Source organism: Polyodon spathula, chromosome 8, assembly GCF_017654505.1.
Source record: "Polyodon spathula isolate WHYD16114869_AA chromosome 8, ASM1765450v1, whole genome shotgun sequence".
Taxonomy (NCBI): Eukaryota; Metazoa; Chordata; class Actinopteri; order Acipenseriformes; family Polyodontidae; genus Polyodon; species Polyodon spathula.
The window spans coordinates 8,301,784-8,372,735 of NC_054541.1; the positions used below are offsets into that span (position 1 = coordinate 8,301,784).

The window sequence follows — 70,952 nt, forward strand, 5'->3', positions numbered from 1 at the left end:
AAAAAAAAACTATTTAAATAAGATATCAACCACAATGAATTATTTTATATATTTTATTATTTATTTTAAAGAATGGGATTTTTTAACTTCTTTTTTTAAGTGCAGATATTTTATAGCTGACAAGTTTTGATAATTTTCTAAGGCTTTCCTTTTGTTAATATTATTTTTTTCTTTTTTTTTCCGAAAAAGTATTTTTCAGACACCCATGACCACTAAATTGAAATGATGTATTTATTATTTATTTATTTAATATTTAAGAAAAATGGACAGTGATATTGTTGTATATTTATTTTGTAATGTCTGTGTGTTATTGTGATGGCTGAGTAAGCATAGTCTTTAAACCTCTGTTGATATTTAAATAAAAAAAAAAATAATCATAATAAGCGATAATGTACAAGAAAGTGTGTGATTACAGTATTTTAATAATACATACCAACAGCTCTTTCAAGATGTAAGTTATTACATCCCAGAGCTGTAGTATGCAAGTATTTCCATGAACAAAAAAAGCATATTCCTGTTCTCGGTCCCATACCCCTGACCCTTACCTGAAACGATATAGGGGTCTGCAGTATTCCCAATGTTACTTTTCTGATTTCAGGAGATATGTGAGTAAATGGGTTTCTATTTAAAGTGTATTCCAGTTTAAATAACAGGACTGCATATATATATATATATATATATATATATATATATACATAAGATATAAACCTGAACTTTATGAACAAAAGAAAAACCTGTTCCTTTAGGGACGGCTGACTCCTAAGAATTCTTTCAAAGCGCACATCCTTCTAGCCTTATTCTTTTGTGTTTGATTTTCAATGCACAAAGTGCCACTGCTGTCCATTTGCTTTAACAGCTCTCATTCAGCTTTGATATACTGTCCTTCCACCGGTGTGTGGAGAATTGATTACTGATTGTTACGAATGCCTTTTTTTCTTGCCTAGGTGGCCATAAATACAATATTGTGTACAAAATATATACATATATATATATATATATTTTTTTTTTTTCCCAGTGTTATTGTACCATCAAGTATTATTTTTTAGTAGCTCAGCAAAAGGAATTAAGCTGTTCAAATAGGAGTTGTATTCCTTAAGTGGCGAACCTTTCTCCTTATTGTTTCAATAATAGTAAGGCCTTGTGGACTGTGACCTTAGCAATTCTGGTAGCACATCGAGAATAAAACATATGTGTTCTGGTGTCAGTCCATGTAATTAGGCAACAGCGTTTTGCCCTCTTCTGTGTTGTTATATTGGAAACTGTGCGCGGTATCACATAGTTCTAATTTAGTTTAGTGGACGCTTTTCATTGCCAAGTCAGTGAGCTTTAGCTTACGATAAAACTGAGATCACACTCCTGCATATAAGTAAAAAATAAATAAAGAAAGAAATAGGGCTGTTTATTGGTATTTAAATGTGCTTTAAAGTTGTTTAATTTATACAACTTTGTATTGCTGTTTCTGCAAGACCTAGAGTTGGTATGAAGACTTGAAAAAGACCTTGTTTTAATATGTGAAAAATGCTTTGGGGCCAAGTGGTTATGTACAGTGCTGCTGACAGTGTTGAACATGTGGCTGAAACAGCAGCTACATGTGCTTTAGCCAGTTAAATAAAGAATAATATCATTTGAAGATGCTACGATTGAGCTGGAGAGACTGAACGTTGCTGTTTGTTGTTTCATTATTAAACTTAGAGCAATACTGTAGTTTTAGAAAAGGGCAATGGATGAAGGGAAACAGCATGGGCTAGTTTGCAGAATCAAAACAGAACGAGTTGCAGTGTGTGAACTCTGCTTGTGAAAGCTGACATCTTTTCTGAAAACCCTTTTAGTTAGAATGCCCTCAATAGGGTGTTGATGTGCTTGGAAATGTAATTAGAGTTTCGAAATACGCTTCCTTATCAACAGAAATAAAGAGAAAAGAAGCAGTCAAATTGCTATTCAGTTATTCAGCATTTTCAAGAAATGATAAGAGATCAATTAAGTATCCCTGCAACATTCATTGAGCAGGGCTGATTCAGAGATCAGTTCAGGCAAGGGTATCACTGTCCCAAACGAAGGGCCTGATTTTAAGGGTCCTTATGAATCTAGCCCTGAGTGTATAAATGCCTCTAACACTGACTGAACTGTATTGATATTTTTAACTGCTTTTAACTTGTAAATTGCTCTATAGCAAAATGTTGAATTTACAGATTTCTCCATAGAAGATACAATTTTGATACCCATAGTAATTAATAGTTTATTGTGTGTGTGTGTGTGTGTGTGTGTGTGTGTGTGTGTGTGTGTATATATATATATATATATATATTATATATATATATATATATATATATATATATATATATATATATTAGCTTTTAGTTTGTTTTCCCAACTTTTGTCAGACTATGAATATTTTAAAATTTATGAAAGTATGAAATGAACCAAGAGCCAATGATTTACTCTTGAAAACAATATGAAAAGTAAAAAACAAACTACCACTTCAGATCCTACCATAAAATAATGCTGCTCACTTGCCCTTCTTTGAAAAAATGCATTAGTCCAGGGGCAGGTAAATCCAAGTCTTAGTAAAGGCAGGGGTTTGATTTAACCCAGTCCTTAACATTCATTTGAAATCTGCGCTGCTTTCAATTGCACTGTGCATGAAAGGCAGTACCTAAAGCTACTGCAAAGGCGTGGGCCAATTACCACATGCATGTCAGGCTGCAGTTATATATTTCCAAGTTAATAACTTGTTTAGAAGCTGGTTGGAGAACATTTCTAGTGCTGTAATTTTCCCATGAAACTGACAAACCTCTCCCTGGTCATGTTTCCATTTAACCAATCAAATGTGTGCTTTACTGGGATCATCCCTTAACCTGGTTGTGTTTCTGTGCTGTGAACGGCTATAGGCTTTCACCGTGATGTCACACAACCAATCACCTGTTTCCATGCAATTCTGCGTGAATGGAAACAGAGGCACGCTTCAACATGGGAACCTTTCAGTGTGATTTGTCAGATGGAAACAACGCCTTACTCTTTGTGGCTCTATAGGACTTGAGATGCTTATCCCTGCCTTACTTCCTCTCAAAACTACAGTATCAAACCATTGAAAAAAAATAGATCGAAAGAAAACAGAGAAAGGCATGTGTGGTAGAATGGTACTTTCTATTAAGCTAATATAACCAAAATTTGATAGTAGGTAGATACTATAGCTTAAAACTGTAATTGTATCGCTTGTGCCTTTCTCACACCAACATCTGTAGGCATGAAGGATCCCATATGAGCTGTTTACACTTGGGAACTGGGTTCAAATCTAGCTCAGGATGAAGTGAGTGAAAGCCAGACCCTCCTCGGGGTACACAATGAAAAGTGTTGCTGCTAGGAATGCAAAGAGTCCAGAACTGTTTCATGTTGAATGCTTAGTTTGCTTTGGTAACACTTTCATTTAATTGCTGAAAAATGAAACTGTGATTTGATACTATGATTCAGGTACCAAACTGCATTTACAGTTAATGTTTTAGACAAATAAAGTAAGTAAATAAATAAAGGATAATGCCCAGTTCCAGGGCATTATGATCACACGAGTAATATACTCTGTAAAAATTGTATTAAAGAACGTTGTTATTGTAATTGTAAAAGCGATCTTTGCTACACACAGTAGTAGAGGAGATTTGTGTGCATTGATGTATACCGTCCGGGCTTGTTCTGCCACTCATCACATTTCTACCAACAGGAAATATTTTATATTGGTGATAATGACCTTTGAAGCTAATAATATACTTCCACAAATATTGGTACTTCCGCAAAGAAAACATTTTTTTATTTAGCAGTGGTGTTTCTTTCTAATCATTTTCTAAAGCAGGTCAAGCCCTGGCTGTACGGTTGCGGTCTCTGTTTTTGAAGTGACCACTATAGATCCACACTGTTTGTGAAGTAATGTCTGTGAATCGGTGTATCTCTATCAGTGTTATAAAGATGGGCGCTCATGTTGGAAGCTTGTTGGAGTATGATCCATTTTAATGTCGGCAACAATTAAATAAAAAATGAGTTGGTTTCATTTATACTCAATTGTATTGTTTTTCATACAGGTATATCTCTTCCCTTTTTTGCTAGTATACGTTTGATTATGCTTTACAAAGTACATCTGGTACCTCAGAGAGTAACCATTAATCTGCCCCCCTCCCCCCCCCCAGTCACCAGGATTTGATGACTGAAATAGAAAATGAACCTAAACAAGTAAAAAGTAGTTCTTAAATGTTCTCCTAGACTGTTGTTAGCATTCAGAGATTATCGAAAGTGTAAATTTCTATTTTATTAGTCCTCCAATATTGCAATATTACTATTTGCATAGACTTTCACCTTTTTGAAATACAAAAGATAAAAAGAAAATTACAAAATTAAAAAAGTTTGTTTTAAATACCAACAAAGAAACAACTGGATCTATATTTCTGTAGAAGTTGGATAATGATATACCTCGTTCTAGCAGACTCCCCACATATATAAACATGAAAGACTGAGGATGCTTCTGCAGTCTAGCACGTAAGCTTTTCATTTTAAAGGTCATATTATAATTCAGTCATTACAATGATAACAGTTCAAACATTTCAAAGGGGACTTAGGTGCACACGCAAATAGTTAAAGATTCCTGTAATTAATCGCAGCCTAGATTTGCATTTAAAAGTTACCAAAAACAACAAAGAAAACAACACAAATGAAAATAAAGAAAATGAGAATGACAAAGCAAGGGTGACGATATTAAAAACTGATATGCTTCGCCGAGGATTCTGACCTCAGGGGTTTTTCAAAATTATAATCCATGCGAATACTAAACAATATTCAAACGTTGCCCTTTTGATTAAATACAAGTTGGTTAAAACGTCAATGTATTCATCAGCTGGGGCTGACAGATGGGAGCTGAGCTGAGGCTTTCATGAAAAAAGCTTCTCCCAGCAGGACCCCTGGCTTCCAGACTCATCACTAATCTCCTAATGTACACATCTGTTTACGAACAGTAAGTAAGTGAAAAGCCACTGGAGCCCAACTTTTAAATGCACTCGAGCTGTGAACACACACAGAGGTAGTAACTTCAAAGAAATCATATTCTTTTCTTGTTCCTTTTTTGCATGTATTATTATTATTATTATTATTATTATTATTATTATTATTATTATTATTATTATTGTCGTTTTTATTATTTTCATAATAATAAAAACCTGAACTGTACTAAATGGAAAAATAAATACCCTTAACATGGGGGAGCTGTCAGATTCCATTCCACATTGTGCAGTGCAATTCTAAAGCTGAATTATTACTGTATAAGAACAGTCAGAGATACTGTAGACTATTTTGTTGTTGTTGAGGATTTTGCATTTGTAAGAGGTGCAGAATTTAAAAGCTTGCAAAGATCAAAGCCCCTCCTGTCCACAGGGCATAAGCACTACAGAGTGACACAAGACCAGACTCAACCTTTTTTAACATCACAATGTCTGAACGATCAGCTCTAGGAAGAGACCTTTGCTACCAGCTCAACTGTGCACAGCTACATGACAGTAACTAAAGGATCCAGTTTTGGTTTACCTATAAAAAAAAAAAAAAGGATTGTTCTCCTTCAATATTGTTCTATTAAAATACTACATATAAATCCTGCTTTTAAGAAGTAAAATTCTAGAAGGCAAAGGATAATCAACCCATACGTCTGGCTAACATTATTCCACATGAACTTTAGTTTTAGCTAATTAACAACTAAAATATAATGAGGAGTGTTCTTTTAAACCTTCTGGGGTATGGAAATGAGAACCAGCAGGGGTGTGAAGCTTTAATCGCTGCCTCTCAGCATCAGTGAGTAAGTAAATGGAATTATCTTTACAAAACAGAAGTCTTTTTGATGGGAAAAAGGACAATAGTTAAACAATGAGCCGAGCAGGAATTACATTATAAATCATACAAATCGCACACAGGATATAAAACATGTAAGAGAGATTATTTTACAATGTACTGTATAAAGTTTTCCTTTTCAGAAAGCTGGAATTACACAAGGTGCAGTCTTGAGAAAGCAGAAGTAGTTATAACCATGTTTGCAATATTTTGCAACCAATATTCATTATGTCTGTTAAAGAGGTTTCTTGTTTTAATTAGCTTGTTAAGAGTCATACAGTGCATTACTTTACTACAAAACATGTTAGGTCCAATTCAAATACCTTCCTTTGTTACGCAATACATCACATGGTCCATTTTGTCTTCACTGTTAAACTGACATCACAGGACTGTCCCAGCTTGGCACCTACACTGCAAAATAGTGCATGAGTTTCGTCACCGCAGCTGCTGAAAACAGATCCTGTAAAAGGGTGCTGACACCTGCTGGATTGATAGGGCAAGTGTCTTAAATAAACCCAAACAATAATCCTTTATCCTTTGTCAGGGTTTTAGATTCTTACCTGTAAAATAACCATCAACCTGCAAAGACCACCTACCTTTCACACCGGCTGTATTATTAATGACGGTATACATTAGTTGCAGGAATGCTAACTGATTACTTAACCGAACTTGCCTTATTCGCTTTATTAACATTATTACTTACTCCTCTTTTGTTGTTCTGATGATTTTGTTTATCAAGTGTGTTTTTTACCCTAAATCAGCATATGCAAATATTTAAATGCAGCATTATAAATAAACCACTGCATCCATTGGTATCTTTTTGGAAGGTTAGATGATTACAACTGGCTCATTGGAGTGAGTTTGGACTACAACACATGAAGCGATTAGTTACCAGGAAGCAGCTTCTCATCTATGGCATTGTGTTTCAAATATCTGCATATCCAAAATGTAGGTTAAAAAAAAAAATGTAAGCAAACAATGAAAAATCTAATTTCAATCTGAGAAAAATTAGATGATCAAGAACAAAATGGTTATTTTGGTTATGTTTTGGGGAGGGGAAATGCCTGGGTTGTAAGTGTTAACGCACCATGTGGGGTGTAAGTTACACAATTCCTTTTTATAATGCACCAACCCTGGACATCTTTCCCCTGTCACACGCTGAGTTTGAATCACCAGCCACCAACGCAGGAAACACTTGAGCAAGGTTCATAAGCAAAGTTACTGATAGGTTAAGAGGAACAGCCTGTGGTAATTATTTCAAACATATGAAGCTCACTTCACCATTACATTTCTGTTTTGCCTTAATCAGAGACAGTCCATGGTCTTGACTGGAACCCGTGTGTTTTTGTGGTTTTTGTTGGCTGTCACTGCTGTTATGTTGTTTTCCAGTGGAGACAATAGTACAGTGTTTTCTTAATTTCCCCTTCTATATCCTGAACAATTACTAGGAGGCTGTTGCAAAGAAATATTTCATCTAGTTTGCAATCCATGTGCAGTATAAGATAATCAATATTTAGGCAGACTAAATCTCCAACAGCAGAACCTCACCTCACAGCAGAACATTTTATCCCGCAGGCAGTGTTAGCTCTCTTGACGATGGTACAAGAAAATCACTGTTTGGCTTTTATTTTACAATGCTACTTGACTTGTATTTAAAAAACAGGTCATGTTAACTGGAGATTGCATTAATTTATCTTAAGAAGTTGCTACTTCACAGCTGTGAAAAAGTGGATCTGTTGAGATGCATATCATACTGTGTAATGAGGTTTGTATTGTTCAGGCTTTTCAAATTGTTAATATGCCTTGCACATTGTAAAATGAATACTGGACCATGGTTAAGGTGTACATCATCATAAGCCATTTTTATCTGTATATAGAATCAGTGATGTGACATATGATGTTACTGTAATACGTTGTTGTTTATACAGTATTTTAGCTTATATATCTATATATAACAGTATTTAATTGTGTTATTTTGATTTTTATTTTAATGTATTTTAATGTTTATTGTAGTTTATCTACCAATTAGTGTTTGGGATTTTAAATAACAATTATAATTAACACACACACACACTATAAATAATACACGCAGTTCATTTAGCTATTCTGCATGGCTGTTTGCATTTCCATATTGCTGTAGGTCACACTTCAGTGACAAGTCAATATTTCTCTGTGTAGTTCAATAATAGTAATAATAACACATAAAAATACATTACTGTACGTGGTGCATGTCGATATTATATAATGTTTTAATACAGTCTAACAAAAATGCAATAGTCAATGTTTGGAGGCCTAGAGAGACACTCAACTGTTAAACTTGCGTTTAAACTAAACCTCTCGTCATCTGTTCGTGTTTTACCCTTTCAAAATGTGTCAGTCCCTAATTGTGAGAGGGTGATGTTTGATCCTTCACCCAGTAGATTATTTCGGTATTTTTATCTGAATCCGGAAACGCTATCTTGCCTTTGATTCCCAACAGTTAGAGTCGATAAACTTGCATGCGTGACGTAGGTAGTCAGCTGGTCAATGTTTACATCCAGTGCTGCACTGGCTCCGATTTGCACGAAAGCTTGGAGAAAACGAGCCGAGGAAATTATTAAACAAAGAAATAATCTTCTAAAGCGACTAATCTTCGGTAAAAACAAAAACCGCATTTAACTTCTAGGTGTGTGATGCAGACTTTATTGCATGTTATTATCTTTCTGTGGAAATGTTTTCATGGCGCTTCTTTTCCGTGTTGTTTATTTCAGATTGCCAGGCTTCTGTCGTGCACACTGCAAAGACAAAGCAGGTGAGACACCAACCAGACTTTCTTTTTTTTTTTTTTTTTTTTTGCGCAACTAAATTCAAAATGCATCCCCTTCTGCCATTTCAGAATGTTGTTGGTGTTATTAAATAACACTGCTTTTTAAATTCGTAACTAGATGAAGGTGTTTAGAACCAAACCACTTCACACGGCCATCGAGGGGTAATACAGCTAAGCTTGTCGTTATTATTGCATACCGCAGTCGAGGATCCGTATTTGGGGTGGGGGATCATTTTGATGTATCTTGTTTTTTCAAGAATTTAGTTTTAAACTAGCCGTGTGGGGAAAGTGTTACAGCGCCAGTAGGTTTTTACCAGTTTTAAATAGCCATCGGGAAAGTAATGTCTTACTGTTAGCCAACAGAACGATTATATATATATATATATATATATATATATATATATATATATATATATATATATATATATATACACACACACACACACACACACAGTGGCTTGCGAAAGTATTGACCCCCCCCCCCCCCTTGCATTTTTCCTATTTTGTTGCCTTACAACCTGGAATTAAAATGGATTTTTTGGGGGTTTGTATCATTTGATTTACACAACATGCCTACCACTTTGAAGATGCAAAATATTTTTTATTGTGAAACAAACAAGAAATAAGACAAAAAAACAGAAAACTTGAGCGTGCATAAGTATTCACCCCCCCAAAGTCAATACTTTGTAGAGCCACCTTCTGCAGCAATTACAGCTGCAAGTCTCTTGGGGTATGTATCTATAAGCTTAGCACATCTAGCCACTGAGATTTTTGCCCATTCTTCAAGGCAAAACTGCTCCAGCTCCTTCAAGTTGGATGGGTTCCGCTGGTGTACAGCAATCTTTAAGTCATACCACAGATTCTCAATTGGATTGAGGTCTGGGCTTTGACTAGGCCATTCCAAGACATTTAAATGTTTCCCCTTAAACCACTCGAGTGTTGCTTTAGCAGTATGCTTAGGGTCATTGTCCTGCTGGAAGGTGAATCTCCGTCCCAGTCTCAAATCTCTGGAAGACTGAAACAGGTTTCCCTCAAGAATTTCCCTATATTTAGCTCCATCCATCATTCCTTCAAATTCTGACCAGTTTCCCAGTCCCTGCCGATAAACATCCCCACAGCATGATGCTGCTACCACCATGCTTCACTGTGGGGATGGTGTTCTCGGGGTGATGAGAGGTGTTGGGTTTGCGCCAGACATAACGTTTTCCTTGATGGCCAAAAAGCTCAATTTTAGTCTCATCTGATCTTAGTAGCTTCTTCCGTATGTTTGGGGCATCTCCCACATGCCTTTTGGCGAACACCAAACGTGTTTGCTTATTTTTTTCTTTAAGCAATGGCTTTTTTCTGGCCACTCTTCCGTAAAGCCCAGCTCTGTGGAGTGTATGGCGTAAAGTGGTCCTATGGACAGATACTCCAATCTCCGCTGTGGAACTTTGTAGCTCCTTCAGGGTTATCTTTGGTCTCTTTGTTGCCTCTCTGATTAATGCCCTCCTTGCCTGGTCCGTGAGTTTTGGTGGGCGGCCCTCTCTTGCCAGGTTTGTTGTGGTGCCATATTCTTTCCATTTTTTAATAATGGCTTTAACGGTGCTCCGTGGGATGTTCAAAGTTTCGGATATTTTTTTATAACCCAACCCTGAGCTGTACTTCTCCACAACTTTGTCCCTGACCTGTTTGGAGAGCCCCTTGCTTAGTGGTGTTGCAGACGCTGGCGCCTTTCAGAACAGGTGTATATATACTGAGATCATGTGACACTTAGATTGCACACAGGTGGACTTTATTTAACTAATTATGTGACTTCTGAAGGTAATTGGTTGCACCAGATCTTATTTAGAGGCTTAATAGCAAAGGGGGTGAATACATATGCACGCACCACTTTTCCGTTATTTATTTTTTAGAATTTTTTTAAACAAGTTATTTTTTTCATTTCACTTCACCAATTTGGACTATTTTGTGAATGTCCATTACATGAAATCCAAATAAAAATCCATTTTAATTCCATGTTGTAAGGCAACAAAATAGGAAAAATGCCAAGGGGGGGTCAATACTTTCGCAAGCCACTGTATATTTTCCAGTAACTCTGAATGTTTTTTCTTCTTTTATTGTTGTAGTTCGTCTGTTTGTTTGACATTTGCTTTGTTCTTTTTATGTCTATATTTTATGCCTATTCTATTCTATTGTATGAATTCTTTAGAGAGATTGTTGAATCGAGTCCACCCAATAGCTTCAGACCATTTAGTTATTAATTTATGTATTTATTTTTGCACTATATAGTCTCAATCAGTACAAATTACCTAATCTTTCGGGGTATCTCTGTGTCTGTTGTGATATATTTTTAGAGCCATGGTACCTTGTTTCAATTGAGGGGAAAAAAACTTGAACCTGAATATACATGGACTTCAGTGACTGTCGTTGTTATTCATTTACTTTCCACTACTGATTAAATAGTAATGCTATTAAAAACAACACAACATGGCATATAGATGAATGCCTTGCGTATATGTTTGTCTGTTTGTATTTCCCAAACAGTTCTTTTCTATGAGTGTTGTGGATTAGACAGGATATATAAAGTTCTACAATGATCTTGGTTAGTAAAACCTGGGAGCCTTGAAGGTATAACTTATTAGGCTTTGTTGTGACCCTGTTCACACTTGCGATTTAAGAAATTAGCTTACTGGCTCAATTGAAATTAATGGAAATTAGCCTACTGGCTCAATTGAAAATGCAATGCATCTTTTGACATGTAGTGACAATTATATTATAATTAATAAATACAATAAACAAACAAACAAACTACAGTATTTGTATACAAATACAAATAAAAATAAAAAAAATCTCCCTCAGACTGGTCTTCACAAAACATGATTTTATGACACTTCAGGTTTTATTTTTCAGACCAAGGCAAAATGTTTCGTTTTTCATTGCAGATTAATAGAAATGCTTACAACTGCAAAAGAAGTGGAACAAACTTCTGCTGAAGCTGGTGATCCTTCTAAACATGGTCTTTTTTTTAATCTTTCAAAGCTTGTATCCAGCAGTTTCATGGTTTTGTTGTAATCGCTTCAAAACAATCCAAATAATAATTTTAGTGTTATTTATGTAAAAAATAAATGCACTCTAGTTCATTTTGCAAAATTCTGTATACAGTTTGTGAATTTAGAAATAGAAAGTACCGGTAATAACTCAAATTTACAAATCTACTATGTATCCTCCCAGGTGATATATGTACGTTTTCAATTTTCACACATTCAAATGGTTCAGGGTTTTGTAGATATGCTATACAAAATATAGCAAAACAGTGAATACTCTTCATTTCATAATAAACATTTTAAAATGCCTTTTGAAGAAATGCATTAAATAGTTCAAGGATGTGTGATCAGCCTTGGAAACATTGTGAACCAATGCCTATTACAAGCCTTTTTGTAACTTTCATATCTGGTATTGATTTTTTTATATCTATGCCTTTATACGTTTTGTAGACTAAGAGAATAGGCAGAAAGAATGGTCAGCTCAATTGAATGTCCGCAAGCTGTATTTTTTTGCAAGGATATTCTCTGCAGCTGTGTGCTTTGCAGTGGTTGTGTTTTCCATTCATTTCGCTAATAGAATACTGCCTTTTATTCATGTAAAAGGTTATGTTAGTCCTGCGTCTGTTAATTTCCTTTACTGTTATCCTGGTCTGTTAGTGAGAAAGCCAACTGAATAGCATGTGTATGCTGTAGAAAACAGTCAATAGCAATGAGTTATTCAAATTCTGTAGGTGTATGCTTGCAAAGGCTCTGCAGATTTTTAATTGTAGAATCATACATTTCCAGAATGACTTTGGTGTACAAGTGCCCACTGCATAAGGCAGAATTGCTTTATACAATTGACTTAACTGGTTAAAGGTTGTGGTGTTCAGAAAACTATGTATGTGGATGATCTTGTGTAAAGTGTTTTGCTTGGGATTGAAAACCTTTTTGTGGGTTTTTAATGGTTTCCTGGTTTATGAAAAACATAGAATTAGCAATATTGGAAATATAGTTTTGGTATCTTTCCACATGCAAACATTCAATTTTTTTTCAAGAATTAATGTAAAAATTATTTTAAATTGCAAAATTTTAAGTAGGTATTTTAGGCTGTGCCATACAAATTAACTCCGTTCACTGCCATACTATTTTAACCTCATATAAGTGACGCAAAACGTATAAAGAGATGCTGATCCAAACGGGGGCAGATATAAATCCTGCCACCCTTTAAATAAAACACACACACACACACACACACACACACACACCTGACTGGACTGAGAGAAACAAAGCTAAAGCTGCTTTTTTTTTTTTTTTCCTCCAAAAAGTCTCAGTTTTTGTAATGATATTTAGCTCCAGCGTCTGTTACAGATATTACAGCTCTTTCAGGTGTAGTTTGAAGTTCACTGACTGTTAGCTTTGGGGGTAGGCCCACACAATGCTTAATAGACTTCTAACCTTACATGAGCAATACATTTAACAAAAGTACAGTGCAAATTAAAAACCTAGTTACTTCTGCTACGTCTTGAGCTGTTAACAGAGTCTGTTTGTTTTTCCACGTCCAGTCTGTGTGTCCCGTGAGGCCGTACTGTACTACTAGAAGATGGGTGGAGCAGTAAGCGCTGGAGAAGACAACGATGAGTTAATCGACAATCTGAAAGAGGCCCACTATATCCGGTCTGACCTGGTGGAGCAGGCATTTCGGGCCATCGACCGAGCAGACTACTACCTGGAGGAGTTCAGGGACAATGCCTACAAGGACTTGGCTTGGAGACATGGGAATATTCACCTCTCCGCTCCCTGCATCTACTCTGAGGTGATGGAAGCCCTGGACCTGCAGCCAGGACTCTCCTTTCTGAACCTGGGCAGTGGGACTGGATATCTCAGCACTATGGTGGGACTGATTATAGGTAATGTGGAGCACAGTGTGGTTCTGTAATAGGAGTGGATTATCTGTGTGTGCGTGCCATTTAGCGTTACGTGCTCTGGAGAAAAATTCTGTCATTTTAACGTCTGCATTAGATTCTCTTTCTTGCACATGAAATGTAATTGTATTGCTCTTATGAATGGTATCCAAGAACCTGAGGGAACCCTTTTCCTCTCATGTGTTTGCATTCTACTTTTTGACAGTGGTTTGGCATGTTTGCCCATCTCATGATTGACTGTGCAGATAGGTTTTTAGTATAGGTAGATTTCCTTGCAAATAATAATCTATCATACATTTTGTTGCAGGTCCATTTGGTATAAACCATGGCGTGGAGCTGCATGCTGATGTGATCGAGTATGCCTACCAGAAGCTGGACACCTTCATTAAGACTTGTGACAGCTTTGACAAGTGAGGATTGTTTACTAATTCCTAAAATAAATAAGAAATACCACAAAATAGGATTCAGGAGCAAAACTGTACTATTCTCCAGGTTTACTAACATAGTTGTACCTTCTGACTGTTCCTTGTGAAATGTCAGTAAATCATCCCTGTCAAAGCCTGTCACATCTGCTGTGTTTTCTGTCTTGAATAAAAAAAAAAAAAAGCTTGACCTGCAACTAGGAGAGGCAGCTTTTTGGGTTCTAGCAGCAGCATGCTTCATATGATAAGGATTACGTTTTGACAGCAATGTTCTTTATGAGAAATAATTTGTTCTCAGGGCAGAGCACACATATACTAAAAGGCTACTGAATTGATTCCATTAGATTATGAACACAACTGTGAATGAAAAGAGCATCCTTTGACATTTCCTAGAAGTGTATTCGTTGACCCGTTGGCATTGTGTGACATTTTGCAACATAAATTAGTATGAATTAATTAAATGTCAGTCGCATGCAAACATAAAAGAATCAATAAAAAAAAAAAAAAAAAAAAAAACTTTAAGCTGAGCATATGTTGTTTTTATGTTTACATAAAAAGTATATGTACTGTGAATGTGCAGTACTTTCTCTATTCACTGTACTAAAGGATTTTGCATCGGAGTGCAATTTCTAGCATTGATAGAAAGCGTTTTAGTAATTTCCCTATAATTCAGGTTTGTTGTATTAAAGCATGCTGTTAATCTAGTGTGTCTCATCGTGACATGCCTTGCAAATAGTGCATAATAAAACAGTTGAGGATTATAATAATGCGCTCATTTTCATTGAAAGGGAAGAGAAAAATAAATATCAATGCAATCTTTGAAGAATGGCACTGGAAAGGCCACTGATAGAGTACTGACAGTACACACACCCACACACATGTCAATCTTGACTCCTCCATTGACAGGTTTGAATTCTGTGAACCCTCGTTTGTGCTTGGGAATTGTCTTGAGATCACCCCGGAAAGCCGCCAGTACGATCGAGTTTACTGTGGTGCTGGGGTGCAGAAGGAGCACGAGAGCTACATGAAAAACATGCTCAAAGTTGGAGGAATTCTAGTCCTACCGCTGGAAGAGAAGGTAGGACTGCACGAAAGGAGATTTGTTAGCGGTATCACATAACCATATGAATGCATCAAGTAAGGCGATACTTTTATACAATGACATGCTTGTTTGTTCAGTTTTCTAATTTTCAGGTTTTCACCTATGAAGCACGCAACCTTCTTTGCAATATCATCTAGTGCCAGAGATGCTTGTCTGAATTAATAGAAAGTGGGTAAAATTAAAAAAAACAAAAACAAATGCAGATTTCAGACCCTGGCTTATGATCAACATAAGGAATTGTGTTCAAATTGTAATCTGTGTAAGTCAGGAGTAGTGCATACCTATCAAGCTGTACTAGATGGGAGTAAAATAATACACTGCTTGACGACTGTAGCGTAACTCTAAAGTGCCTACACAACACAAATGCAATCCAGTAGGGTTAAAATACTCCTGAAGTGATAAGATCCCTCATATTACATTTTTGTTGTTTGCGGATGGCACTTTTTCATTTCTGCTTGTCTGCAATAAGTAACAGGGCGTTGATAAATATTTACCCTGTAGTTGTCAAGCTGTTTTTTTTTTTTTTTTTTTTTTTTTTTTATGTGGCCGCTTTTATTATATGAATCAAAACATACTAAAGTTTGACTATAAAGTGGTTATTTGTTATATTAATCTATTTGTGGTCTTTTTTTTTTTCTTATGTCGTTTTGTGTTCAGTTAACCAAGATCACCCGCACAGCTTATAATATCTGGGAAACCAAAAAGATCATTGCTGTCTCCTTTGCTCCACTGGCACAGCCAAAGAACAGGGACACTGGGAAATCCAAAGCCATCCCTCTTCGTAAGTGCAAACAAATCACAGCTTTGTAAAGCCTTGTATCACGTAGGTCCATGTTAGTTTTGGTACATGTAGCATTTAACATAAAGCATTCAGTTTAAGCTGTTATTATTCATCAACGTTGTTTAAGGCATTGTTTAGCACACGGCAATATCTGAATTCTAGATATGTATAATATATTCCAAAAGCTGAGGATTTGATTGCCTATATTGGAGCTGAATACCCTTGTTCAAAAAACTTTGAATAAGGGGTGTTTGCTGCCACCTTTTGGACAGTGTATTTAACTAAATCTCGGTCCTATTGCTTAAAATAATGATACCTACTACAGTCAGCACTCACATATCCGACGCGATAGAATTTTGACTTCAGTGATGGTTAAAAGAGCATGTCGCAAATCTGATTGTTTCATTTTGGCCTGTTCCAACCCTTGTCCATTTTTCATGGAACACAAAAAAAGATACAATGTAAAAAATACATAGCTGAAAGGATTGTGTTTTGAAATAAGTAGGCTTGCATTTAGATGTACTGTAGTTGGTTTTGTTGATACAGAACTATATTTTTAACAGAAGTGTTTGATTCTGAAAATATCACTTGCCAAAAGAGACGTCACATTGACTGTAATGCAGTACGTACTTAAGTCCGGTTTGTACTGCAGCATTATGTAAACTTACCCATTAACGACCCAACAGCAAAATCAAATCAAAATGTTACCCGTGCCCAGAACTCTGTAAAACGCAAAAGCTAATTGAATTTAGCAAAAGATTAAAAATAAATAAAAAATAAAAAGTTTAGCAAAAGATTAAAAATAAATAAATAAATAAAAAAGTTTCCAAAATTAACAGTATCCAAAGTCACTATTCAAAATTGCAGAATATAAGGCCCAAATGTCACAGTTCAGTTGCAAATGAAAATGCACAAAAGCAACTAAGTATCACAGATTAAAAATAAATACATCACAGTATCTAAAACTGTTTAATGATTAACTGTTTTACATTACAGTAGCTGGTCTCGCTCGCTTTGTTTTTGCTGCATTTACAGTGGCTCTCAAAAGTATTCAACCCCCTTGGACTTTTCCACATTTTATTGTGTTACAATATGGAATCAAAATGGATTTAATCAGGAGTTTTTGCCACTGATCAACACAAAAAAGTCCATAATGTCAAAGTGAAAAATAAAATCTACAAATTGTTCTAAATTAATTACAAATACAAAACAAAAAATAATCGATTGCATAAGTATTCACCCCCTTGAGTCAGTATTTGGTAGAGGCACTTTTGGCAGCAATTAGTCATGAGTCTATTGAGATAAGTCTCTACCATTTGTATACTGCCATTTTTGCCCATTCTTCTTTGCAGAATTGCTCAAGCTCTGTCAATGGATGGGGACCTTTGGTGAACAGCAATTTACAACTCTTTCCACATATTCTTAATTGGATTGAGGTCCAGGCTTTAACTGGGCCACTCCAGGACATTGACCTTTTTGTTTTTAAGCCACTCCAGTGTGGCTCTGGCTGTATGTTTGGGGTCATTGTCCTGCTGGAAGATTAATCTTCTCCCAAGTCCCAGGTCTCTTGCAGACTTCAGCAGGTTTTCCTCCACGATATCTCTGTACTTTGCTGCATCCATTTTACCCTCTAGCTTCACGAGCTTACCAGGCCCTGATGCAGAGAAGCAAACCCATAGCATGATGCTGCCACCACCATGCTTCACGTTAGGGATGGTGTTCTCAGGATGATGTGCCGTGTTAGACTTGCACCAAACATAGCGCTTAGCGTTGAGGCCAAAAAGTTCTATTTTGGTTTCATCAGACCATAGAATCTTCTTCCAATTGGTCTCAGAGTCTCCGACATGCCTTCTGGCAAACTCTACCCAAGATTTGAAGTGAGTTTTTTTCAACAGTGGCTTTCTTTTTGCCACTGTCCCATAAAGGCCAGTTTTGTGAAGCACCCGAGCTATTGTTGTCTTATGCAGTGTCTCCCAGCTCAACCGTGGAAGACTGTAACTTCTTTAGAGTTGCCATAGGCCTCTTGCTGGCCTCCCTGACTGGTGCCCTTCTCACCTGGATACTCAGTTTTTGAGGACGGCCTGTTCTAGACAGATTCACAGTTGTGCCATATTCGCTCCATTTCTTAATAATGGACTTTACTGTGCTCCGGGGGATATTCAATGCCTTGGAAATGTTCTTATATCCTACCCTTGATTGGTGCTTTTGAACCCTATTCCAGATTTGCTTTGAATGTTCCTTCGTCTTCATGATGTACTTTTTGTTAGGAAATGTATTAACCAACTGTGGGACCTCCCAGAGACAGGTGTATTTAACCTGAAATCATGTGAAACACCTTAATTGCACACAGGTGGACTCCATTCAACTAATTATGTGACTTCTAAAGACAATTGGTTGCACCAGAGTTTATTTAGGTGTGTCATAGCAAAGGGTGAATACTTATGCAATCAATTATTTTCTGTTTTATATTTGTAATTAATTTAGAACAATTTGTAGATTTTATTTTTCACTTTGACATTATGGACTTTTTTTGTGTTGATCAGTGGCAAAAACTCCTAATTAAATCCATTTTGATTCCATGTTGTAATACAACAAAATGTAGAAAAGTCCAAGGGGGGTGAATGCTTTTGAGAGCCACTGTATGTCAGGTGAAACTGAAGGAAGCTCTGTGTAACTGCATAATAAAGAAACAAAAAACACATGCTGTGATGGATAATCAATTCAATTGTAACATTAAAGAGATGGGCTTTGTATCAGAAAATGGTGACAGAGTGTCATATATCTGAGTGCTGACTATAAATCTGTTGCCATTTCTGTTTAGTTTGTAAGACCTTGTTTGCTGTTTTTCTATAAAACATCAGATTGTTTTTTGATCATATTTTCCTTATGTTCTCCACTTGCATTATTACATTGCCATTTATTCAGTATGTACTAAAGGTTTTGTTTTATCGTTACATTATGCAGCTACGTTGGAAGTCCGTACTCTGCAGGACCTGTCACGAATTACCATCCGGCACACCCTAAAACAGATAGAAAACTTTGAGAAAGTGAAAAATTACAACCTCGCCAAGAATGCTCCGAAGTTTAAGCGCAGGAGGGTGCACAGGCGGTGCCTGGATTCCGTCATGCTAACGAACAAGCACCTGTTTGTGAACCGCATGATCCCGCACCCAATGGACGACAACAACAACTGCAATGAGATGGCTGAATACAGGCAGTACGAGACTGAGGATGAAGAGGAAGAGGAAGAGGAGGAGGGGAGAGTGCACTGCGAGCTGAAGCCTGAGCCTCTCGTCAACTTACTGAGGGAGAAGATCCTCAGCCTGCCACTGCCAGAGCCCCTCAAAATGTATCTGCTCTATTACAGGGAAAAATAAGCACACCAATCTAATGGGAACGAGTGTGCGTACAATGTTTTAAATCATATGCCCCTACAAGCAACCTACTGGCAATCCAGACACCCACTGTTTTAAAGAATGCCCTCAATTGCACTTGTCCTGCAATAGCAGCGCAAGAACTGACCTTTCTTATACACTGTAGGGATCCATGCATCAGGTAGACCAACCCTACGCATTTCCCATCTAAATGATCCTTGGCTAGGATCAGTACTTAAGAAAGCACCTAATTCTGTTAAGTCTTTTTTTTTTTTTTTTATATAAGCATAACACACGGTTTACCAAGCAATGCCTATCTGAGTGGCTGAGGTTTTTATTGTTGGCTGCAGGCATTCAAGCAGAAGGTCTTTCATCACTAGACAGACCAAGGCGGACCTCACCTTTATATTGGAGTTTAAGGATCATTGCTTCTGAATCGAAACAGAATAATAATAGCACACCATTCCTATGTGTCTGATGAGTTCCTCACTATGCTGTAATGGCAAGTTCAAACTGAGAGGCGTAGGATATTTGTAGCATTATAATTTAAGAAATAAATAAAGATATAAAAAACAGAAATACATTTTTTAAAAACGTTATTCTCAGGTTGCATTATAGACAGTAAAGAGTTTTGAAGATATTCTTACAAAAAATAAGTTGTAACAGACAACCGACAGAGAACAGTGTCCTGAAATGGTCCCTTACTGAAACCACACATTCTCTCACAGCGTAAACACACTGTCTGATACAGAATTGGCACTGACCAGGCTTTTTGTGAGGGAACCAAAAATAAAAGCCAGTTGGAGATTAGCCAGTTATTTTAAAAAATAAATAAATAAAAAAAATAAGAGCCTGATCTCTCATCTGCCCTCACAGTAACATAAAAAAAAAAAGTTTTTCAATACCCAGTTCTGATGTTTCTGTTTGGGCTTTTCACAGATACAAGTAGGTTGTGAAATTGGTTAGATCACTCAGCATCAAATGAGTCAAAATCATATTTTAACCGAATAACCTGGCAATTCGAATGGTTAGCATTGTATCCCCAACTTCACTTGTCAAACATCTGATCAGCAAGAATTTATTGCAAAACTGTCACACAAGCTTTATATAAAACAAATCCACCACACTACGGTGCCATTTTTCTTTGATTCTGATTGTGGACCAGCAGTTGTTTACTTGTTAAGAACTACTTTATTTTTCCTTTGCTGCAGAATTTAAAAACTGCACATGACCTAGCATACCAGAAAAATCTGAAAAATCTAGAAAAAAGTTTAAACAAACCCAGCATGTACATAGATAACTCAATTGAACCTTGTTAAAGTGACAGGCATCAGTGTGAAGCCTGAAAAGTGACCTTTATTTAAGAAAAAAAAAATCTGTATATATTTAAACAAACCTATATACATTACATAGGCAGATGGACTATGTGTTTTAACCTAGATATTAAGAAGTCTGATGGTTTAGGGCCTACTAGTTGTTTTGTTTTTTTTTTCTTTGAAGTGAAGAGTTGAGTATATATTTGTATATTATTGGAATCTTAGATACTGGGCTGGTAGTGTAACGCGTGATAAGTATAAACTCTTCCATACTTGCTGTGATTTTCTTTTGATAATGTGTTGTAACTTCACCAGCTGCAATCCTTTATTTGTGTCAAAAAACCCAACTTCAACTAAAGAGTATTTTCTGAATGTAAATTGCTTGAAACCTGCCCTTCTTAAAGGATGTTTCCTATAGCACTTTCCTCTGATTTTCTGCTACGTCAGTGTTAGAGCTTTTGCACATGAAGGGTGTGAATAAAGAGATGTACCGATTAATAAAATGTTTAATGTTATAAGTAAATAAAAACGACACCTATATGTGAAAAAGCTAGCCTTTTGTCTTTATTTTTTGTGAAGGTAGAAGCAGGGAAAGTACACTCACTTTTCCTTCTTGGTGGATATATAACATTTCACTTGAACTTTATAAACAACCTGTTTAGTTAATACTAACAACTCATGGCATATTCCACATATTAAACCCTTTTATTCGAATTGGGTTCAAATCCAAGTTAAAGGAGTGGTTGGATTTGAATGAGAAAAACACTCCACAATTTTTCAGTAACAGTTGTGCATGCTTCAGATTTTTGCTGCATAAAGTAATGTTAACGTCACGCGCTGTGGGAATTGTAAGTGACTGCTCATTAGGGATATTGCTACTATTGTTTGATACAGGCACAGTTTGTCTTGAAAATGACATTTTATTTTGTGTTGCCACTTGTAAAGTATACACTTTTAAATTGATCATTTTGCACTGCTTATGTAGAGAATGAAGTTTTTTTGCGACAAAATGTGCATCTGTGTTCTTGAGACGGACAAAAAACAAAAAAACGTTCACACCATCAAATGTTTGGCTGTCAACACCAACACCTTCAACCATGGCTTTGCTGATCCGCCATGAATCCCAAGTGTATTCTCCTCTACCCTTTGTAATCGGTGACTCCTGTTTTTCTCAAGGAACAATAATCTCTGAGAATTCATCAGGATTGTGGGTCAGTAGTTGCTGTGTAGTATCAATGGCTGCAAATAAAGAAAAACTAAATAATTGCTTAGTAATGCAAAATATACAGCAGGAGACAACATGTACAGTATTTACTGTAGATAGAAGATAGTATTATTTGTTTATTTAGCAGACGTCTTTATCCAAGGCGCCTTACAGAGAATAGTATACTTGGCATATTGTTTTCAAGTGCTGGCAGCTTGATTAGCTTGTTATACTTTTTGTCATTGGAGTAAATTTTTAGTGAATCTGGCTGGTCCACTGCAGTGTTGGCTCAAGTGAGCCATGCCTTGGACTCAGGTGTGAAGCAGACTTTGATTGGAAACGTGTGTGTGTATGTGTGTGTGTGTGTCAGTACAGTCCTACCTACTCAGGACTCTTAGAAACTTTTAAAAGCATCCTGAAGCTCTCCAAAAAATCTACTTCTCGGTGGTGCAACATGCTGTCCAGATACACAGTGTTTGCAGGAACTCTTTTTCTTGTTTTTCCCTGTTGGTCTCTGCCTTGCCCAAACCAATGTCTCTGCTATCAGACTACAATGAGGAGTCTGCGCTTGAGGCTGCAAATTATTGATGGAGTCCCTCCGCAGACCAATTTGAGAATTTTGTCACAGATTAATGATTACTTTATTTAAACAAAAATTACTTTTCATATTTTATTGCATTTTAGTAAGTCATTTTTTGGTGGTGGTTTTATTGAGTACAAGTTCAATAAACTGAAAAGCTAAAAAGGCTATATCAGCATGCAATTTAATTAAATAATTAACAAAAAATGCAATGCCTTAAATATAAAAATCCCATTTTTATTGACAAATGTTATTAGGTATAATTGCAATAACTAATTGAAATATAGGGTTTTGCCAGTTTATTTAAGATAAGTTTATTTTTGCATCATCATCAGTGCTGATGCTCATGTAAAAATTCTGATAAAGTACAAAAGACTCCCTAATTTTCTCTGTTGGTTTGCTGTTTTAACATGGAGGTTGAATAGCAAGTACCAAGCAGTCATATAAATACTGCCAGCTATAGCTTGAAACCTATGTTAGACCTCGGTAAAATGGCAGCTGTGGTAGAAGACAATGAATTTGTTAGCACTGTAATATTTACTGTATTCCTGGATTGTACTGAGAACCCTGGTCAAATGCATAAGAGTGTCAATCATGTGTAATCATTTTCTGAATGCAAGAGTAAGTGTTGTGTGATTTGTAATTTTATTGGATGCTGAGCTCCAGAAAAAAAGACTGGGGGAGGGCATTATGTACTATACAGGGCATTGTGGTGATTGAAGTTCTGCGCTGGTAGTGACCTCATAGAAGAAAACATGCACGATAAAAATAGCCAACAAATAAGCAAACCGCCAGACAATGTTTACCTGCTAGATGCTTTCAAAACAAGCCAAATTTGGCAGCCTTGGTATTGTAAATATTTATAAACTTACTGTTTCAGGGGGAAGTATTTACCGCTGCACACCTCTAGTTCACCCCTAGTGGCCAGTTCTATACTTCTATACAGAAATCTTGCCCAGTGCTGCCAGATTGGTAGTTTTCCAGCCAAGTTTGGCTTATTCTGAAAGCGACTTGTGCATAAATATTGTCATTGGAGGGTTGGCTATTTTTATAATACATGTTTTGTTTTTTTCCCCCTTTCGATGGTTGGGTCTATCAAAAGAAGTGCAGTTGATGGTTGAAAACTGAAGAGCAATTTATCTGAGAAAAATGACTTGACTGTAATAATGTATACTTAATAGCTTTATAAACAACAAGATCATTGAAATGTAGCTTCTTATAACTGTACTTCCAGTAAATAGTATATTGGTAATCAAAATGAAACTTTATTTGTTGCAGAATGATAATATTTTGATTCTGTGCAATTTCTTGTTTGCAATAACACAAAAATGTAATTCTGCGCAGAGCAGATGCATGTGTTTGACACGTGGTTCAAAGTCTTTCAGCCAGTTCCTATAACTAAATGATGTCATTGAAAACAAACTAGCTCTTGTCAAAACGTTTAGTTTCACTCTCGCTGGTTCTGTATACTACATACTTCAAAAGTATGTGAGCTTTTTCGAGAATTACATAATTGGCTTATAAAAAGTTAATGTGCTTCAAGTTTAATTTGGCAATCGCTTCAGCCAGCAATGAACGGGGTAAGGAACAGGCCACCAGACTTCCTTTACTATGTAAACATTTCTGTAGTTCACATATATAATTCAAACACAGGGCAGATTAAAAAAGAAACAACAGGTGGTGGCTACTACAATCCAGGACCTACAGTACGTTACAGGACTGCTAGACCAGGTTTTAAATGCTGTTTTCCTACTGGTACTGTTGTTCTAAAATCTATAAACCAGATTTATATGTGGGTCAATAAATCACCCCTGAAGGAAAACAACAGCATACAAATTGTGCAGTTAAAGAGTGGTGTTTGTAGAGCCATATCCACATAGATCATTAAAAAAAGGCATGTGAAAAATGGTATAATGGGGAAAATGAGCACAACCTTAAAGATCACACTACATTCAGACTGCTGATCAAATACGTATTGGTTAGGATAGATCATAGAAATCAGATTTCCATGGAAGGGACCTGCTTTATTGATCTGTCCTGCAGTGTTATTCAATTATATCAAATGTAATTGCCTCTTGCCAACCCACCGTGGGGTTCAATTCTGAATTTAATTCTGGAAAAATCATATGATGTTTTTCCAAGCTGTTAGGAATAGGGAAATTTCAGATGTACAATCCCAACACCAATCCAAGCTCATTATGGGCACAGGGTTTTCATTTATTTAATGGGAGTGACCTCATTTCCAATAGAGAATCGAAGTGGGTGAACAAATGGAGTTGTATTTTTATTGGTTCTTTACTTTTATGAATTTATATACCTTGAAACGCTGCATCAAATCAACACAGAAAATATTGCTACATTTTATAGGGGTGCTTATATTTGTTTTCAAATTAGGATCTTTGTAGCTCTCTCATAGCGTTTTTAAGTTGTGATGCATAGTTAACCCCCTAGTCTCTGCATTTGCTAAATGACTAATTAATAGTATCCCATTAAATGTATATAGGTTTTAGCATTTGAAATATATTTGTATTACAGTAATTACATGCATTAATTTTTTTTGCAGGGATTTACGGTTTAATCACATAAAGGAGCTCCATGCACAAGCCTTTAATGGGTCAAAAAATCTGAGCACATTGTAAGTACTGTATGATAAAAACAATACTTTGGTCAGTGGATCCTTTTCAATCATTAAGGGGGTATTTTCAGTGCTTGATAATTTATATTGAGTAAATATCTGTAAACAATATTCTATAAATCACAAGCTTATTTATTAAACAGCTAACCTAGAAAAACAAAGCAGCACAGTTTTAAGCAAATTCATACTTATAAAAATCTATATGTATTTACCACTATGTAAATACAGTATAATTGTAAATCTCAAAAAACTACTCACTTCTAAATCTTTTGTAGTCATCTTTGTATTACTTTAGTATAAATACATGTTAATTTGGATTCATATGTTGTTTTTTTCTGACTTTATGTGAACGAAAAGACACACATTTGCCCGTTTTCCCATTGGAAATAGTGATATTTTGAAATATCACTGTCCTGGTCACAAAAGCAAAGTTTGTGGGGAATAATAGCCATTTTTTATACTTTTGAGGCATAAGCAATTAGGAAATAACACTTACTACCCAGGAACAAAAATTGTGTTACATAGTGTTATTCTCTAAATTGGTATGTCAAATAATTTGGTTTCTTTGCTTTTTAAAAAAAAAAATTCTATCCTATCAAGACTCGGAAGTATGCTGAACTGGAGACAGCTATGCTGAGGGTGCAATCCAGGAGGCCATTAAAAATATTGTTGATGAAATAGATTCAACTAAAAAAAAACATATTTTTAGCATATAAGTATTGGAGCCATTTCATTCCAGGTTGGAACAGTTAAAATACATTTGCACTGTTGCTGGCTAGGTTTCAAGTGTTAAAAATATTTTTCTTTTTTTCTATGTAGACAAACAAAGCTTTAATGTTTTGGTTTCTCCATATTGGTTGCAAATCATAGGCAGTCTGTCAGGCTGTGCAGCCCAAAGGAGATCCCCAGACTGTTCAGACATGTGCTTCCATCAGAAATACAGAACACAAGATGACACCTGCAACAATCTCCAGCAGCCAAAGTGGGGGGCGTCTGCAACAGCCTTCGAGCAGCTCCTAAAACCAGCCTACAAGGATGGGTTCAACTTTCCACTGGGCTCCAGAGAGCACACGAGTGACAACCAGCATCCTCTCCCACTAGCCCGTCTGGTGTCAACCACGGTGATGAGGTCAGAGATGGTGACTCTTGAGAACCAGTTCACGAAGATGCTGATGCAGTGGGGACAGCTTCTCACCTACAATGTTGTTCGGTCTGTAGCAGCAATAAGCAATTCCCGCTTTTCAGATGGGGCACACTGCAGTGAAGTCTGCACGGAAGACCCATCCAGCTTTTCAATCTTGATCCCAGAAAATGACCCTTTTGCATGGGGCAAGAGATGCATGCCATTGATGCGCTCTAGCCCAGTTTGTGGAAGTAGCATGGCATCTCTGTTCATAAATTCTGTACTCCCGAGGGAGCAGATGAACCATCTGACTTCTTACATTGATGCCTCGAATGTGTATGGGAGCACTGACCATGAGTCACAGCAGCTAAGAGATCTGACTATCAAAGCATTCCTGAGGAAAGGGGATGCAGCGCCCGGCTCAGGAAAACCTTTGATGCCCTTTGCAATGAGCCACCCACAATCTGTTAGAATAACAGAGAGAAAACCTCTATCCCATGCTTTTTATCAGGAGACTTTAGAGCCAACGAACATCTTCAGCTGAGAGTTTAGGCTGTTCAGGGAGCACAATCGTATAGCCGCAAAACTGCTGCCGCTCAACACAAAGTGGAACAGCAACACCACTTACCACGAGGCTAGAAAAAGTAGTGGGTGCCCAGATGGAGCATATAACCTACAGTCACTGGCTGCCCAAGATCCTGGGGGTGGCTAGCATGAGAAGGCTGGGGGAATACAAAGGCTACGACCCCAACACCAATGCAGAGATTTCCAGTTCTTTTGCCCCAGCTGCTTTCCGGTTTGGCCACACTATGATAGACCCAGTTCTTTATCGGTTTAACAAGACTTTGGGGCCATCCCTGAAGGTCAACTACCATTACAAAAGGCCGTTTCCCTGTTTTGGATAATCCGTGAGGGAGGTATTTACCTCATCTTGTGTGGTCTTTTTGGAAGAGTATCAACTGAGCAGTTGAGTCCAGTTCTCACGGAGCAGCTGTTCGCCACAACCAGAGCTGTCAACCTGGATCTCATCGCTCTCAACATCCAAAGAGGGCGTGACCATGGGATCCCACCATACAAAGATTATAGGGTTGTCTGCAACCTCATCTCTGCTCAGAATTTTGAGGATCTTAGAAACGAGAACAAGAACCCAGAAATTTGAGAAAAGTTGAAAAGGTGAGTTGTACCCATGGCAGTTTTTAAAAATCCTTTTTTTTCATTTTTTATTTTTTTTCAGCAGTGGTTGTTTAACCATTTAGTATAAAAAGAGCCATACTGATGACCAGGGATTTCTTACTGAGGCAAGAAAGATTAGTTTACTAAAAAAAAAAGATAAATATACTAGCAAATACACACAAACAGTGCTTCAGTAGTTTTTGGCACAATTTTTAAACATCAGTTTTTGCTTCTACCTAGCAGATTGTCCTTGTACTGTTTTCAAACCCATTGCAACCTTAGATATGAGACAAAAGAGGCATATGATGAAGCTCAATGAGCCATACTTGGCTCCCAAACCATCTGTTAGACGGTCTTGGTCTACAGCATTGTGAAAAAAAAATCATTCTATCTTCAATTAGAGCATAAAAACAACCAGAAAAAAACAAAACTTTGGCAGTTTGACAAAGAAAAATCCTTCAGAGAATATATGTTTTACATTTTACAAGATTAAACATGTTTGATTGAATTCCCAGGTTATATGGCATTAAAGAGCATTTGTTCCCAGCTCAGATGAATGAAGACTTGGAGCCAATCCTCAGTGTCTTCTTGTGGTGAGATGGATACCAGTAAGAACACCCTGATTAGTACAGTGGTCAACAGCAGACTGGTAGGAGCTCTTCCAAGGTTAATCTGCTCTCTTCGTGCTCTGCTGTTGCAGTTTCTGGTACAAGAACCCAGGGGTATTCACACTGGCACAGCTGACCCAGATTTGTCAAGCCTCCCTGACCAGGGTCCTCTGTGACAACGCCGATGACATCACAGAGGTCCAACCAGACGTCTTCCAGATTGCGAACTTCCCTCCCGGATTTGTTTCTTGCAGCGACATCCCGTACATCGACGTGCGCTTGTGGCAGCAGTGCTATGAAGGTATAACCCTTACTTTGCAGCTGATGTGTCCCACAGTCATTTTCATTTACCAGAGGAAGGGCTAAAAATAGGAATGGATTAAAACAATGAAACCAATATAAAGCTAAAGACAATACATGTTGCTTACACAACAGAAGCACTAATAACGTCTACTGATTAGTGTGCAACTAGTTGGAAAAACAAATGAATGGAGATAAACATTACTACTACACAGAAATTGAAGTAGTTGTTTTTTATTTCGCCTTGTTTGTCTTACGAAAAGGCAGGCTGAAGGACTTCCCAAGACCTTCCCCAGTAATCACTCTGCTGAATTCAGTTATGTAGACAATGGTGCGTCTCAGAGAAGAAAGAGGTAATCTTTACACGTGACGCGATGGTAGTTTGTTTTAATTTGTTTGTTTGACTTTTTGTACTGCTTTATTGGTGCCCATGATGACTGAAGTCCTCTCTACTTGTCTACAAAGCAAGGATAACTTCCAAACATTTCCCTGCAAATAGGGTTAACCGCCTCACCTAAGTGAGTGTTATTTTGTGGGTTGAACCCAATGAATTCCCTCGCTACAAGTTTAACAAACTTGATAAATAACACAGCAAGCAATAGGGAAAGATAGAGTGTAGCAGTATTCTTTTCCTCTGATCTAACATCACACTTTAGCTATGCTTTAATTATACACAACTGTGACAGAAATATGAGTTCTGGTGATAGATCTTCCTCCCGACCTGTGAGGGCGCTAAAGAACGAGAGGAGAAGTATCTGGAAGGGCTGGCCTGACAGTTCGTTTCCGGGACCGGGAAGTGGGTCAGCCTGGAAAGAAGCGAGACTCTGTTGTAAGACCGTATTGATTTGAAAGGTAAACGAGAGGCAGCTGCAACCGTTTACCTAGATATCATGCGGGATTGCATATAGGGGCCAGGGTAACGCTGCTCTTTCCCTTCGTTTGGGTTAAACGATTGGAGAGAGAGAAGGACTGAGAGAGGAGCTCTCAGAGTGGATTGTGTTCGTGTTTTGTATTGTTGTGTCTGTCCGTGTGACTGTCTGTTTTTTGTATTCAGCACTAGACAGTTAAGCACACCTCCGGAGCTGTCGCCAGGGTCAGCATGATCCGGAGCACCACTACACACCACACAACCTCTGTCTGCACCGAGGACCTGCACGTTTGCACGCACGCCGGACTGGTGACCGCGTCTTGTGTTTTTGTTCGGGACTGTGCCCTGTTTTCATTATCCCCGCGCTTTACACATTGTTGTGTATAGCCGGGGATTTATTATTTTACGGTCACCAGACCTGGATTATAATTAAGCATCTTTTTCGCTGAAATACCGTTGTCTGCGTGTCACTCCTGCATCGCATCGCCGCTACACCTGTTCCCCTTACCAGCCACTTTGCCACAACAACTTATTACTTTTAACCACTTCTCTGTTTATATAACTACATTCACTGATCAGTAGCTCATGAACCCACTACAGCAATGAATCTGCAGCAATGATGTTATCATCCAGACTTATCTGGCTTGAAGTTTTCAACCAGAGTTGCTATTAACATAGCTTCTTTCTGAGAATTAGCATTAGCAGAAATATTTTTAGTGTAAGCATGCATTCTAGACACGATCATTGCGTACATTTGATCCGCTAGAAGACTTATTTTTACATTGTAGAATGTCACAGAAAATTATTGCCCTAACCCTAACCCTAATACAACAAAGTTCACAGACAGAATTATACTAGCATAGCAACACTGAGAATGACACTTAATATTTGACATCATAACAGGAGGTTCAGTCTCACGTTTATCCAACCCATTTTAAAAGGACTGCCCACAGACAATTATGCCAGTTATTTGCAATTAATAAAACATTCATGGCTGGTTTTACCCCAATATTAACATAGGCAAGGTACTTTAAGATTAGTGCTAATGCGGTCTGTGAAACAAATAACAGTTTTTCTGCTTAAAAACTGGAGAGGCTTGGTAAAGTGGGCCATACGTGTATGTACAGTAGTTTTCCAGAAGATGGAACTGTACTTCCAAACCAACTATAATAATGTGATTCGGATTAAAACAATGATATTGGAAACCTGGACTGAAACACAATGACAGTTGAAGAATAAATGCATTCTGTATGTTTGGTGTTAGCACATTGTCGGCTGTCTTAAGGAATTCTTTATTTATATTGTCTTTCAAAGGCATGCTGAGGAACAAAGGAGCTTTGTACTGCTGACTGCTGCTTCTGAAGAAACCCACTACACCAAACACAGCTGATAGCAGCATGAGACTTCAACAGGAAGAACAAGGGGTTAGCAGTCAAAACCGTTTCATTCATGTCACTTCTGTGACAGATCAAAAAACTGAAGCGTGAAGCCTGTCTGGATGGAACAGAAATGCAAAGGCTCAGGGGGGAGACCTGGAGAAAGGACAACTGCACAACGTGCCCATGTGGGGTAAGAGACACTCACTCCAATCCTAGTTTATTAATAAGGAACAGCAGTATGGGCTGTGCTTTCATTGCTGTTACAAAGGTGAAGCTGTCGGTGCTATATATAGACACTGTATAGCCTAACATTGTTTACGATCTGTTTCCATTCCAGCATGCCCAGGTGGTTTGTAAGGTTGAACGTTGCCCAGAGACTAACTGCCACAGCTCAGTGAGGGTGGAGGGAAGCTGTTGTCCTGTGTGCTACAAGTGAAAGAAATTGTGTATGCCATCTAGACACCCCCAGGCACAGAACTATAGTCAACTGAAATATGGTCTGATTCATGTACAGAAGACTCTGAGCTATAATTATACCACGTTTTAACTACTTGTCTTCCTTTATTTTTTTAAGTTTTACGGTAGATTTTATGATTGAGTGCTTGAAGTTATGGATGATTTATGATTATTTTCTAATATCCAGACATTACAGTTCTGAAATGTGACTTCTTTTCAAACCCTATCCCTTATCTGACTTATCCATTTCTATTGCTGTGAAGCGGCCAAAGGAATAGAACACTGCAGTGACATGGAGTGACAACGTGCCCAGCCTATCAGAAACCAGCATCAGGGGTCACATGTGGCACAGTTAGTAAAAGCAAGGCCCTTTGGACTACAGTGCGAAGCATGTTGGGTTCCAAACTCACTTGTGGCAAGTTGCCTATATTGAGTCTTCTTGCATGTGTTGAAGTGGTGAGTGTTCATTTTAAATTGGGTAGAAAATCAAAGGTTAAATTGATAAATTAAACCATCATACTTTACTGTATGTAAATCTGTCTTGTTGTAACTCCTCAGTTTATTTCTGTATGCAAAAATGTAATTTTTTTTAATGTTTTCTAAGAAAACAAGACAATTAAATCAGTACTGTTGTGTGTATGTCTTATGATTTGGTGTTTGTGAAGTTATGGGTGTATTTAAAATTTACTTTTGAATCAATATTATGGTTACATTTACCTTGTTTACTTTTCAATAGAAAAAAATGCCAGGGATTTAAACTGTATTTCAAGTATTTTCTCTGTATACTTGTGCAAACCTTACATTAAATATGCAGAATAATAAAAAGGCAAAATGTTTTAAACTTGTGTACAGTCAGAAAAAAAAAAGATATATTCATACCAAATACAAGCCATTATTGTTTTTTAATTACATTATCATTGACTGAACATATTTTGGTATCATATACTGGAGGAACAATACAGATGAAGACTGTATTGTTTAAAAATTGTTGTATTAAATGAGATGTACTCATTTACTTAGCACTGCCATGCTTTTGCTTTGATTCACTGTGCTTTGTCATTCCATTAGACATTCTTTAAAAGAATACAGGTTTGACTGTGTTAAACAACGCCCAAAATTTTACAGTAGTGGCATGTTATGTTCCTTATTGTGTTGTAATTTTCATTACATCTCCCATATTACCACCACCCACTGCTCTTATTACACTGGCAGTGCCGTATAATTCCTGCACAGGAGTGTGTTTTTATTGCAAGGAAACTAATTAACAGGTTACCAAGAGTAAACAAACATGAAGGCAAATGTAAACACAGTGAATATGCTGTCCCAGTTAAACTCCAGAATAACCAATTACAATACACCAGACAGAAATTTCTGAAATGATTCCCCACCACTAAACTCTTATATGAGGGAAGTGGTCTAGGTGTAATGAAACAATATTACTAATTTGATTAATAATAATTGTGATCATGTTTCATTTCTATCTTGTGAAAGTGTTTAGATTATTTATCATGTGAAGAATTAAACTTGACACCAGCTTGACAGTTATGTGATACCGCAGGTAATCAATTGACAATTTTGATGTCCCTGGGTGTCAGCTTTGCTCCTCAGGAGCTGGGCTATATTGGGAAGTGGAAGCTTCTCTTCCTGTGTTCCTTCTCTTTGGCACTCACTGGCACTACTTGTGAGAGACTCCGATTCTGTAGAAAAAATTTAATGTACACTTAAAACACACTTGTTTTCCTTGGCTTTTGGTAATGAACCGTTTTTTAGTATAGCATAATGGATGTTTCACATGTATTTATATACTGTAATGGCTTTTGTGTTAACTCTCTTTTAAAAATCTGATGTTATTATGTATCTGATGTCAGTAACAATTGCTGATGTACGTAATGCTATGTACAGCGCTTTGAGATGCTCTACAGGAAAAGCGTTATATAAAAAAAAAAAATGATTGATTGAATTTCCCCAGAGGCCTGGTATGAAAGGTAGTATGAGGTATGAAACCATCATACTTTACTGTATGTAAATCTGTCTTGTTGTAACTCCTCAGTTTATTTCTGTATGCAAAAATGTAATTTTTTTTAATGTTTTCTAAGAAAACAAGACAATTAAATCAGTACTGTTGTGTGTATGTCTTATGATTTGGTGTTTGTGAAGTTATGGGTGTATTTAAAATTTACTTTTGAATCAATATTATGGTTACATTTACCTTGTTTACTTTTCAATAAAAAAAAATGCCAGGGATTTAAACTGTATTTCAAGTATTTTCTCTGTATACTTGTGCAAACCTTACATTAAATATGCAGAATAATACAAAGGCAAAATGTTTTAAACTTGTGTACAGTCAGAAAAAAAAAAGATATATTCATACCAAATACAAGCCATTATTGTTTTTTAATTACATTATCATTGACTGAACATATTTTGGTATCATATACTGGAGGAACAATACAGATGAAGACTGTATTGTTTAAAAATTGTTGTATTAAATGAGATGTACTCATTTACTTAGCACTGCCATGCTTTTGCTTTGATTCACTGTGCTTTGTCATTCCATTAGACATTCTTTAAAAGAATACAGGTTTGACTGTGTTAAACAACGCCCAAAATTTTACAGTAGTGGCATGTTATGTTCCTTATTGTGTTGTAATTTTCATTACATCTCCCATATTACCACCACCCACTGCTCTTATTACACTGGCAGTGCCGTATAATTCCTGCACAGGAGTGTGTTTTTATTGCAAGGAAACTAATTAACAGGTTACCAAGAGTAAACAAACATGAAGGCAAATGTAAACACAGTGAATATGCTGTCCCAGTTAAACTCCAGAATAACCAATTACAATACACCAGACAGAAATTTCTGAAATGATTCCCCACCACTAAACTCTTATATGAGGGAAGTGGTCTAGGTGTAATGAAACAATATTACTAATTTGATTAATAATAATTGTGATCATGTTTCATTTCTATCTTGTGAAAGTGTTTAGATTATTTATCATGTGAAGAATTAAACTTGACACCAGCTTGACAGTTATGTGATACCGCAGGTAATCAATTGACAATTTTTATGTCCCTGGGTGTCAGCTTTGCTCCTCAGGAGCTGGGCTATATTGGGAAGTGGAAGCTTCTCTTCCTGTGTTCCTTCTCTTTGGCACTCACTGGCACTACTTGTGAGAGACTCCGATTCTGTAGAAAAAATTTAATGTACACTTAAAACACACTTGTTTTCCTTGGCTTTTGGTAATGAACCGTTTTTTAGTATAGCATAATGGATGTTTCACATGTATTTATATACTGTAATGGCTTTTGTGTTAACTCTCTTTTAAAAATCTGATGTTATTATGTATCTGATGTCAGTAACAATTGCTGATGTACGTAATGCTATGTACAGCGCTTTGAGATGCTCTACAGGAAAAGCGTTATATAAAAAAAAAAAAATGATTGATTGAATTTCCCCAGAGGCCTGGTTATTTTATTTTTCACCCACTAAGTAAAATATTATAAACAAGCTAATTCCAGGTTAATACAGCAGGAGTATTCCAGTAAGGTAGGTTGTAATGTGCAACCTTACCTGCTTTATGAGTAAAGCAGATTAGACTAAATACAGATTGTAAGAGGAAGATCAAAGGCAGGTGCCTTTGATGAAGTGTTTTTAACAACATGCTGTAACCTGCAGGTGACTGTTGCACAGACTTGTCATTGAGCCAGAATTGCAATGAGTCATAGAACTGCATTCTGTTTAGTGAACCTCTTTGAGTACTTTCAGTACAATAATGGACTCCACTGTACAGTAATGATGAGACATTAAGAGATAGGCACATCTGTGTAATGCTTAGACTCTGGAACTCCAAAAACAATGTAACTTTTTGGACTGTTTCACTAGTCTTAAAGTCTACAATTAAAAAGTTTCTTCAGCGTTCGAAAAAGTGTTCCTGGGTTCAGAAACTCTGACCAGTTTTCCAGTTTCAGTTTTAACCCATTAAGTGCCACTGGCCTCATTTGAGCACAGGCTACTTTGTAATTTTTGGAGCATTTTTTACTGACATCTACCTGTTTTCATTTTCTCTAACTACTGTTATGATAAACTTACTCACATTTTGTCAACCACAAAAGTTAAGTCTAAATGTAACTGTTAATTCTGAAAATAAAGCCCTTCAGATGCTTTTATGATGCCTCAATATCAAATAAGAAACTGAAGCCTACAGTGATGATAAAGCTCAATTTTCTAAGTGTTGAGATTCGAAGCAGCGTTGTAGCCAAAACAAAGGATTTGAAAACTTTGTGTGAAGAAATATTGACTTAGAATGTATCAAATTATATAAATACAGCTTGTGTTCTGAATTTTAAAAATAAAAAATTAATTTAAGTTTTAATTTTAAAAATTAAAACTTAAATTAGAACTTGAAAAATGTAGTTATGTTTCACGAGGAAAGAATGCATAGCTATCAAGTTGCCTCGACAGCTGACCTATTAACTAACAAAAAGAAACCAAATAGTTTGAATTCCTATGAGAAATACCGGTGCTTTAGAGAATCGACATTTGTTTGAAAGGTGTGACACCATTGTATTTTTAAAGGAACCCACATATGTAATGCTTAACGCTTTTGCAGATGTTTTACAGCCAGATTCAAGAATCAAACTTAACGTGTACAGCAGAGATTTACTAGAAACATATCTCTCGATTCACTAAGAACGGGTAAAAAGGTTCATTCAAAAATGGATTATTAGGATTTCATTATTTAAAAAGGTTCATTCAGGTCTCATTGAGACTGAGAGAAAATTACAAAGATAAACCAAAATTAGAAATAATCAAGCTGTAATTACAATTGCAATACCTTAAATTATGTAAATGCAACAAACCAGTTAGGAAAGCGAGTCCACTGAGCAATTACCGCATGGTAATGGGGGAGGGGCGTTGAGTATAAGCAGTAACTCAGGAGGCAGATTCTCATGGCACAAATTAACTTGTAGTGCTATTTATTTCAATCTATATATATATATATATATATATATATATATATATATATATATATATATATATATAATTACCATTAACAGATGACCTCGTTTTTTAAGTTCCATACTATTTTTAGAAAATAAAACGTTTTATTTTGATGGTGTTTGAACATTTGCGAATTGGGTTACAAGCACGGGTTTGTCTAAAAGTACAACAACGACATTAAACAAATGTACCTTTAGGCTACCCGAGAGCAGCTGTGCCTTTGTGGATCAAACGATTTGCTTGCTGCAGGTCCGATGTTAACCTCTGCCTAGGCTGTGCTTATTAACATCTTAGTTTTGACCGAAACTTGAAGTCAGTCGGCTTTCAAGTTGATAACAATGGGTTGCTTCTAAATGTTGGAGCAACTTTTACCTCCGTTTGGAATATCCCAGTATCAGCTGTTTCCGCATTCCGTGTGTTCACACAACGGGTTTCACCTGATCGGCGACAAACACACAACCTAAAAGGATTGAATCCTAAACTTTGTAAGGGTTGGCTGGTTCGGTGATTCGTTTTTAGTTTGTTTGCTTGTGATCTCTTTAGCTCGTTTCCTCGCATGCGGTGCAGCTTGCATTAGGATGGAAGCGTTCTTTCGAAGGTACCTGCCTTGCCTAGTCAAACTGTGGGACTGGATGTGGCCCGGCGCAGAGGATCCCGGCAGCCGCCCTGCTGAGATCCGCACTGTAGCAGGTGACATCAAAATCCCAGCACCTGCAAGAAAGACGTCGGCGCCGCTCTACGCGGCATTGTATGATTTTACAGCCAGGAGTGAAGAGGAATTGACTGTTAAAGAGGGTGATAAACTCTCGGTGATAGAAAAACAAGGGGAGTTCGTGCTAGCCAAAAAACTTTCAGGTTCTCTGGAGTCGGGATTAGTGCCTGCCACCTACGTGACTCTCATTCAGGACGAATTTGCTAATAACCCGTAAGTACAATAGGCTGTTCTGGTTTAAATTCGCGTTTTTATTGTAATTTGTATTTTATTTGTAAGTAAATTATACTGTACTATAACTGTTTGGGCCTATATTAGGCAGGCATCGGGGATGTAGAATATTAGAAATTAGATCTAATTTGGCTGTGGTAAAAACCAAGATGTACCCATCCACCCACTCTCCCTCTATTGATCAAAAGATGTTTTTTACAGGAACCACGCCCATTAAGAATGACACAGTACAATATTCTTCTATTGTTACGCCATTTAGCTTTAAGCAGGATGCACATATTGTTTACCAGCAGACAGAACAGTGTCACAATGAACATATGTGTCATGGTTGAATATTATTTATTTATTTATTTTTGTGGTAGAATATTCTATCATTGTTGAGATTCTAGTTTCTACCAACGTTTTCATGTACACCAGGGACAGTAACTGTACCCTGGCAGAGCGGTTTGATCAACTAGGTGTTTACAATAAGCTTAGTCACACCTGATCTTACTTCTGTTAACAGTACAGGTCACAGTCACAGGCTTTTAAGCTCAATGTAAAGCATGGTATGGCTCCCACAGCTAAGCAGTTTAATTTGCACCTCTGAAAGGGATCAGAGAGTAATAATAATCATACGCAACTAGCAACACAGCAAGATATCCCTTTAAAATATAAACCCAAGATAACATCTTTGTTAGAAGAGACAATTAAGCAGCACAAGTTACCGGTACACCTTGTAACTTTTGTAGGCGCATACATTCTAGATGAAACTGATCCTTGTGATGGAAGTATGCAAACTACACACAATGTATTATGTGAGGGCACTCAGTTCTGAATTATGAACAACAATGCATGCATACTTGACTGCTATGAATGGAGAATTAATTTCAGGATCTGATATTTCAGATGCATTACACTGGTTCATTATGATCTGATCAAGGTTTTAGGGTGAGATTTACTAACCTCTGGGAAGTTATTTTTGCATTTGTCAAGTAGTCATTTTGTGTGTGTGTGTGTGCTTTCTTTTAGTTGGTATTTTGGAAATGTGAGCAGAAAAGATGCAGAAAAACTGCTAATGTCCCCTGTGAATAAACCAGGCGCATACCTGGTACGCATTAGTGAAAGTAACAGTGATGAATATTCTCTATCAGGTAAGTGTTTTATTTCTGCTTACTTACACATGTTTAGGTATCTGGTGTTGCATACAACATATCATGACTTCTCTGCTCCTCATGCTCCCTGGTTCAGTATTGAAGCAGGTCAAACCAACAAAGTGGAACGTTCCACTAACTTATGAACCTGGAACCAAAGAGACACGGCAAAACAGCATACGAGTTACTGAGGAACAATATTACAAATCCCAATATCGAGCCACAGAACTAGGAACACATTCATACAAATGTAAAATAAATACTATTAAAATTGCATTTGTAGCTATAGGTCCTTTACATTGTAGGTTAATCTAAAGCTACATTACAACAAAGTGCAACTTGTACCAAGCTTGTGGAGACTAAGTGCTGTGGAAAACATGGGAAAATGAACCGTATTATATTGCTTTGTGGCTGTCACTTTCCATCGCCAGGGCAGTTGCATAGCATTCAGTCCAATAAGAACAGATTCATGGACCATGTCAAATATGGGGGTCTGCTACCAACTCTCTGAAACTCAAGAATAACATTGAAGGTATATTTAAAATGTGAGAAATAAGACTTTCACAGCACAGTTTGAATTAAGTATATTTGCTGAAAGGAAGTGGTTAACCGCATGCTGGTGGTATTGGTCAGCTGCAAGACATGCAGTGTAAATGTATCGTCATAGTATGGGCTTCTGCTTTAAATACAAAACTAGACCTTAAAGATCAAGCTTACCTAGTTTGGAGATGGTAGGTAAAAAAAAAAAAAAAAATATGTGTACATTTTGTACCATTGCCGCCTTGTGTCCAATGTTTCCTTTCTAGTTTGCATGACTAGGAGTGTTTTTACAGTGTATAATTAAATTAGAAGCGCTGCTCAATTCAAAACTTTACATAGGGAAGAATAGAAGCATAATTGCATAAAAGTAGGTGGCATAATTGGTGTGAATTGTCTTCACAATGCTTCATAGATGCATGTGGGGGTTTCAGAGGTTTAATTACAGCGAGTCAGTGAAAAGTCCAACTGGCTCATCTAAAATCCATTTTCAAATGCTTTTCTTTGTTCTGCTTCACGTGTCTAGTTGGTTCCTGACTCCTCCTGTGTGTGTTCCTGCTATAGCTTCTTGCTGACTGGTCTGCAAAGAGGGGTCAGTAAGAGACCAAGGCAAGCCGTGTCAAAGTACATGTGAAAGAACTGAGTGAAACATCACTTCCTTTTACAAGTTCAAATACTGCACTCAAAACTGCTCCAAAAACAAGCATGTCAGTGACACCCATCCCTTTAAAATTGGGGCTATCAATAACATGGTGCTTGCCATGACTTTTATTCTCTTTGTTATCATGTAAAATTGGAAGTCAGAGAGACAGACTGATCCTCTCAATGGCTTGTGCATAAGAAGGTCCTTTTCAGATTTCACCATAACTCAATAAGGGGTTCTGTAGATCAATGTAAAACATGTACGTGCGACTGACAGACAACCTCCGTATACCCCTTGATTGTGATGCATTCAGTTCCCATAATGCTTCTTGCCTGCTCCACCCCCTGTCCTAAGGACGCTCTCATCTATCTGAAAAGCAATTTCCTATATACCAAGTTCAATTCTAAATAACCCATTAACACTTTATAGAAATACCATTGTCTCATTTGTAAAATGTTGTTTGTTTGTTTTTTTCTGTAGTTCGAAATGAGACCCAACCCAATCATTTTCGAATTTACAGAACGCACACAGGCGATTACTATATTGCACAGAACAAACATTTCCCCTCCCTTGATGAGCTGATAAATTACTACCAGAGCCACTGGAAGAGTCTAGGGGTGCTATTGGGCCAGCCTTGTACACAACAGGTATGACCACTGTCTTCAAATATTTATCAAGTTACCTGTCAGCCATTACTAGTAAGTGTCTTATCCAGGAGAAGCTATTGTAAAGCATCAATGCTTCCCTGATATAGATATAGAGTCAGAACATGCACTGAGGATTTCTTGGGCCACATTTTCAAAGCAGTTTCCTGTATTGTTTTAATGAACTGATTTTGAAAAGAAGAAAATCATGTTAATGTTATAAAATAATGAACAAAACACATTGATAGTGCATAAGAGAACATGAAACATATACATCTTAGTTTTGTAAAATGAACAGATGTTTAACTCAAAGTCTTACTACCTCTTTCAAAAAACAGGATCTAATTAAAGAACTGCAGTAAACGATTTGAAAGTATGGCCCCCTGTGTTTTATCAAGCCCGCTCAGACATGTCAGTGTGTGCAGTACGCTGTGCAAAGTTGTGCTGCTGTTTGTATGCTGAGCAGTCTTTTTCACCCGCACACATATGCACGACCAGTGTGCTTGAGGGAAAGGGTTGACGTTCAGCTTGGTTTTCCAGAAGGAGCAGTTTGATGGAGATTTCTGGGAGAGGCCCCGGGAGGAGTTTGTTCTCCAGGAAAAACTCGGGGAGGGCCACTACGGAGAAGTCTGGTCGGGAGTTTGGAAAAAGACAAAGAAGATGGTGGCCATTAAAATGCTGAAACAAGGTGAGCTCTCTAAGTTGTATGTGAAGCAGAACGTGTAAATAATGATTTAAAGGGGTTATAGACATTTGGATAATTCCTTAAATGTTGCCATGCAGATTTTTGAAAGAAGCACATTTATTTATTTGAAATGATATCCAGTATCATACAAGGATACAAGTCAAGTATGTAATACATTATTGCAAAATAATATTGTCAGGAGCTTGATACCATTTTGATTAAACCAGACATCAGCTGTTAGTCAAAAACAAGTAAAGACCAATTGTTTCTGTGGTAAAGAGTTTGCACAAAACCAATCATACTACTGTTTCACAGTTCTGAGGTTGTGTGGAAGCAGTTTTAAAGACGTGTCATTGCCTAGAATGGATATGTTCCCATTTTTAATCTGATGCAAGCTGACAAACAAACTGCATGCAACGTGCCAACAGGAAACTCCGGCACATGTGTACATTAGCAGGAGTAACTGGGGCATTTGTGGGATTTCTTAATAAAAACAAGTCACGTATTTACAGTAACTATGCTGATGTCATAGCAACACAGTCCTGTACAACTTACAGGGTGAGTATAACAAAGAGTATAAATAGCAAAGACACATAATAAGAGCTGATTAGTAATCAGGGCTTTACCAGAAAATAAGCCCCAGTATGAACTATTGGGCCCCCAAGAGAAGACACTGGTCTGTATTTCCAACGAGTCTGTAATTCTGTTCATTTTTATGATATCGATTGGTGCTGTGGAATGTGAAGGTGTCTTTTTTTGCTTTTGATGTCTGTTGTGTTATGTTGCACGGACTGGATGTTGCTGTGGCTTCTCGGGGCTGGTTAATTGTTCAGTATGTTTTGTTGGCCAACGACAAGCTTTTTCCTTGAATTTCTCTGCAGAGGACATGAAGCAGGATGAGTTTGTCAAAGAGGTCCAAGCCCTGAAGAGCCTGCATCACCCCAAACTGATTGAGCTCTATGCCATCTGTACCCGCGGAGAACCCGTCTACATCGTCACTGAGCTCATGTCAAAGGGCAACCTTCTGGTCTACCTCAATTGTGAGTGAATGACAAAAGCATTGTGTGTATGGATACTAGTGGAATGGAGAGGTAAAGCTGATCACTGATCAGGTATCAAAATGTGTTATGGAGAGTTGAGTTTAACTGGGTGGAAGAATCCGGTTGACATTATAGTGCATGGTTACACATTTAGGAGCCTACGGTTTAGTGACAGAATTGTGGCCTCTTTCATCATTTACTCTTCACTATCAAGGGAACTTGGGACAGCATTGTTGACCTCTGTTGATGCCAGTGCTTGAAATGAGGGGGGTGGCGGTACTCTCGGTACTCTCAAGCTCCCTGTCCAGCTCCCCCTCTCTCCGACTCCCTTTCCACCTCTATCTCTCTGCCAGTGCCCAGCTCTCTCTCTGTCTCCCTCTCCATCTCTATGTCTGTCTCTCTTTCCTGCTCTCCCCGTCCAGCTCATCTCATCTGATCAGTAGTGCGTCTAATCGCGACTTGACCTGGACCATTCAAAATAAATTCCGCCCTCTCTGGTTTGCAGTACACTCTGGGAGTTGCAGTTGTTTTGTAATGCACTCTGGGAGTTGCAGTCTGTGCTCTGCTCTGACGTAAACCTTGCCGCTGCTGCTGGGACAACAAAGTAACAACTACTGCCCTGTTCACACTTGCATTTTTATACCAGTATCGTTGTGGAACCGTACCAAAATATCTGACTTTCACTGGAGTTGTTATCGGTGTCGTACCAATATAACAGTTTCGATACGAAACTCATAAAAGAGCAGGTTTCCTACTGGTACTGTTTCGATATGACTCTGAACAGCTTAAGTGTGGACAGGTAATATCCTGAAGCATGCACACGTCTTGCTTTACAGTTTAAATACTTTAAATTTTACTAATAGCTTTACATTTTATTAATAGCTTTACATTATATGGCAAGCAGTACCTTTATCATGGCTACACCAAAAATGCCAAAATAAGTGACTCCACAAATCTCCAAGTAATGACTCCAAGTAATCTCCACAAAATTAGTGATGATGACTATGAGGTAAGCTTACTGCAGAGCAGCGCTGCTCCTAAAATAAAATCCCTTGTGAGGGAATATCAAAAAGCAAGCAAAAAAAACAAAAAAACATGCATTCCCAAAGCCGTGGTGCAAGCCCGCTGTCTTTTCAACCTCACGCTTTTAAAGACTGACATTTGTTTTTGTCTTTTTGTCGCATCCTTTCACGTTCTGCCTGTCTCTTAATAATGATTGAACACCAAAACAAAATACTGTACATGGCCAGGACGGCAAAACATGCTGTATTACACTCCAGCGGATCTATTTCTAACAGATGTGACAGCGGTCGTCATGGAAACGAGTTCAGAACCCGAACACTGTCGATTTGAACATACATGAATGTGAACAGGACTGTATTAGTACTGTACCGGTATTGAAAAGTGAGTTAGGACAGAAAGTGGGTTCGTACCGGTATATTCTATATCGAAACAAACTATCAGTATCGTACCGATACAAGTGTGAACAGGGCTATAAAGTCACCTAAGTGCAGCTGACAGTTTGGAAAAGGAAACAGGCAGAAAGTGAGTGGTAAGCGCCAAAGTGCTACTCAAATTTTTAAATTCAGAAGTGGAGGGACTCTAATATTTAAAATTGAGAAGTGGTGGTATTCTGTACCAGTGAGTACCGCCCCATTTCAAGCACTGATTGAAGCACACACCATTGCATACTATTGGAGAAGTGAAGCAGTTTTGCTAGTATAATGGTGTGATCCAGTGTTGGTTTATAGCTCAATTCTGATTTTTTTCTCTTTCTGTTTTTGCTGGCCCTCACAGCTGCTGAGGGCAGGCAGTTACTCCTGGCCCACCTGGTTTACATGGCCAGTCAGGTGGCTGAGGGGATGGCCTATCTGGAGGATCGGAAAATCGTTCACAGAGACCTTGCTGCTCGCAACGTTCTTGTAGGGGACAATCTTGTCTGCAAAGTTGCTGATTTCGGACTTGCACGCATCATTAAGGTAAGGTCCAGTAAGATGCAATCAAGTGGGACTGGGATGTAGTTTCTATACGCGAGTAAAGTTGTTTTGAGTCAAGCGGTACATTACAGCTGTTAGATCCTTGAGTCAAGGAATAAAAGGACAATTGAAGCGTACTGAATTGAATGTTAATTTGGTAACTGGTGTTCCTACAGGACGATGTGTACTCTGTCAGTGCATCAACTAAAATCCCTGTGAAGTGGACAGCTCCAGAGGCTACCTCTTTTCACAAGTTTTCTGTGAAATCAGACGTGTGGTCCTTCGGAGTCCTCTTGTACGAGATTGTAACCTACGGCAAGATGCCCTATGAAGGTAATTTTATATTTTGATGCTCTCTTTAGATCCCAGAAGTTTTATAGCGTGCTGAATTAAACAAAACATACAAGCAGTGCTGCTGAAGCCCATACATGCACATCACATGGTGTATAAACTGGAAGCAGTTGAATACTGAGCGTTTGTTGCCTCAACATTGTATCAACAGGCTCTTGGTCAACCAATCAACCATGACCATCAACAGCATTCCTATATGGCCAGTTGTTTTAGAACATAAGAAAGCTTACAAACGAGAGGAGGCCATTCGGCCCATCTTGTTCGTTTGGTTGTTAGTAGCTTATTGATCCCAGAATCTCATCAAGCAGCTTCTTGAAGGATCCCAGGGTGTCAGCTTCAATAACATTACTGGGGAGTTGATTCCAGACCCTCACGATTCTCTGTGTAAAAAAGTGCCTCCTATTTTCTGTTCTGAATGCCCCTCTGTCTAATCTCCATTTGTGACCCCTGGTCCTTGTTTCTTTTTTCTGGTCGAAAGTCTCTTGGGTCAACATTGTCAATACCTTTTAGTATTTTGAATGCTTGAATTAGGTCACCGCATAGTCTTCTTTGTTCAAGACTGAACAGATTCAATTCTTTTAGCCTGTCTGCATATGACATGCCTTTTAAACCCAATTATTTAATTGTTTTCCCAGTGGCTTGTCCTGAGCCAGAAATGTTCATTTACAAATCACCCATCTAAAAGTCAGATATAACATTTCTTGTTTTATTTTTGGCCTTTGTTCTTGCAGGTATGACCAACAAAGAGGTCATAAATATGCTGAACAAAGGCTACAGACTCCCCTGTCCTGAAAACTGCCCCATCACCATTTATAAAATCATGCTGGACTGTTGGAAGGACACTGGTATGGAAAGGCCATCTTTCCACGCCCTCCGTAGCCAGCTTGAGGCCATCTACTCGAAATTGTACTACAATCAGTTGGAGTCATAGCAGCATGCACAAAATACCTTGAGATAGATCTAACTGAAGGGACCATGCATCTAGAAATGCAGGCATGTTGGATCATTCTGTCTCGTCACTGCAACATAAAAACACTTTGGACTCAACAATTTGTGGCATGTTTCCATATGGCCATCCAGCCACTGGAACTTATACATCAGTCTCTGCCTGACACTAAAATGGACTGAGACATATTCATTGGAGGATTCTCTCTGGAGGCTGAAGGTGTGTTTTGAAAATGTGTAAAATGTGTTATGGGGTCAATTCTGTACCATTCACAGAGTAGCTTATGCAGTTGTTAGTTGTACAAACAATGTATGTGGCCTATTTTTATCAGTTTTATCCATTTTGTAAGGATGGTGTTAATGAAAAATAAATCTGATCAACATAATGTCACAGGTTCATATATAAAAGAAAAGGTGTTACAACATGTATGCTAAACTAAAGGTAGCAATGCTTTGTTTTATTGGATTGGTTCTACAGTATATACAACACTGTTGTTGCTTTTGCTGATTCCTGTCCCTATTATGGATAAATCTCAGGGCACATTTCGAACGTCTGTAGAATATATGTTGCTTTTTTTCTCTTTTCTACCTGTGCTGCACAATATTTCTTTTTAGACTCAAGCTTTTGTAAGTTTTTTTGTTTTTTATATAACTCGGTATATGAGAATTAAAGTTATTGTCACAATGTTTTATTGAAGCAGATGATTACAGATGTGAAATCTATGTTCTGCATACACTAAGGACTTATCAAATCAAGTTTTTTGCCACGAAATATTGATTAAATAATGCACTAATAGTACAAAGCCAAATTGGAATTGGTGTTTTACAGAATGTTTACGTGGGTCTTTCCTTTTTGTGTCTTTTCTATCCTATTTTTGGGTTTTTCCTATGTTGTATGTTTGAACCACCTTCCGTGCCTTTTACCTCCTGGGTGAACGGGAACCCCTACCAAACATGTACACTACAAACTCACAGAATCACTTTAAACCAACTAGAACATTCAATTATTATAACTCAAGGTCACTAAAGCACTCAAGGGTTTTATATATATATATATATATATATATATATATATATATATATATATATATATATATATATATATATATATATATATATATATATATATATCCTTAAGTAACTGGAAGATTGAAGAGGAAATGCATTTAACAATTACCCATAGCAGCTCGAATTATGATAAGATTAGTAAATAGTGTATCTAGATAAGTAAGCTAGAACAGTTCAATGTGCAATCTTTGCTGGTGTTTCTTAAGTTGGTAATTAGTCAAGCTTTAACATTTGATTTCAAATAAATATTGAAATAAGTTCAGCATGTTGTGGAACCTGAGTCTATTACTTGTAGTCTGTCCCAGTCTTGCTAGGTTCCTATAATGCATGATCCGTGTATACTGGCATGTTATGATTTATCTTTTTTTCTTTAACTATCTCTCAGTGACTGCTTTTGTACTGGTATCTACTGTGAGCAAGAAGTTAGGCGTGGTTTAAAATGGAATGACCAGTTTTAAGGAAGTTCAACTATAAAAAATGACAAAGTTACTTCTCATGGCGGAGAAATGGACTGGTCTGGACCTTTTGTGGTTGTTACTGGTTAATGGAAAAAACGTTTTCTTTAACAACCAGATGTTTTGCTGCCTGAGGTAATGGTGGCTTAGTAAACTTTTATTTATTTATTTTTTTAATTACCACAATTTCATAATCATACAAGAATAGATACAGTTAGTACATATTATATGGCTGCTATTTTAACGCGGATCTGCCCTTGTCTAAATTGTCTATGGGACAAATGTTTTGGCGATCAGCAGCCAAAACAGGATTTTGACACAGGACTCCGTCCGGATTCAAATGATGGTAACACAGTCGACACTGAGGAACGCTATGTGGTCAATAATAACCTTCAGAACGAAGACACAATTTACACGGCACTGTGGCGCTTCAAAGCCAGGACTGAAGAAGAGTTAACCTTTGAGGAAGGTGATGTCTTTAAGGTCTTCACCTTTTCTGGAGAATGGTGGCAAGCTGGGAAGCTAGGTCCCAATGGAGAAATAATTGGTAAAGGATTTGTGCCCTACAATTACCTGGTGTGCAGAGAAAGCTTAGAAGCCCAAATGTAAGTAGCCTTTAAAAAAACGATTAAAACTTAGAAAAACTTATTTGCGTGTTAAACAACTGTTTTGTGTTTTTTACTTGTGTAAGCAATGGAGTGGTGCTCTACAGGGCTGGGTATTCTTATTAAGTTTTAATGAACTGTAGAGAATGAGTGATTTAATTTACCCTGTAGTTCCAGCACTGGTGTACACTGGTCATGGATGCTTGGATAAGGTTATGATGTCTATTTGCTGTACCATGCCTGGCAGTTTTATACCTGCTGGGTACCCAGTAAGAGACCAGTATAAATGTGTTCCAATTTCCAAAATTTAGATGTTCACCAGTTTACCTGGAATTGCAGAGCACTACAGTACAACAGAACTAGTTTCAGGTGTGATGAATTGTGTAACATATAACTTGTCATCAAGGAAGATATCTGATTGATTGAGTTCTGACGTCCTTCCCCTGAAATAATCTTACAAACAATACTGTGTAACAAAAATTATTATTTTTTTTGTTCCTGGGTAGTAAGTGTTATTTCCTAATTGCTTATGCCTCAAAAGTATAGAACATGGCTATTATTCCCCACAAACTTTGCTTTTGTGACCGGGACAGTGATATTTCAAAATATCACTATTTCCAATGGGAAAATGGGCAAATGTGTGTCTTTTCGTTCACATAGTCAGAAAAAAACAACATATGAATCCAAATTAACATGTATTTATACTAAAGTAATACAAAGATGACTACAAAAGATTTAGAAGTCAGTAGTTTTACGAGATTTACAATTATACTGTATTTAAACATCGAATCCCATGTCTGACATTTTTTTTAAACATTCTTTTATTCCAGATGGTACTTTGGGAACCTAAGTCGCTCCGAAGCCATCACCCTCCTTCTTCAATCGGGGAATGGTAATGGCACTTTCCTGGTCAGAATCAGTGAGAAAGAGAACGTTGGCTTTGTTTTATCTGGTGAGTCTTGGTTCCCTGTGCCTGTGTCCTGCAGTTCAATGTCAAAGTGAAGAAAGTCCCTTGCAGAAATAGCACTGGGGCAGGCAAGGCACAATAAAGCACTTGATGTATTCTCTTAATGGATCAAATGTCTCCAGTGATGTAGCTTTAATTAGTGATGCCAGGCCCTTTGTTGGTATGAATTGTGCATGGAGTTCAATTGGTGGCTCTTGGTGCCAGGGTTTGGGAATCTTACCTCTCCAGTGGTTTGTAATACATACTGTGAGATCTTTTTTTGCGCTTGACACAGACAGTGATTGCTCTGATGATACTGCTGTGCACAGCCCTACAAAGTATACCATGTCAAAATCCCATGCTGTGCCACTGTATGGAACAATAAGCATGTAAGCTAGATCAAAATTTTATGACAAAGGCCGCTGTCCTTCAGTCTTTAGTACCATTTCAGTGCATGTCTTTTTAAAATATAATTTCACAGGGTCCCTGCAAACAAATTTATTTACCTGAAAATAATCATTGATACCAGAGAATCAGGTTATAACTCCATTATGAGCAGAGCACAGTATACACCTAAAACAAAGCCCTGATCGCACCAGAAATACTAACTTCCTTGATGGAGAAACGCAATATATATATATATATATATATATATATATATATATATATATATATATATATATATAATATTACAGCATTTTAAAATTACAGCATTGTAAAATGTTAAAACAGACTTCCTTTAAAAATTAAAAAAGAAATTGAAAATGTAAACAAGCTTCAGAGTGTTTCTGAAATATTATTTCAACAGTACTGAAGACACAAAATACATATGACTGTAAAATGATAGGTCTTTGTTCTACCTTATATAACACCTATACAAGCTTAGCAGAATTAGCTTGCACTTACACTAAAGAATAGGAGAATAAAACAATGACACACTCAATATTTCCAGCTGAAGAATATCTTTATTGAGGAGCCACAAGAAAAACTGATTGTGTTTCCTTTAAATTGAAGAAACAATAAATCCTGGATAAAAACTTTTTTAAAAAGTGTCTTTTTTTCTGCAGTGAGGGTTGACCCCAACGTGAAACACTTAAAAATTCTTTAGAGACACGCTGGCTTGTTCTATCTCGATGACAAACATACATTCTCAACCCTGCTTGACGTCATAAACTTCTACAAACAGCATAATCTCGCTCCGGGAGTGAAACTAATCAAAGCATGCACAAAAGTAAGTTCAGCTAAGTTATGACTAACTCAGGTTTACCGCACATGTGCCTCATTATACAATGATTCCTTGTCACTTGTGTCTATCTGACTTGCACATAGACAACCCAAGAGCAGTGAATTAGTGAAGGGTCCCAGTACAGCAACACGTGAACACTTCACTATGAATATGGCCTAACTGTAAATTAATGAATCTTCTGTGATATGCATTTTCAACATTTTGTGTTTCAACAAAACATTAACAACATTTACATCACTGAAATGACGTGGACTGTTACTGTTCATTGTCCAAATCGTTGCATTGAAGGCTTGAAAAGGTTAAAGTAATATTTTATATTTTATATTTGCATGTATGTATTTATTATCTTCTGACGCGTGTTCTTACAGCCTCATTCTGAACTCGTGATGATGGTGAGGAACACTATCACTCTTTGGTAAACAGATAAACAACAACATTAGTGTCGGAGGAGCCGTCTTTGATGTATTAAAAACAACAGGAAACACAAAATTGTGGCTTATTTATTTATTTATTTATTTATTTGACACATTATTTTAAAGTGGCCAGCTGACTTTAAAACCTACCTAATAAATGTGTTTCCACACAAAAACCGAATGTGACGTAGCCTTCGGGCTACAGCAGATCAATAAAAGGAATTGTGAATAATGAAATAATGTATGTACTATGTTTTGTATTTACTTTCTTACCAGCAAGAGCCCGTGTTGAAGGACTTGTCCCATTCCACTGTGGATGCTTGGGAACGGCCAAAAGAGGAGTTTACGCTTCATTCAAAACTGGGCGCTGGGAATTTTGGGACAGTCTTTGAAGGATTTTGGAAACAGCAGGTCAAAGTGGCGATTAAAGTGTTGAGAAAGGGTGAGCGATTCTGCCAGGACTGCGGTCTTGATATTCATCTTTAATGTATTCAAATACGTACAGTATAGCCAGACGTGCGCTCGTCTTCCAGGGTGGTGTGTTATATGTAAGTTTGGCATATATGTTAACATATGTTGCATATACAGTTATTGAGCAAATAAGAATCAATGATGATAGGCATGACACTGCAGGTACACGTTTTTGAATTGGAATTCCTATGCATATTAAAAAAACTTACAATGTAAGGGCTCTTAACAGAAGCAATGATACCACACACGTGATTTGAGCTGCCTGGCTGGTAGTCTAGGTCTCTTATTGCTGTTATAATCAGTAGACATTTTATAGATGGTAACTTCAGATGGGATGATGACTGCTGGCCTTCTGTTCACAGCAAATGTTAATATCTTCCACAGAAACCATGAATTTCAAAGACTTCCAGGCCGAGACTCAGATCATGAAAAAACTCTCTCATAAACACCTGCTCTCCCTCTACGCTGTGTGTGTGAGCGAGGATACATTTTACATCGTGACTGAGCTGATGGAGAAAGGGAGCCTTCTACAGTATCTCAGGAGTAAGTGGACTGGCTCTTTCTGGTTAAGCAGGCTGGTGTTCTTAAACACCATAGCACAATGTGACAGCAATGTTATAGAAAGCTGTTGAGTTTTGTTTTCTGCACTATAAAAATGATAATTTGTCAACAGTACATTACAAAGGACAGTACATTACATTACAAATCCACAGCAGGACATTTTTGGACCTTATTACAAATGAAGCAGTGAAACGCTAAAAAAATCTATATGCACTCCCAGTATTTTTGAGATACTAGTGGTGTTATATGCACCCTTCTGTAGGTGTAGAAGTGGCAGATATCCACCAGATTGACATAAAGGCCCTCTGTGAGACCAGGGGCACAGCTTGACATTGGCACACACTGTATATCAGAGGTGGGCAACCCTGGTTCTGGAGGGCCAGTGACCCTCCTGGTGTTTGTTCCAGCTGACCAGTTAAGCTTCTAATAAGCACTTAATTGGTCCAATTAAGTAATTTAGGGTACAGCTGGAACAAAAACCAGGAGGGACACCGGCCCTCCAGGACCTGGGTTGCCCACCCTTGCAGTATACAGTTCTGTTTCTCAGTGATTCTCATGTTCCAGTGCTAAGAGTTTGTTTCTCAGGTACGGAGGGCAGCACATTAAGCTTGCCTCACCTTCTAGACATGTCAAGCCAAGTCGCCTATGGGATGTCCTACCTTGAATCCAAGAACTTCATCCACCGTGACTTGGCAGCGCGAAACGTTCTGGTCGGGGAAAACGGCATCTGCAAAGTAGCGGATTTTGGATTGGCTCGGGCAATTAAGGTAACTAACCTAAGTTTAATGGAGTGTGATACGAGCAAAGAAAATTTTACTGAAGAACAGAAACAACAAAGGGCAAAAACATGTCACATCATGGTTAAGAAGAATGATAAAGCACTGGAGAAAACATGATTAAGCACAGTATAGTGTAAACATAAGGAAGTGCAACACTACTGTGCATGTGAACTAAAACAAGCTGCTTTGAGGTTTAATGTTAAATGGGGTGGACGATCAGCCCCCAGCTCAGTAATGCACATCACAGATCTCATCCCTTGCAGCTCTGCTTTTCAAAATAATGTGCTGTAAAATATAGATCATTGAGGTGGAGTTACATATAGGTTCAGTCTGCTGATCTGTTAGCCTTTTTAACTCTTAACTCCTGTTTTGACATGCTCGCAGCAATAACCAAGTCAAGCATGCATTTATAGACATTGCTGAGTGCACTGGAGAGATGCATGCATGTATAGACACTGCTGAGTGCACTGGAGTGATGCAAGCATGTATAGACACTGCTGAGTGCACTGGAGTGATGCATGCATGTATAGACACTGTTGAGTGCACTGGAGAGATGCATGCATGCATAGGCAGTGCTGAGTGTATTGGATTGATGGAGACAAGGGGGTTTGGTGCTACAGGGTGCATTGGAGATTTCTGAAATCCAGACATACTTTTGCTTTTCCCTTAAGGGTGGAGTGTTCAAGCTTTTGCTTTTCCTTTAAGGATGAATTTTACTTGTCTAACGAGAAGCGGATTCCCTACAAGTGGTCTGCTCCGGAAGCGATAAGCCACGGGCTCTTTTCTGTCAAATCTGACGTGTGGTCATTTGGGATTTTTCTGTATGAAATTGTTACCTATGGTCAGATGCCTTACCCAGGTAGACCTTGTCAATATGCACCTTTATTTAGATTTGAGTAGCTTCTGTCGAAACAACACAAGACAGTGAAATTGAAACTAACAGGAAATTCACAAAAATGAACATTTAAGTGCTTCTGTCAATCTTATAGTGAGAAAATACTTACAGTACATATTATATATATATATATATATATATATATATATATATATATATATATATATATAATATATATATACACACATTAGATTTAGATCTTTTATTTAACATTGTGAAACTACTAAATGATGTTGCAAACGTCTACTGGAAGCCATAATAATAGTACAGTATTTCATGTTAGATTTTGAAATATCACATTTTTCCGATTTTATTAAAAATAGTATATGGAAAGCTACAAAGAGGTATGTAATTCAATATGTTAACGTAACATTATTCAGCATGTTTCATTTGACTTTCTGAAGCAAAGTTAGTTAATTCTATAGAGTGATGCACAACGGTTGGCCATATCTGTAGTACTGATGACTTTAAATACACTTTACAATATAGCTGTATTGTTATGGACAGCAGGAACTATTTTTCAACAAAATATCAGTGAGCTAAAATTAATTTCCTGTCATTAAATTCCCCCCTTGTTTTATGCAGGGATGCCTAATCATGTCTTCCTGGAAGTGGCGAAAGGGTACCGGATGCCATGTCCTGACAACTGTCCCCAGGATGTCTATGACATCATGATGTCCTGCTGGGAGAAGAAAACAGATGCGCGTCCTGAATTCAAGCAGCTGGTCTGGAAACTAGAGAGTTGTACCAGACTTCCCAGGACTGGGTATAAGAGACCAGTAGAACCTCCCAGCTGAGGCGCGATCACATTAGCACTAACGCACACCTAGCTGAATATTTTAAAGGAGGATCTATACACAATAGTGGCTGCAAAAATAAATCGTGTGGAGTAGTTCTGTGCTATATAAATGCATAATGTGTGTGTGTGTGTGTATATATATATATATATATATGGTATTACATGTGAACATACAATATGGTTTGGGTGAACTAGGTGCAGAGTCCTTTTATACCACCAGAGGGCCACCTTCTCTGCTACAAACAGTGCAGACTGTTTGTATCTGGGATACAGTAATTTTCAATGAGGGAGATTCTTAACAGTGTCATCGAGTAATGTATAGATTGAACAGGAAGAAATCCGAGATCATGGGGTTTGGAAGCTAAATTCAAAGCTGCTGATGAACTTTCTAATAGCTATAACCAAAACATAAAGATAAGTAAAACATTGTTAGATAGATAACCGTAAATTAAAAAAAAAAAAAAGCTATATGCTTCTCTATCTATCATCCACCTCTGGTGCCCCCTTGTGGCAGGATGTCTGTTTTGCAAGACTGCAATCATTTCACACCTCTGCTCAATGTTTAATAACAAAAACTGTGCTTGACATTTTATGTGCAATTTCGCGGATATATATATATATATATATATATATTATGAGTTATATATTATAGTATATATAATATATATATATATATATTAGAAAATTTACTAGTTGTTAATTATAACATTTAACTGAGTGTCTTGGTCTCCTTATTTAGTTGAGTAGTTTGATCTGTTAAATGACAGATCGACCCATGGTCTTAAGAAGCTAAAATAATATTAAGATATAATATAATAATCTGCACGTTTGACCATTAAATGTATTTGTGACTCACAAAAGCAACATTTATTTATTTATTCTGATACTGTGTTATATTTCATAAATGCAACATAAAATGCACCGCAATTGTAAAATGACCCATATAAATATTTATGTAATTCTTATCAATTTGTATGCAAAAAAAAAAGTAAACAGATATATGCACGTGCATAGCACATGAACAGGAAAACGACCTGTTATCAGTATATGATATATCTGAGCGATGATACAACACTGATGAATGCTTCTTGGCTGATATTCATTTCAAGTCTCATTTCAAACCATGATATTCATTTCAAACCATGATGCTGGCAGGCTGCTTGAATAGCTGAATGAGACACCTGCATTGCTTTAGATATCATTACACAGGCAAGCTACAGTGTGATCATTCGTGGAATATAACAGGGTTTGACAGCGAGCGTGAAGCTTCAGCACTCGGTAAACCAAAGGGATTTCTGAAAAGCACTGTGTACAGCTCGCTCCAGCATGCGAGTGCTGATGTTGCACTTCTTTGGTTATTTCAATGTGGGGTGACACTGCACGCCATTGGACAGTGAGATGAGGAAGATTGATCAGAGCCGTATTGGCTAGTCTGTCAGCCACTCGTCCCACCTCACTGATTATTCACAGCCTTGTTGTTTTGACACCTGATTCTGTGTGGTTGAAAGCAGGTTGTCTCTCATCATACTTTATGCAACATATTTTTTTAGCTATATGTACTGCTATGGTCAAAAGTTATGCATCACCTAGAATTTTAGGATTGAGACATAATTTTTTTTTTTTTTTAAAGATATATAGGAAAACGTCTGTATCAAAAGGTGCACAGTCAAATAGAAAAAGTTAATGTAGGTACACAAAAATCAATTGTCAGGATGTTTCAGGCTGGATGGAAAAAGTATTGCTGAAAACAAGCTACTTATCTATGCACATATAATCTGTTTCTTCTTTATTTTAATACAGTACATGTATTGTTTGTTATTTGTTAATCTTATATTGATATATTTACTTTTTCTGTTAACAAGCGTTGCCTTATGAAGAGGTCAGTATTGTGTCATATCAGTGCGCCAGTCAACAATGCAGAGCTGTGCCAGTCCAGCACGATCTTTTTCCATGATATAGCAACCGCACCTGTTGGGTTTATGTGTGTTTACATTGCTGGCACCAAGCCATGCGCTTCCAGTTCTGCGTATCTCAAGCAGCATGGGAGATGATTGGCATGCACACAGCCACAGCCAACTTGAGAAAATATAGTGGTATAAATATATTGGATGGCAAGGTCAATCTCTGGCACGGTGAAATAGCGACAGCGCAAGCGGGCTGGTTTTTTTTTTAGCCCACACAAAAGGATCAGCAACATCAGAAAATATTATTGTATCCACATGACAGTCCCTTTCTGAACAGGTGTTCTATGACCTCAGTTTTAAAATGGTTTGCGTTACAAAGCTACAGAACAGTGGAGCAGATTTACTCTGCCCAACGTTGGCATGATTTATTCCTCAAAAAAAGCATTATAAATACAGTTACTGAGCTTAAATGGAACCAAGAAAATGCCGATGAGGAATTATTAGCCTGTTTTTCAGGCTTTATCACCTGGTATGTATTTAAACCCCCTCATACTAACACTGGCTGTATATGTTCAGAACACTTTTCAGTCTCTAAAGCAAAACAAAAGGCCAGTTTGAAAGGGGAAACAAATTAGCCCAGGGATACACAACTGTGAAGAAATCCTGAGTAATCTAACTTATGCATGGTTTCTGTGTCTAGACAGGTACAGCATGTAAGGCTTAACTGGATCTTGTCAGTTAAATCTGAATTAAGATTTTTCGTGCAGGGTGACCTTTGCTCTACATAACCTTATAAACAAAGGGAAGACTTACTGAGAATGCCCAGTGGCCTTGTTTCCCTGCAAGCTGTTAAAGGAGGTCTGAGAATGTTGTTCAGTTACATTGCATCATGTAGGGCACAGTTTAAACTTGTAAGGCTGAGGCTTTAAATATAGTAAATATGTACTGAAGAACAAGGAAGTCTAACAGGTGGACACATGGAAGAGGAAGATCTGACACAGGTTTCACTATCAAACAATAACCCAGCAGAATGCACTGCCTAAATGCAACATTTCAGATACTGTCAATCAGGAGGGTGCTTTTCCACAGCATCATTGCAAAGTGGTCAGTGCCTGCTAGCCAGGCCTTGATCAGCTGCAGTAAGAGCAGAGAAGCAGCAAACAGTTTCTTAATGTTCTACTCATGAAATGTCCCTGCCATGTATTACAGTATTACTAATAGAGGGACCTTGGTTTCAATAGTTAACTCTAGCAACACTTATAAAAGTTAGTTACTGATTAAGTAGTGCATGACACATAGGGATTAGCCCTAACAAAAGTAAAATAATTTGTGTTAAATATTTCTGAGCCGTTGTGTCTAGCAGGAATTTTTGAAAACGTTCTTACAGCATGCATTGACCACTGTATACACAGTATATGGATTTAATGTTTATCATAAGTTCTGTTAACGTTGCACGGTTGACCATGTCATACAGCATATCCCCAAAGTCGAATTTTTGTATGGGGCCTCTGAATACTTTAAACGCTCCCTAACTCTTCTCCCTGATCCCAAATGGAGATGTTGACATTTCCGACACAGTGCGCTGAGCCAACAAAAGCAGTAAAAGCAAAGGACAGAGTTCAGTCGTAACAGAAAGTGCATGTGTCTCCCACGCATGTGTCTGCTGACAGCATGTTATGGTGTTCCAACAAATCAGCATTTCTACAGCTCCTTGGAGCATGTCAGCCCATTGTTGGTGACTGCAGAGGACATTAAATTAACAACCTTGTTTTGAAACAATAACAGTAAGAAAGGTTGTGCAAACGTTGCACTCCAATAAAAGCTTCCTATTGTGTTTTGCACAATGTTGCCTCATTATTTCTGGATAAGTTATATAACTTATATTGCTGTAAATGCACAAGCAGCAACTTCATGTGTGGTTTTTGTGTTCTGCAAGTTGTGAAAGGCATGGGTTGGATCATGATTTCTAGCTGAACCCTTTGTTTTCACTCCAGTGTTCAAAGGCAGACGTTTCCTCCCCCCGTTGGAGCAGCTGCTATTCATCTGACGAGTTACTGTACCAAACAATCCAAAATATACATTAACAACATCTGCATTAAAAACAGTGAATAAAATACTGAGACCATACTGTTTCGTTTACTTTTTGATATATTTATCTATATGCTTAAGCAGGTTGTGAGAGATGAATACCCCGGTACTAATGATTTCAAGTATTCTACTGGATGCATGCAGGCTAAAACATCTCCTTTTCTCACAGAACTATACGATGACTCGTCACCCACCTTAAAAAAAAGATGAAAAACTTGCAGTAAACTATATCAGTCTATCAGTAAAGCAATCAATGGGAATGCATTTGTAAAAATACAAATAAAGGATGAACTGACATAAACGTCCTGCAAAGATGTTAAGGAACCAGTATTTCCTGTAAAAGGAAGGGCTCTCCTTATGTTACAGACCACACTTGAAGAAACATGCAAAGCAAAATCATTGACATAACGTTTTCTTTAGGTAGCATGGTGACTCAAAACCCTGTACTCTCCCCTTTTCTTTATTAAAAATGAATTCACAGCAGGTGTTTCAGCTGGGTTTGCTGTTATGTTGTCTTGTACTGTCACGTATAATAGTGGGGCTTCCTTTGAGCGTGGGAAAACTTAATTGTGTCACCCAGCTTGCTTAATGCATCTTGATTGCTCCTTGTGATAACAGCGCTGACGCAAAAGAGTAATATACACATCGCTGACGGCTTTATACATGCCAGTAACTTTCCACTGGGAAGGGACCTATCCACAGCACAATTCATTGACACAATTCACAGCTCAAGAGACCCTTCTAGTACTTGTGGTTATGCATGGGTCCTCACAGTGGGGATTGTGAACCCCTAGAAGTCATGATAAGGTTTCTAGGGGGCTGTGAATTAACCACATTCAATGTAGATAACACAATATGTAATGGCTAAAGCACATTGCATAAGTTCTTTGGTAAAAAGCTGGCTTAGCATTTTTAAACTATAGCGTCTCTATTAATCATAATTTCCCTGTTTTATCCTAGACTAATCTACTTTGGTGTGTTTCACTGCTATGTTGGGTACAGCTTTTTTTTTTTTTTTTTTTTTTTTTTTTTACGTATGGGACACCACACCAGACCAGGTACTTTTAAAGGGGATCAGATAATAGTCCAAATTTTGAGAAGCACCATGCAAATCAATGTCAATAGTGTTTTTAGATTTGTAGTATCTGTGTCCACAGGTTTTTTAAGTATGTACAGTACCTACAAGTGCCTCCACTATACCCCCTACCCCACAGAGCATAAGTAATGGACTTGGTGCTAGAGATAGAGGCAGGAGATTCTGCAGTGGTAACATTGTATTGTTGGTGTGTGGCTGTGGACACACCACAGTATCCCACAGGGGTAAGATATTAAACAGTTAAATATCCTAGTTGCAGGATGTATGATTGATAAAATGTTGAATTACCACTTAGCTGGACAGTCTCACAACTCAAGTGTTACATTGTCATCTGTTTTCATAATTAAAACCCTAACACTTTTTCCAACAGCTGTGGAGAAAAGTTGGTTGAGCAGTGCATTTTTCAGAAGTTTGGGACAGAACTCCAATACTGGCAAGGTTTCATCAGAAAAATAGGATAAAATTGTATTAGCCATTTTTTTTTTTTTTTTTTTTAAAACCACAAAGGAACTTTGTAGGGTCTGTGCTAATGAAGGAAGAGGAAAACCATGCGTGTTTTAATGTTACTGAATTACAAAAGACTGGCTTCAGAAGACAGAGGGACTACGTGCTGCTCATGACCGATGCTCTAAAAGGCAAAATGCGTCATCGCCCCCCCCCCCCCCATTAGAAAACCAGGCAGCAGGCCAAACTTTGAACTAAGAGGGGGAAAGGAGCGTACATATTAAATCACTTGGTTCATTGATAGTGTTATAGCTCAAGAACAAACACACAGAAGTGTAGAATCAGCACAAAAACTTGAAGTAAAACACTAAACAGCAAATAAAACACAGCATGTTGAGCTCACTTACCCACTTTGCAGTTTCCCAGTAATGGGGAATAGGTTGAGCCAGCTTTTGGCAGGACCATGTTACATAATTCTACAATACCTGGCTGAAACACTTTAACAAAGCTATTTCAGCAATCACTGCCAGGTGCAGAAAAACAGGTAATGTAAAAGATTAGTGGCACCCATGGAAACTACTTCAAAGTGTTTCATCAGTAATTAGAAAATAGTTTTTGTAAATGTGTATATCATTTTGTATACTATTCCAACATTTTATAATTCTCTGGGATCTGTGACATACAAAACAAATCTAAATACCATTACACTTTAAAACATGTATTAATTTTACACTCGCACTGTATACAGCCTCAGATCCATGTACTGTTCTGTCACAGATAGGACTTTGCAGCTGTACAAATCTACATAAGCCAACACTGCATTTGTAACATACAACACCGGCTACTAAGCCTACTGTTTAATACTGGATGTTCAGTGAATTAGAAGATTAGTTGGTGCTGATCTGGGCATTAAGGCAGAGTCACCATTGTTCAGCTTTTAAGACCAGCAATTTCAGCAAAAGCAAGGCGCTGTCTGCTTATGAATCAAGCTAGTGTCTTTTGCCAATTCTCCCTTCTGTAAACTCTAAACGGCAGTGTTGGAACATTTGGTTGCATTCCCCAAGTGCATTTTAGAGCTATGGGCACACAGGCTTTCTTTTTCCTGACAAACATAGCTGCCATTAGCTTATAAAAACTTGAATGTCTGTATGAAACTGCTTCCAAGATACAGTACCAAGTACTACATTAGACAACCTTTGTATTAAGATATCACTTTTGGGCTGTAGAAGTGCTTTTATACCATTTCTTAAAACACCTTGCCTTAAACACATTTTAGAAACTATAAACAATTTAACACTTTGTTCAAACCAAAACAACAAATCCAAAAATCAGGCTGCTGAAGGCTATTTTATTAATCTGCAAAACCCAAGATGGTAAGAAAAAAAAAAAAAGGCGTTACAGGAGATGTAAAAAGTTTGCTTTTTTGTTTAAAAAACCCAAAAAGCAGCCTTTAAAGCAATACATGTAATGGTGCTCTCCGTCCCTAGCGTTACTCAGAATGGAATTCCGGAGCGCAGTTCCAGGTTTAGGATGAAGCCCCAGCCTCTGGTTTGCTGGGCTCACTGGCCTTGCTTGGGCTTGGTTTCGTCATCAAATCCTTAGCAAGGCCACAGGTCACTTTGTCATTAGACAAGTGAAAGGTTCCAGATCTACAATTTAAAACAAAAATTAAAAAAAAAAAAAAACCACAATGAGTCATGATCACGTCTCACACACAGCCTTAACCTTTGTGCATGTGACTGGATGGATTATATATAAAAAATGTTTTTAAAAAAATCTGTATGTATGTATGTATGTATGTATGTATGTATGTATGTATGTATGTATGTATGTATATATAAAGAAAAGTCAACTTGCTTATTTGGGGATTCTGTCAATGTGGTCATAGTTGGCTGGTTTGGTTTCCCAAAGAAGAAGCTGGACCACCAGTGACCAGGATCAGATTTTGGCAGACCTGCAAATAAATCAAATTAATAAAATGCGGGGGTTCAGGCTAACATGCAAGTGATAGATTCCTACCAACTATGTACTTCACAGTTCTTAAGAGACTTCCCTACACCAACAAGAGGTTGGTCATGATCAAGGTGTAGTCAGACAACCCAGCATTTGCTGCTGCTCATGCCAATGTGGAGACACAACCACTGCTGCTACCCCCCACCCTGTCGTCGTCCCGTCCGCAATCTCTAGAAAGCATGGGAGCTGACAATTATCAAACCAATCCACTGAACAAATATACTGTCAGAAAGGTGAGGATGGCCACAGGCATTTGAAACCTCGGTCAGGAGGACTACAAGTGCAGAAGTGACAAATACCAACTATTGTACCAAGCAAGTCATGCACACCTGCAAATATGAATGACATTCCACAGCAGCCTTTTGGTCTGCTTGCAACAGTGATGCAAACATTGCATGTAGCTGTGTATTTCAGTTACAAGCCGCTGCTCACCGGGATGGTGTGGAATGACCTCTCCAACATATTCAGAACTTCCACAAGAGCTGCTACTTGAGTTAGAACCCAGGCGCCCTGCAAAGGGGAAAAAAAAAAAAAAAAAAAAAAAAGTCAACTATTGTCAGACCTGCAACATGAAACCTAGAAGCGCTTACATTTAACAATGCAAGTCATGTGTAAAGTGCATGTTTTCACATGTAGGACTAGGATTTATAAAATATAGGATTAGCCACTATGATTACATGTTTAGTCATGACATCCACCTCCATCAGTCAAACATTACTGCTTTGCCACCAATCAGGTCAAGACTGGATAACCTAGACCAAAATACTGCATATCCAGCCTCAAGCTTACTTCGGTAATAATCGTGGGTTGCAACAAGTGAGCCGATTGAGGGAATTGATGCCATCTTCCTGATCTTTTCACACGGTACTGGGATGGTAAACCCTGGTGGGGGGTGGAAGACAGAGTCATATGCCATTTTATTAACACCAAGTAAAACCACACAATCACAGATTAGATAGTAAATGCAATGCCATACAATAAACAAACTTCAAATAATGAACAAGCTTCTTGAGGTGTGGTAGATGGAGGTTGTGTGTGTGTGGTTTTTTTTTTTTTTTTTTTTTTTTAAGTCTTAATATACCCTGGCAAAACAAGCAAGAACAGGAATTTAAGACAGCTGGACATTCGGGTTGAATTTCACTGTGGCAAGGATTAGATTACCTTTCTTGGCACCACTTGCACGGGACAAGGCAGTTTTAAAATTAGAACTTAGGTGAAGGACACTATGGCACTGAACTGACCCCTCATGAAAGCAACCATGTACAGTGTCAGGCAGGGCAGGCCCAAGAGGTGCAGTGTGTGGCTATACTTCATGGACTAAAACCTTGAACAGTAAACACAAATATTTGATTTTCCAAGCTGAACAGGTTTAAGATTAACATATCTTAAACTGAGGGGCAGGGGGGGGGGTGCGCTCCATATTGTAAAGGAATCGAGGGTTTTATTTTAGGTCCACCGTCTACCAAAATAAAGCACTTTGAAAAATGCTGTTCAGCATTGCAATGCTACATCTGAATTAAGAACATAACAAAGTTTACAAACGAGAGGAAGCCATTCGGCTCATCTTGCTCATTTGATTGTTAGTAGCTTATTGATCCCAGAATCTCATTAAAGCAGTTTCTTGAAGGATCCCAGGGAATCAGCTTCAACAACATTACTGGGGAGTTGATTCCAGGCCCTCACAATTCTCTGTGTAAAAAAGTGCCTCCTATTTTCTGTTCTGAATGCCCCTTTGTTTAATCTCCATTTGTGACCCCTGGTCCTTGTTTCTTTTTTCAGGTCAAAAAAGTCCCTTGGGTCAACATTATCAATACCTTTTAGAATTTTGAATGCTTGATTTAGGTCACCGCGTAGTTTTCTTTGTTCAAGACTGAACAGATTCAACTCTTTTAGCCTGTCTGCATATGACATGCCTTTTAAGCCCAGAATAATTCTGGTCGCTCTTCTTTGCACTCTTTCTAGAGCAGCAATATCTTTTTTATAGCGAGGTGACCAGAACTGAACACAATATTCAAGATGAGGTCTTACTAGTGCATTGTACAGTTAACATTACTTCCCTTGATTTAAATTCAACACTTTTCACAATGTATCCGAGCATCTTGTTAGCCTTTTTTATAGCTTCCCCACCTTGTCCAGGTGAAGACATTTGAGTCAACAAAAACTCCTAGGTCTTTTTCATAGATTCCTTCTCCAATTTCAGTATCTCCCATATGATATTTATAATGTACATTTTTATTTCCTGCGTGCAGTACCTTACACTTTTCTCTATTAAATGTCATTTGCCATGTGTCTGCCCAGTTTTGAATCTTGTCTAGATCATTTTGAATGACCTTTGCTGCTGCAACAGTGTTTGCCACTCCTCCTACTTTTGTGTCGTCTGCAAATTTAACAAGTTTGCTTACTATACCAGAATCTAAATCATTAATGTAGATTAGGAATAGCAGAGGACCTAATACTGATCCCTGTGGTACTACACTGGTTACCACACTCCATTCTGAGGTTTTTCCTCTAATCAGTACTTTGTTTTCTACATGTTAACCACTCCCTAATCCAAGTACATGCATTTCCTTGAATCCCAACTGCGTTCAGTTTGAGAATTAATTTTTTGTGCGGGACTTTGTCAAAAGCTTTCTGGAAATCTAAATAAACCATGTCATATGCTTTGCAATTATCCATTATCGATGTTGCATCCTCAAAAAAAAAAATCAAGTTAGTTACACGATCTCCCTTTCCTAAAACCATGTTGACTGTCTCCCAGGACCCTTTTACCATATAGGTAATTTTCCATTTTGGATCTTATTATAGTTTTCATAAGTTTGCATATAATAGAAGTCAGGCTTACTGGTCTGTAGTTACCTGGTTCAGTTTTGTTTCCCTTTTTGTGGATCGGTATTACGTTTACGTTAAACAGATTCCATTGCACGGTCAATGTGTAAAGTCAGTGTACTCAAAATAAACCTGTAGTAAATATTCTTTTTTAGAACAGTTTGATCTCAAATAATTGTTTTCTGTGTAATCGAGTCACTGTAAGAGGTGAGAACAGATGCAAATACTAAATACGTGACGGTATCTGTTTGCGAGGGACAAACATTGCAGTTACATTAAACATTTATAGAAACAAAAAGCATACCTGCACTAGAAGTGTTTACTGCTGAACGTCTGGAAAACTAGAAACCTGGATTCACTGCTGAAATGTCTTTTGATATTCATACTATTTGGCAAACCTAGAAGAGAAGAAATAAAATTACTTATAAAGTGAAAAATACAAAACACTCTGCCTTCCACATTTCGATTATTCATACATTCTCCACCGTCGTTCCTTCAATGCAAACAAGGGTTTTCTATTTCACACATTACAAATACAAATGCTTCCAACAAAACCACACGTGAATAAATGTTAACGATTGGTATTATGGGATGTAGTATTGGCATTGCGGACAATTTGCCTTGCAGGTGTTTTTTTTTTTATTATTTTCCAAAACACAACAACACAGCACATACCAATCCCCCGACCCAACTTTAAAATTACATACTTGCTTTTTTTTTAGTTTCTTCGGCGTTCCAGTTCTTTAGTTAGCACCAAACAGCAAAAATATCTCAGACGGCAAAGCTCAGGAAAATAAACGCTAGGCAACGGGGCCCATTTGTAATGGAAATACTGGGTACAACCCTGCGTCTTTCTTTCCAATAAAATCAAAGTGATTTTGAGCAGGCGTCCGTGTGCGCTGTATATATAGACTGGCCGGATTTTCACGTCATAGCTCTCCACCCCCCTCAAGCCTGAGTTAAGGGGCGGAGCTGTGCAGGCCAGGTCGAGTTCACAAGAGAGACTGCGGTACATAGTTGCCATGCCCACATGAGAGCTGTTTGTACTTTCCAACCACCTTTATACGATAAGCCATTAATTCTTCCTTAAAAGGATGTCGCATTACCTTACAAGAGTTAAAAATAATGGAAATTATACACAGCTTATTTTAACAGGCAAAACAAAACATTGGTTTTCACGTTGCTGTTTGTAAAGACAATCTGAAACGACTGAAGTATAATTTACTCAATTCATTATGAAAGTAGATAAAGCTTACCAACCAAACAAACAAACTTAGGCTTCTTACCGACAGAAATGTGGTAGTTTGCAGTAAAATATATTTTATCAATTTTTCAATAGAATCAAACTATTTTAATAGATTACTTCTTCCCTGGTGGTCTAGTGGTTAGGATTCGGCGCTCTCACCGCCGCGGCCCGGGTTCGATTCCCGGTCAGGGAATGACGGTTTTTTTTTAAGTGACTGTTAAAAAAACAACTGAATTGTAAATAGAATACTGTAATATCGTAATGAGTATGAGGTGAGTAGGCCTTACATTTTAAAAGGCAGTGGAGTAACTTTCTAGTACTGTACACGAATAGTTTATTTTCATTTAACACTGCAGCACGCCCCTGCTGTGTCTTCAGCGGAATTGACAACTGTTTGCTGTTGGATTGATTTCGTATTCTAATACCGCCACCTATAGTAAAATGTTTTTTTTTTTTTTTAATGTGTACAATAAGTAATAAGTAATTCCCTTACCGGGAATCGACAGGGGCACGGCGGTGAGAGCGCCGAATCGTAACCACTAGACCACCAGAGAAATAATAGATCAGGCGTTCTGGAACTACGTTGGACACAGCGTGGTGATATTATCATCATTATGCATTTGTCGTGAACCCGCCCTCTGTACTGAAAAGCGCCCAGTATATAAACAATATTGCTTTATACATTCCCGTATACCAGCCAGCATGAATAAAGCTTGTATTTTTCACAGTGAAAATAATCCGTAATGATTGTGTTTTTTAAATAGAGTATTGCCAGTAGGGTTGTCATTATTCTGCCCTGATGTTAACCTACTTCAATATTTAAGGTTTCTTACTGACAGTAGTTTGTACTACACAACAATATAAAACAGTTCAAATAAAATTCTTGTCTGTGAGCTTAGCTATACTGTACTTATGTTGTTACTGTTCAAAATATCTAACCTTAATACCTGGAGACTTGATTCATCCGTGTGTGTGCGTGTGCGTGTGCGTGTGCGTGTGCGTGTGCGTGTGCGTGTCCTACTCGATCAATTAATGAATGGATTCTTTTTTTTTTTTTTTTTTTTAATTAAAATAAAGCTGTGTGATGTAACAATAGCTTTGCAGACTAAATTCTTCATAAAAACAAACCCTGAAAACATTGTAACACGGAACAGGAGTGTTTTAAAGGAATGCTTTATTGATCATTTAAAACATACATATTCAAAAGAGAACGATAATTCCATCACCACCCACCATATCATAGCAACTGATCCCTTTGTCTTCTAATTATACTCGCACAAAATAATTTCTCATGTGGGCCTATAATGGTTATACGTTTTATATATATTTATTATTTTCACCCTTAGCACATATATATATTTGTATTTCTGTAGCCTAATATTTGCAGCTCTAACAATGAAAGCAAGAAACTTGCCTTACACTCTGTTGGCTTAGTGTTAGTTGCATGAGGAAAATCTGCATACTATAGATTTTACACAATCTGGCAGCAATGCATAATGCTGAAAAACTGGAACTATAAAAATGGAACTTAGGGCATCTAATAAACTATTCTTGCCTACAAATACAATATAACAGATTTAGAAAGATCCTTTAGAAAAAAAAACCTTGCACAAATCACTAGTGAAAAGAAACTATTCATTCACATTTGCCCATTACATTTTCTACATTATTTATTATTATTATTATTATTTATTTTACTTTTTTTAAAGTGACAGTGCTAACAAACATATACTGGCAAAAAAAAGAAAAAAAAAATCCAGCCCTTAAAAACATCTAAATTGCATTATAATCTGTTCATAGGGCCTGCATGCCACCTTAGTTTTTAGTAAATGTTGGTCTAGCATATAGATTTAACAGCCTTTCTTATGCCTCAACAAACACTATATATTTGTAGAGTAATGTTTACTGGTTGACGAAAAGCAAGTTTCAAGCTACTGTGATCCTCTATGTGTTAGTTATCAATTACATGGCATAAAAGCATGCATTCATATTTAGGTTACCAAAATTTGTCCCTCCATCCATAAATCCATCTATCCTGCCACCCACCCAGAGTGCTTAAAATTCAACTACATTCACTCAGAAGCTACCTGCTCTCCCTTAATTAAACAGATAAAGCATAAACTGATATAAGGCTATTAGGCACCAGATTTCACATTCACCTCTTTATACATCAAAGCGATGCTTCACAGAGTACTAAGTGTAAAAAAAAAAAAAAAAAATTTAAAAAGGATAGATCTCAAATACAAACAATTGAGCATGAAAGTCCATTTTTTTTTTTTGGCTCTATTATATAAAAAGAAAGCTTCGAGGGGAGGGGTGATACAAATGGCAGCTTAATGGTAAATGTTATGTAAAATCATTATACAAAGCTGTGTAAAATTATTTCTAATACAAAATGGTTATTAGCCTATTTTTTTCTGGCTAATTACATCATCAAATGAAAATTTATATTATATATATATGCACATGCTTCAGTGTTGGGGGGTGGGGGCTTGCTCTGTTGTGAAGTGTAAGGGCTTCAGTGATCGAGTATGTCCTGCTGGACATCCAGTCTAGAATGGAGCTCCATCCTTAGCAGGATTCATTTCAGTGGGAGACTGCAGGCCATCCCCATTCTCTCTGCCACCCACAACTTTGGACTAGGAGAAACACAGATTAAAACATACTGAGTGGAGAAAATGCAAACCTTATTACTCATGCAATTCCTCCAGACCTTGGTTACACACTCAGTGGCATTCATGGTTTCTTGTAAATATTTCTGCAACAGCATTTATTTATTCTGGTTGCATTCATTTAAATTTTAAATTTTTTTGCAATGACAACTAGAATTTACAGCCAGTTTGTTCCACCATTCTCACCTATTGTAAGTTTTTTTTTTATAAGTTAATTTATCTACATTTTTCATTTCATTGAGATTTACCTTGATAGTTCCAACTTTGTCTTCAAATGACTTGAACGATGGGGAGTTCCTAAAAGAAAATAACTGCTTTTTTTAATGGACCTACAAAGACGTTTCCCAAATACAGTCAAACCTGCCTATAACAACCACTAAGGGTCAAACAAAACAGTGGTTTATTCCCAGGTAATTTAACATATGAACATACAGTAGATGGCAACTCATCACAGTGGTCAGGTTTGACTAATGTAATGGATTATATACAATAGACCACTTGCCTTAAATATATAAAGGTTTCATGTTAAGAATTTAAATACAGAAGTAGCGACACTCAACCAACTCATTCCAAAATAAATCTTTTTTTTTCCTCTCCAAAGTTTCCATTATCATACCAGTCAACCTGTCTCTAAATCTCTAAATGAGACACTATTCAACACATTTGTAAAGTCTTACTTTATGATTCTGATACCAGTGCAGTGTACTGATTATACTAAGACTGTACAATGACAATATTAGTGTGCAACATACATAAGATTACGTATTCATTTGTTTCTTTGCAGAAATGCATCTCTATCAGCTGTACTTTACCTCATTGCAGGCATACTTATCGACTGGCGAATGGAGTAACTGCTACTTGGAATGCATTAAGAAGACAGAGGAAGCAGTTGTTACAGCAAGTATATAAGTTTAAAGGACAAGAAGCAAAGCATTAAGGAACTAATGCATCCCGTGAAATAAACTGCATTCTAGAATGCGGTAAATTAAGCAAGCAGCAAATGCAACGCTACCCACGTTGTTAATTTTTTAATATTTCAGCAAACTTAAAGCAAAACAGTCCTTTCCTCACAATCTAAAACCATTTGCAGAGGAGATGTAGGCAAGATGGAGAGCCACTACTACACCTGCTTACACATTACACCAACGCAAATCTTATCTATTTTCTTTTTACCCCCCCCCCCCACCACCAAAGAATTTGGATCTACAGATTAATTAAATATAAAATGTGTAGTTTTAGAGAACTCAAAGTAAAGGAAATACATGTAACCTTGTTCTAAAGCCACACACTGTTTTACAATGTAAGATTTACCGCATACAAAGTCAAGTAGATGATTGTTTCAGCTAGTGTATTCATCAATGTCTGCTTGAGTTATACGTTTCTCTAAGTTTTGTCTTATATTTTGATTGAGTGTTTCAACTGCGGATACATTGCATTATAAAGTAACTTGTATGGTCTTAGTTCCCTGCACAGTACTGGACAGTCTTACCTAAATGACTGTGAGAACGGAAGAGCTCTGAAGAAGCCATTGGCAGCAATAACAAAAAGGACAAAAGGTAAGCAAAAATAATCTAATAAAACACATGAGAAATTAAAATAATGAATGCATAGCAACCACCAGTAAACTGATTTTCAGATTGGTTCTTTGAAGAGAAAAATCAGTACAGCAAAGCTTAATACAGGAGCTTGAAATGATTTTAATATTGCTTGTTATGCTGAAGAAAAAAAAAATCAGGTAAATGCTTGCAGTGACTATAAACCTTTCCTATACTCTTTGTGGAGAAAATAGTAGATATATGTGCCTGTAGTCCTATGTATTCTTTAGGGTGATTAATTGATTTTTTTATAATATATTCCTTAAAACAAATAATCCCATATAATACATGCTTTTTTAAGGCAGAGAGAGGGAATAAAGCAATTATAGTTAAAGGCATATAAAAAATGGCATCATTGCTACAATTTACTTTAGTTTTTCACGTGGAAAAGAATATCAAAATTCATTGGATTTTCATGTTTAAGGACAATTATTTTTATTCTTGCATTGTCGAAAAAGGTCTCGATCATTTTAGATAATAAATCTCAGATAAATAATGTTGCAATATTATCCAAGTGAAAAATGTAATGGTACAGTAATTTGAGGAAAAACAATGCAGGAAGAGAAAGTCTGAAAGGAAAGGAAAATGCCCTGTCTGAAAGTTTGTGGTATGTATGGAATAGCACTGCAGCGCGCTGTTACCAGAAACACCTCCCATTTACCAGGTGTGACAGGTTGTATTAAACACATTTTGCCTCCAAAAGATTTTTTTTGTTCAGTCAATCTAAATTCAAAAAGGCAGAAATATATTGTCACCCATAGCGTATCCCATTGTCTGCACATCCAGATCTATATATAAAACAGGAACATTATAAAAAACCTTCCACTATACCTTCTTAATTTAAAAGCTGCATTTGCTGAACACCAGGAATATATACAATGCAGTTTGTGATTGTTAAAGTGTATTTGTTACACTATGTGGCAAGAGGGAGAAGGGCACAGTAACAGTAGGGTTTGCCTGATCAAACAAGAGCAGCTGTAGATCTCTTTAGTTGACTTTTACTGATAAACACGTGTTTAACCAAACCCATACCTCATGTCTCCAAACTTCCTGGTGATAACAGAACCCACAGTGGTGAGAGCAGCAGAGGTCTTCTGGCCTGCCTGAGACAGTGTTTCCTGAGTCTTCTTGTATCTGCGGGAACCAAGAAAATATGTTTGGTGAGAAAAGCAGCAATGCCTTTCTTCATCTGAAGACTGTTATTGACCACGTTACAAACAGAACAATTCAGTACAAAGGGTTAGTCTAGCTACAAAACAGCACCAGGACAAAGAGAAGTAGTAACATTGCAAAGCCACAGCAAAAAAGCATGTACTTCATAACCCCTTTAAACAATTAATGCTGGTAAAGCCCTTAAATTAACAAGAAAAAAACCCAAATGAATATATCAGTTTTAAACAATGAAATAGTGTGTAAATGTTAACAGCTCTGGTTAAACAAACTGCAAATCAACTTTTTTTTTTTTTTTTTTTTTTAAATTCTCATTTCAAATGTTTTTACAAATGTCTTTTCTTTACGTTATGCTCTTCAATCCTATCCAAAAGGAACTTTATAATGATCAATTCAGAAGCCCCAAAAAAGAGCTATTGAAGATTTCAGTGTGCAGTAATCTTATCTATACAAGAATGTCCTGACAGGGTACAGGATGTCGCGATATGCATGATACATGTGATAGTTCTGATGCGTTACTTGTATGATAAATAGTATGATATGTTAAAAGACAAAAATGTAGAGTTCACGAGAACCACAAGATGAACTGCAATGAGCAAAATTGTGCTTTTGGTCTAGTATCACAATACAAATGATATAGACCTGCCTCTACTGCAATATGATGCATCATCTAAACAGTGTCATGATTCACTAATAGATTATGAAAAATTGACACCCCTACAGTGCCTCGGAGCACAGAAATCAAACAAGTTTAATGTAATGAAAAGTATAAAAGGTGAAATGCCAAATCACAGAATGTGTTAAACTAGAAACACAAACTAGCTATAAGGCTGCTAACTTCATAATGG

At 37.4% G+C, this 70,952-nt stretch overlaps 6 protein-coding genes, 1 long non-coding RNA gene, 1 other non-coding gene and 1 pseudogene across 26 annotated transcripts in view; 7 read left to right on the plus strand and 2 right to left on the minus strand.

Annotated features, from left to right (window-relative positions):
- The window catches only part of myt1b (myelin transcription factor 1b), a 26,069-nt gene extending 26,045 nt beyond the window's left edge, over positions 1 to 24 (plus strand). For all 8 annotated transcript variants that reach the window (XM_041256570.1, XM_041256571.1, XM_041256574.1 and 5 more), the window contains one exon: positions 1 to 24. This exon is cut by the window's left edge. The gene's annotated coding sequence lies outside the window, so the exon portion shown is untranslated.
- An 8,357-nt stretch (positions 25 to 8,381) lies between these two features.
- On the plus strand, positions 8,382 to 21,122 carry LOC121319298 (protein-L-isoaspartate O-methyltransferase domain-containing protein 2-like). 4 transcript variants are annotated; one of them, XM_041256580.1, is made up of 8 exons: positions 8,382 to 8,488; positions 8,604 to 8,644; positions 11,584 to 11,657; positions 13,230 to 13,574; positions 13,897 to 13,999; positions 14,918 to 15,089; positions 15,771 to 15,894; positions 18,859 to 21,122. In XM_041256580.1, the coding sequence occupies exons 4-8, from the start codon at positions 13,268 to 13,270 to the stop codon at positions 19,269 to 19,271; spliced, it is 1,119 nt and encodes a 372-aa protein (XP_041112514.1). In that variant the 5' UTR covers positions 8,382 to 8,488; positions 8,604 to 8,644; positions 11,584 to 11,657; positions 13,230 to 13,267; the 3' UTR covers positions 19,272 to 21,122. The 4 variants fall into 4 exon arrangements, with proteins under 4 accessions (XP_041112514.1, XP_041112516.1, XP_041112515.1 ...); XM_041256582.1 differs by having other exon boundaries at positions 11,584 to 11,639; XM_041256581.1 differs by lacking the exon at positions 11,584 to 11,657 and having other exon boundaries at positions 8,382 to 8,518.
- A 2,777-nt stretch (positions 21,123 to 23,899) lies between these two features.
- Positions 23,900 to 28,273, plus strand: LOC121320172 (annotated as a pseudogene).
- A 7,981-nt stretch (positions 28,274 to 36,254) lies between these two features.
- Positions 36,255 to 45,627, plus strand: LOC121319299 (tyrosine-protein kinase Srms-like). Its single transcript, XM_041256583.1, has 8 exons — positions 36,255 to 36,840; positions 37,870 to 37,991; positions 39,652 to 39,818; positions 40,356 to 40,503; positions 41,382 to 41,540; positions 43,338 to 43,519; positions 43,693 to 43,849; positions 44,599 to 45,627. The coding sequence occupies exons 1-8, from the start codon at positions 36,494 to 36,496 to the stop codon at positions 44,796 to 44,798; spliced, it is 1,482 nt and encodes a 493-aa protein (XP_041112517.1). The 5' UTR covers positions 36,255 to 36,493; the 3' UTR covers positions 44,799 to 45,627.
- Positions 45,628 to 46,379: 752 nt separating this feature from the next.
- Positions 46,380 to 47,942, plus strand: LOC121320174 (protein-tyrosine kinase 6-like). The gene is made up of 2 exons (XM_041258427.1): positions 46,380 to 46,940; positions 47,771 to 47,942. Exons 1-2 carry the CDS (start codon positions 46,564 to 46,566, stop codon positions 47,940 to 47,942), a joined length of 549 nt encoding a protein of 182 aa, XP_041114361.1. The 5' UTR covers positions 46,380 to 46,563.
- Positions 47,943 to 48,975: 1,033 nt separating this feature from the next.
- On the plus strand, positions 48,976 to 50,866 carry LOC121319300. The gene is made up of 3 exons (XR_005950691.1): positions 48,976 to 49,117; positions 49,822 to 49,987; positions 50,401 to 50,866. It is a non-coding gene; the product is annotated as an uncharacterized LOC121319300 (long non-coding RNA).
- Positions 50,867 to 59,910: 9,044 nt separating this feature from the next.
- Positions 59,911 to 64,302, minus strand: LOC121319301 (pancreatic progenitor cell differentiation and proliferation factor A-like). The gene is made up of 6 exons (XM_041256584.1): positions 64,129 to 64,302; positions 63,726 to 63,819; positions 61,385 to 61,477; positions 61,028 to 61,105; positions 60,440 to 60,536; positions 59,911 to 60,231 (listed from the first exon to the last, which is right to left on the minus strand). Exons 3-6 carry the CDS (start codon positions 61,437 to 61,439, stop codon positions 60,108 to 60,110), a joined length of 354 nt encoding a protein of 117 aa, XP_041112518.1. The 5' UTR covers positions 61,440 to 61,477; positions 63,726 to 63,819; positions 64,129 to 64,302; the 3' UTR covers positions 59,911 to 60,107.
- A 486-nt stretch (positions 64,303 to 64,788) lies between these two features.
- On the plus strand, positions 64,789 to 64,860 carry trnae-cuc. The gene has a single exon. It is a non-coding gene; the product is annotated as a tRNA-Glu (tRNA).
- A 2,132-nt stretch (positions 64,861 to 66,992) lies between these two features.
- LOC121319302 (tumor protein D54-like) overlaps positions 66,993 to 70,952 on the minus strand; it is a 12,059-nt gene continuing 8,099 nt past the window's right edge. For 5 of the 9 annotated variants that reach the window (XM_041256586.1, XM_041256587.1, XM_041256591.1 and 2 more), the window contains 5 exons: positions 69,967 to 70,068; positions 68,829 to 68,855; positions 68,152 to 68,193; positions 67,588 to 67,636; positions 66,993 to 67,306 (listed from right to left, as the gene is read on the minus strand). In XM_041256586.1, coding sequence (XP_041112520.1) covers positions 67,220 to 67,306; positions 67,588 to 67,636; positions 68,152 to 68,193; positions 68,829 to 68,855; positions 69,967 to 70,068 — 307 coding nt within the window. In that variant the 3' untranslated portion in view covers positions 66,993 to 67,219. The remainder of the gene's footprint in view (positions 67,307 to 67,587; positions 67,637 to 68,151; positions 68,194 to 68,828; positions 68,856 to 69,966; positions 70,069 to 70,952) is intronic. The other 4 variants (XM_041256592.1, XM_041256590.1, XM_041256594.1 and 1 more) reach the window with 1 other exon arrangement.

Coding starts and splice junctions, on each gene's coding strand:
- LOC121319298 (XM_041256581.1), top strand. CDS start 13,268: ATGGGTGGAGCAGTAAGCGCTGGAGAAGACAACGATGAGTTAATCGAC. Junction 15,090..15,770: donor TCCTACCGCTGGAAGAGAAG/GTAGGACTGCAC, acceptor TTTTGTGTTCAG/TTAACCAAGATCACCCGCAC. Junction 15,895..18,858: donor ATCCAAAGCCATCCCTCTTC/GTAAGTGCAAAC, acceptor TACATTATGCAG/CTACGTTGGAAGTCCGTACT.
- LOC121319299 (XM_041256583.1), top strand. CDS start 36,494: ATGGAAGCGTTCTTTCGAAGGTACCTGCCTTGCCTAGTCAAACTGTGG. Junction 40,504..41,381: donor CATTAAAATGCTGAAACAAG/GTGAGCTCTCTA, acceptor ATTTCTCTGCAG/AGGACATGAAGCAGGATGAG. Junction 43,850..44,598: donor CGGCAAGATGCCCTATGAAG/GTAATTTTATAT, acceptor TTGTTCTTGCAG/GTATGACCAACAAAGAGGTC.
- LOC121320174 (XM_041258427.1), top strand. CDS start 46,564: ATGGCTGCTATTTTAACGCGGATCTGCCCTTGTCTAAATTGTCTATGG. Junction 46,941..47,770: donor GAAAGCTTAGAAGCCCAAAT/GTAAGTAGCCTT, acceptor CTTTTATTCCAG/ATGGTACTTTGGGAACCTAA.
- LOC121319301 (XM_041256584.1), bottom strand. CDS start 61,439: ATGGCATCAATTCCCTCAATCGGCTCACTTGTTGCAACCCACGATTAT. Junction 61,106..61,384: donor AACCCACGATTATTACCGAA/GTAAGCTTGAGG, acceptor TCCCCTTTGCAG/GGCGCCTGGGTTCTAACTCA. Junction 60,537..61,027: donor GGTCATTCCACACCATCCCG/GTGAGCAGCGGC, acceptor ATTTATTTGCAG/GTCTGCCAAAATCTGATCCT.